General features: G+C 41.9%; 1 protein-coding gene across 1 annotated transcript; it reads right to left on the bottom strand.

Moving 5' to 3' along the window:
* Nucleotides 1-24,979: 24,979 nt before the first annotated feature.
* On the bottom strand, nt 24,980-60,127 carry LOC124789945. Its single transcript, XM_047257475.1, has 2 exons — nt 59,564-60,127; nt 24,980-25,443 (listed from the first exon to the last, which is right to left on the bottom strand). The coding sequence occupies exons 1-2, from the start codon at nt 60,033-60,035 to the stop codon at nt 25,100-25,102; spliced, it is 816 nt and encodes a 271-aa protein (XP_047113431.1). The 5' UTR covers nt 60,036-60,127; the 3' UTR covers nt 24,980-25,099.
* Between the last annotated feature and the right edge of the window lie 11,962 nt (nt 60,128-72,089).

Here is a 72,089-nt window from a genome sequence, read left to right as displayed (position 1 = left end):
ATGGTTCAAATGGCTCTGAGCACTATGGGACTTAACTTCTAAGGTCATCAGTCCCCTAGAACATAGAACTACTTAAACCTAACTAACCTAAGGACATCACACACATCCATGCCTGAAGCAGGATTCGAACCTGCGACCGTAGCGGTCGCGCGGTTCCAGACTGTAGCGCCTAGAATCGCTCGGCCACTCCGGCCGGCTTTTAACAGTTAAATTTATGTACGATGTTAAAAAATTTCTCATTTTTACAAATGCTTTTCTAGGTATTGCCAGTCTGAAAAATTCAGCTACCCTCCTCACCAGATTTCGTAATCTAGTTCCAACACTTCTGCCTGATTTAATTCGACCTTGTTTTGCTTGTGTCAATGTTCTGCTTCTTCGTCTCTTCTGAAGAGGGGATACATTCCATTGTCCTGGTCTTCCCAGTCCTTCGCCATCTTTGACAAATTGATTGTTTGCTGAATGTAAGAGGACTATTTAATTATTACGGTCCGATCGATCGCGAAAGATGGGCAGTCCCTCTAGAATGCGCTCTTTCCAATTCTGAGAGCACAGTGACCATACACAGATGCCTAGAACATATTGTTCCCCACCAAGTATGAGTGCCTTCTAAGAGATTTCACCCGATTTCATGCAGCCCACGTAACTTAACTGCCATGCATTTCCTTCTTCATCATATATTCTCGACCACGCACTGCAACGTTTTCTATAGAAATTGTTCGCTCAACCGCCCACCATAAAGCTTGAACTTTGTTCATTCAGTTTGATTTGTGCTCACATGAGTCGCTGGCTGAAAAGGCAAAATTTTGCTGCAGACCGTCGTAGAGAATCAGCCTCTATGACGAGGGTACTGGAAAGTTGGCACAACGCTATGATAAATGTCTAGGTCGGAGGGACGATTATATATAGACCAAGCTGAAAGCTGTAGCTAACGGTTGAAAATACAGCATTTCTGATTTACATTGTGGTTTCCATCTCGCGAGTGATCTGATCTTAATAAACGACCAACCCTAGTAGATATTGAATAACGTCGGGAATACAATTCAACATTTTCTCATTTCCTTTCATGTCCATCTACTCCTATAATGCAGTCCAGTTTCTCTGCAAATTGTGAATAATCTTTCGCTCCCTGAATATCCTTCCTGGTACTTTCAGGATTTCAAAGACTATATTTCATTCATGTCAAAACATTTGTATAAACCTACAAATGGTATGATCGTAGCTTTTTCCTTCTTTAACCTATCTTCTGCGAAAAGTCATATAGTCAGAATTGCATCTACCTCTTTTCCCATTCTTCTGAAAGTATTTCGTGTCAGTACTTTCAAACAGTTACTTACTAAACTGATAATTCTGAAATATTCAGAACTACAGAGTTACGATTATTGAACTATAAGAAGAACACGTAAATTAGTTACAAACTAGGGCACGCACACATTTTATTCAACATGTAAACGTCACTACAGATATTTGGGTTTAGGCTACAACATGTCCGACATGCTTGCCATCATTGGCGAGGATTTGGCGCAGAGGAATAGTGAAATTCCGAATGACCCGCTGAAGTGTCGGAACGTCGATGCTGTCCTGTGTGGCTGTTTTCAGCTCAGCATGGTTTTGGAGTTATTGCTGTACACCTTTCTTTAATATAGCCCCACAAAAAAGGAGACGCATGTGTCCAGATCCGGAGAATACGGTGGCCAATCGAGGCCCATGCCAGTGGCCACTGGGTACCCCATTGCCAGAATGCAGTCCCCAAAGTGCTTCTCCAGAACATCAAATACTCTCCTGCTTCGATGGGTCGAGCTCCGTCTTGGATGAACCACATCTCTTTGGGGAAAACCAAACCGTACTAATTACCACCATGCCCTGCTCACAACTGTGCAGTATGAACGTCCTAACGCAAACCGTTCAGAAGTTATGACGATTTTACTTCATACAGTTCAATAACTGTCACCCTTACAATCACGTACCTTCTTAACACATTTTTATTAGTTCGTTTCTTGTGTGTTTGTTCGGTACAAATTTTGCAACTGATTTCAAATGAACTTCCCGATGAGCTACAGACATGAAACTTTCAATATATTTTAGAAGTGGTTGAGAATGCAGTATAAACACGCTTTCTTGTCAGGTGTCTGGTGGTGTTATCCGTATCATTTCCCGATGATTTAGAAACTTCAAACTTCCAGCATAGTTCAGAATTCGATGAAAACCAATATTAACAGTGTGGTGTGTGAAGGAAGGTACTTTGCGTGCAAATGCTATTTCCCCATTTTTCCTGTTCCACTTACAGATGTTTCGTGGTAAGAACGGTTGCTAGTAAGTCCGCGTGTGAGCCAGATGATCTCAAATTTTAGCTTTGACGTCTTCTTTTGAGATAATCTTAAACGGAAGCAATATATAGCTTGACTCAGGAGAAGAGAAAATGAAATAATCCTGAAATTTAGCACATGTCTATGTTGTAATATCAGCGAAATACTTGAAGTGGACTGAAAAATTTGGCGCACACGAAACTAAGAAGCGTACTGAATTTTCTCATTTTGAGAATACTGAAGGAACGATGTGTTTTACTTGCTAAATCATTCAACAGCCTAGATAACACAGAATATTTCTTATTTAAGAAAACCGGTTTCGACAGTCTTTGTTGTCATCTACATATCTTAAAAATCTTTCATTTTACGTTGGACGTCACGCCAAGTTGTCATGTAGATAAAAATCAACACATTCTTTTATAACGTGCTGATTTTCATCCACGTGACAACCTAGTGTGAGGTCCAATGTAAAATGAACACATTTCACAACTAAAAGTTTTTTAAGACTTGAAAATGACAGCAAAGTCTGTCGAAACAGGTTGTCTTAAATAAGAAATATTTTATGCGATCTCGGCTGTTCAATATTTTTAGCAAGTAAAAAGCAGATAATAATTATTTTAATACTTTTTTTAACATAACTCGTTTTTAAAACGGACTAAAAATTATAAAATAATATCTCATAGTCCCAAACGGATTCCTAAATCCACACGGATAGTGCCACAGATTCGTGCTTGTGAATTTTTAATAGCTGTTAAAATATTTGTGGAATGTAAAACGGAAAACGTGGGGTGCATGCAACACATAAATGACGCAATAATAGTTCACCTCCTTACTATTTTCTACTGCACGCGACCCACTTTTCTGTTTTATATTCTTCAAGTAATTCCATCGTTGTTAAAAATTTACGAGAGCAGATTTTGGGTCTGCCTGTATCTGTATGGGATAGGAGGAAATATTTTATAGTCTTTAGTCGTTTTAAGACTTGCTGTATTAATGATTTTTTTTTATTTAAGGAGGGACGTTCACGAAAAAGAAAACACTGTTCAAAATATGAACGAAGTCTACACTTTTGAAGATAGGGCAATGAAATTTTGTACCATGCTTCGCATGAAATTAACATATTTACTCTTAAGCTCCTTGGATTATATATATTTAACATTTTTATGAAATTTAAAAATTTCATTTTCAAAAAATTATTTATGTAGCTTTTTCTCAGAAACTATTCAAGAGATTTGTACAAACTTTTCTCTGTTTAATCTTAAGCACATCTCCTGAAATTCTTTGAACTTATCCGATAGGAGAATTTTCATAATTTTTTTATTATGATGCTGTAAATGTAACATAACATGAGTGCAAAGTTCCAAGTACTTTCTCCCATACCTTAGCTTACAGTCATGATTTCAAAATTTATTCTTGAGACAACATTTAAGGGCTTTATGGAAATAAATGTACAAAATGTCATTCAGAGGAAAAGGTACATAAAAGTTAAAAAACATAATTTTCAGAAAAATGAAATATAATGTTCAACGTTTTTTTTCTTTCGTCACCTCTTCAAAAGGTCCCAGATTTGTACTCAGGTTTACTCTCTCCCTTCAAGGCTTATTTCCTGCCTTCTTTCCTTTACCAGGTCTCCAGCTGACTTTTCAGCTTCAGAGAGGCTCTGTAAATCCATTTTTCTCAAGCTAATTATAGCGAAATTTCCTATCTTAAAGCTCATTCTCTCTAAATAGCATCATCCTCCATTCGTTGCCATCATTAATACAAGAACTGCACCATAAGTTGCAATTCAGACAACTGTAACAGATGAAAATGTGGCAAAACAAAACTGGTTATTCATAAACAAAGCAACTGGTTTGCTATTGTTTCTAAGATGCGAAACGGAGTCACAGATTACCTACAAAAACAAAGAGTGTGCTTGAAAGTGATACACGGAATCGTTGTTAGCCGAGATAGTACTGAGATGTTATTTCAAAAAGTGGGCGTGGCAGGAGAGACACGTCACACATTTAATTATTTTTCGGACACTTCGGATGAAATTTCGTCCTTGAAACTCCCAGAATTTATTATTCATTACTTTTATTGATAAATCGACATTATGGCTCAATTTCATGAACGTCGTCCCTTAAGTAGTTATTACGAATTGCGATCAGTAGGGTCTTCTTAATGTCCGGAGGTGTTCCGCCTGCGTAACATTTCTCACATACTAGTTTTGTCACGGTTAGCTCTCCCGAGGATCTCAATAATTTTGAGAACACATCGTCGTCACCCGAGGAACTTGTAAAAAATGGGATCGACATATCGGGTGGACACCCAAAAGCAACACCATTAAGGAAAGCGATCTCGAAGTTGGAACCGGCGAACCGCAGTCATCGTCACAGACGGTGGTTTCTAAATGAGCCAAGCCATCTCCCGCAGCTAGGAAAGTTCCGCCGCGACAGCTACTAGGGATGGTGTGCATCAGCGTTTAAATTGGGAGACACTGCAGGAGAACCAGGTGTGTGTGTGTGTGAAGGAGAGGAGTGGCGTGTCGGCTCGGCGCTCCACTTGCCGTCAGTGGGTCGCTCTCGCTGACCAGCGCCAGTGTGCCAGTGGGTCGGCCGCCCGCCCGGCCTTGGTCCCCAGCCGCCGCAGCAGCCCGCGAGCCCAGCATCCGCCTCTGGTGCGGAGCCCGCTTTCTCCGCGGCCGTGGCCGTGGCCGTGGTCGGCCCTCACACCGCTGCGACCCACTTTGCGCGGCTCGCTGGGGCCTCTCTTCTCCTTCTCTCCCGGCCAGGAAAGTGCGTCCCGTCGGAGAACGCGGCCAAGTCAATCACTAATGAAAGGACACCGGGCCAATCGCATGCAGAAACGTCTCCCCGTTCCCACTCCCTGCCGATATTATCTCACGACGGAATATTTTTCTCCACACTCTCCACTCTTCGCTGGCATTGTTCTCTCACGCACCATCGACCAATCGCTCTTCGCTAGCATTCTTCTCTCACGCACCGTCTAGCAACCATGAATTGGGTGAATGACGAAAATGGCGTGGTGGCACCTCAGCTTACGAACTATTTCCCTCCCACGGGTATCGTTTCCGACAGTACTGATCGTGTCCTGTGGTCATATTTGCTCTTGGAATATACACTACTGGTCAAAACCTTTAGATCACCTATCACAACTACGGATTTCGTTTTGAATATTCTGTCATTGTCATTGTGATTCTGTCAGAGACGTCCACAGACTTCGAAGAGCAGTTGAGCAAAATGGACTGTGTCATGAAAAGAGGATGTAATTGAACATCAACAAAATCAAAACAAGGACAATGGAATGTAGTCGAATCAGAAAGGTGGTGCTGGAGGATATTAGCTTGGGAAACGAAACACTCAAAGTGGTAGATGAGTTTTGCTAATTGGGCAACAGTGTAACTGATAATGGTCGAAGTAGATATAATATCCCCTGAAGAGCCAAAGAAACTGGTACAATTGCCTAATATCGTGTGGAGCCCCCGCGAGTACGCATAAGAGCTGCAACACGACGCAGCATGGACTCGACTGATACCTGTCGTAGTGCCGGAGGAGATTTACTCGACGAATCATGCAGGGCTGTATACAAAACCGTGAGAGTGCAAGGGGATGAAGACCTCTTCTGAGCAGCACGTTGCAAGTGAAACGTCCCCTTTGAACAATTATACATGACTGTGCTTAACCTGACACACAATATTTTGTAAGCGCAACGCAATCTGACTTTCAAAAATCCCTACTAAAGAATGGCCCTGACTAACATTAAACTATACCTTTCACAAATCACTTACCTCACAAAAATCTTCGCTGCTCAAGCTACTGCAATACAGCGAGCGCCACTACTGCCAGCTAAATAAAAGATTCAAACTATGGAAGGCACTAACTACTGATAGGGATAGTTAGCAAATGAAAGATATTAGTAGAGAACAAACAATGTATTTACCTTGATATCATCATATATAAATATAGCAGTTCATGACAAATTACAAATCTCCGCCATCTCTCTCCCCACATCCACCACTGCTGGCAGCTCACCTCCAACTGCGCAACGCTACGCGCTGTTCACATCCAGCTGCCGCTGCCCAACACTACAATGGCGAGTATTACAACAATGCAAAGCAGCCACAGACTGCACACAGCACAGCCAGTGATTTTCATACAGAGGTGGCGTTACCAATAAAAAAACCTAAACAGCCTACTTACATAAAGAAAACATAAACAGCCTACTTACACAAGCCATCCCAGATATGCTCAATAATGTTCATTTCTGACGAATTTGGTGGCCAGCTGGAGTGTTTAAACTAAGAACAGTGTACCTGGAGCTGCTCTTTAGCAATTATGGACGTATGGGGTGTCACATTGTCCTGCTGGAACGGCCCACGTCAGTCGGAATGCACAATGGACATGAATGGATTCATTTGATCAGACAGGATGCTTACGTATGTCTCAGCTGTTGGAGTCGTATCTGGATGTATCAGGAGTCCCATATCACTCCAGCTACACACGCTCCACACGATTACAGAGTACCCACCAAGTTGAACGGTCCCATGCTGACATGCGGGGTCCATGGATTCATGAGGCTGTCTCCATAGCTGTACACGTCCATCCGCTGGATACAATCTCATACGAGACTCGTCCGACCAGGCAACATATTTCCAGTCATCAACAGTCCAATGTCGGTGTTCATGGGCCGAGGCGACGCGTAAAGTTTTTCACGTGCAGTCGTCAACGGTTCTCGAGTAGGCCTTCGGCTCCAAAGCCCATAGCTATTACGTTTGGTTGAAAGGTTCGCAAGCTAACACTTGTCGATGACCCAGGATTGAAATCTGCATCAATTTGCGGAAAGGTTACATTTTCGTCAAGTAGAACGTTTCTCTTCTGTCTTCGTTGGTCCCATTCTTGCTGGATCTTTTTCCGGTCGCAGCGATATCGGAGATTTGTTGTGTTACCGGATTCCTGATATTCACGGCACACTCGTTAATTGGTCGTACGGGGAGGTACCAACTTCATAGCTTCCTCGGAGATGCTGTATCCCATCGCTCGTGCGCCGGCTATAACACCACTTTCAAACTCACTTCAATCTCGATAACCTCCCAACGTAGCAGCAGTAACCGCACTTGTCTTATTTAGGCGTTGCCGAACGGAGCGCCGTATTCTGCCTGTTCACATATCTCTGTGTTTGAATACACATGCCTATACAAGTTTCTTTGACGCTTCAGTGAAAAACGGCAAGAAATGCATATCTGAAGACGATAAATTTGCTAATATCGATTGTAGATTTAAGTGTCAGGAATGCAGCCATGTGTGGAAGTGAAGCATGTAGGATGAACAGTTTAGACAAGAATACAAGCTTTTAAAATGTCAGATGTCTGTGTAGCAGTGAGTTTCCATTAATTTACGGTAAATTGTGTTTATCCTGCGGTGTGTTTGCGTACTTGATCAGGGTGACACAATATTACCTCCTAATGAAACGGAAGCAGGAGATTGAAACTGAAAGTCATGCTGCAATTGCAGCTCTGCATCAGGAAGGCTATTCTAGTTGGACAGTCTCAACAAAAGTTGGCATAACCCAATCTGCAGTGGTGTATACGTTGCAGCGGATCAAGATAAAAGGTGGTGATACAAAGAGTTTCACGACCACGAAGATCTCGAACAACATCTTCCAGAGAAAATCAGTTCATATGCGTACGGAGTAAATGTTAGAGAACTCTTACTGCACCTGAAATTCGTGAGGAAATAAACAGCAAGTGAGTAGCTCCAAGCTGTGTCTCAACAGTGCAACGCCGTATTTGTGAACAATGTTTAAAGTGGTGCGTAGACTCCAAAAAACCTTCATTACGCAGACAGCATAAGGTGAAAATACTCTGGTGAGCTCAGCAACATAAAAACTGGAGTGTGCAGCAGTGATACAAGGCGTTATTCACAGAGGAATTTAAGTATGAAGTGTTTGGAAGTCATCGTGTTGGTCCGTCGGCTCCGTTGACAACGCATGAAGAATCAGTAGCGGCGCCAACGTTGAAGCATGCTGGAAGGTCGGTCATGATGTGGGGATGCCTTGCACGTTATAAAGTCAGTGATCTAGTGACCATTAATGTAACACTAAAGGAGGAAGTGCATCGCAGGATACTAATCTACAATGTAGTTCCATTCGACAAGAAATTTACTGGTCGTGGGTTCGTTCTGCAGCAGGACAATGATCCCAAACATACTCCTAAATTGTGCACATGATATGTCAACAGGAAAGAGAGATGTGGGAACATGAGGGATACGGTTTGGCCAACTCATTCAACTGATAGAACTCCTTATTGAACTCTAATGGGATGAACTTCCGGAGGAGTTCAGGAAACTGAGGTCATCTAATGTTGAAGAAGTATGAATAAAGTAGAGATGTGTTGGATGGCAGTATCTGCAAAAGCACTACAAAATCAAATCTCCAGAGTGCGAAGAGTTTGTGCAGCTATTCTGAGGGTAAATGGTGAATACTTTGAAGAGGCTAAAATCTAAAACATATTGTATTGTACTTAATGATAAGGAGAGAAAATACTTATTTTGTTGGTCTATTTAATTTGCACGATGTGTTTGTACATTCATATAAATTAGGTGATTGTTATCATGGGTGGTCAAAATTTTTGACTGATACAGCACGTAGCTGTGTCTAATTTTCTTTCCTTCGCATTTTTCTCTTTTTCATCATGTTGTTGTTGTGGTCTTCAGTCCTGAGACTTGTTTGATGCAGATCTCCCTGCTACTCTATCCTGTGCAAGCTTCTTCATCTCCCAGTACCTATCTCCCAGTACCTACTGCAACCTCCATCCTTCTGAATCTGTTTAGAGTATTCATCTCTTTGTCTCCCTATACCATTTTTACCCTCCACGCTGCCCTCCAATACTAAATTGGTGATCCCTTGATGCCTCACAATATGCCATACCAACCGATCCCTTCTCCTAGTCAAGTTGTGCCACAAATTTCTCTTCTCTCCAATTCTATTTAATACTTCCTCATTAGTTATGTAATCTACCCATCTAATCTTCAGCATTCTTCTGTTGCACTACATTTCGAAAGCTTCTATTCTCTTCTTGACTAAACTATTTATCGTCCACTTTTCACTTCCATGCATGGCTACACTCCATCCAAATAATTTCAGAAACGACTTCCTGATACTTAAATTTATAACCGATGTTAACAAATTTCTTTTCTTCAGAAACGCTTTTTTCCCATTGACAATCTACATTTTATATCACCTCTTCTTCGGCCATCATCAGTTATTTTGCTCCCCAAAATAGCAAAAGTCATTTACTACTTTAAGCCTATCATTTCCTAATCTAATCCCGCAGCGTCACCCGACTTAATTCGACTTTTTCATCTAGAGTGAAAACGTATGTGGTGATTAGATTGATTCTAAAGGTTTTTCTCCGTTAAATCTGTAGCGGCATCAGAACGGATTGACGTGAGGTTATTCTACAGGTTAGAAGGCACCCTCTTTGATGGATGCTAGACTCGTACGCAAAGCTTAACGGAGAAAGCAGCTTTCATTTAATGTGTCATTGCCAAGTAACATAGATCGATCAAACTTGGACCATGCATAGAAAAAACTGTTGCAGTATAGTATAGCCTACAGTATAGAAGGTAACTGGAAGAAATACACCGTGAGACGAACAGAGATGTGACCTACATTCCCACACTGTAATTGCACTGAAGTCATCTCGATTCGTGACGGTTCCCTGGACGTAGCAAAAAGCGGTACATGGGTTTTAATAGGGTTGGTGATTACCACGGACGGTAATGCATGCTCCGTAGCGTGCTCCAGTGCTAACCACAATGTTGATTAGTTCTTGTGGTAGGGCATTCCATTCCTCCACTAGCGTGGTTAACAGCTGGTGCATGGTAGTTCCCAGAGCAAACCACAAGTGGTTAGTGAGATTTATGTGGGGTGAACGGGCAGACAAGTCCATTCGCCGAATATCATCTTGATGCAAGAGCTACTCCACCTTCGCAGTTCGACGAGGTCGTGGATTGTCATTAATAAAAATATAGTCAGCGCAGAATGCACCCCCGAACAGTCAATCATGGAAAGGGTACAGTGCCACAATAACGTTCACCGGCGAATGCAACATGTTCAACGATTTGGAGGTCAGTATACGACGCAATATTGTGCATCCACACACCGTAACACCTGAACTACCAATGAAATTCGACAGTGCTAGACGTACAATCCTATGGCGAGACGTGAGGGCACGTTTTGCACCCAGGAATACTGCCGAACATGATCGTTTTGCTGGTACAGGTGTTACGGTGTGGGGAGGCCTCCCCGTTCCTCCGACTTAAATCCTATCGAAGACGAATTGCAGAACGTCCACATGCACCAACGATCATCCATCCATTATCAGCCGCACTGCTGGAGGAATAGAGTGTCCTGCCACAAGAGCTCCTTATCAGCCTTGCCGTCAGCGTGGGAGCACGTTCCAGGGCATGCACTGCCGTCAGAGGTGATCACATACCCTATTAAAGACCATGTAATATCCAGTGTCCATCATAAATTGAGGTGACCTCCGCGTAATTATTATCTTTGAATAAAAATTTCATTTCTGTTTGTTTCATTCCTTTCACTTAACTTCTGTTCTAAGCTGTAGCATTTCTGTCTGTGTATAGTTCGAGCTATATTGTTTGGCAGTGACACATCATACAGATGTTTGGCACACCAGTCTATAAAAGATACAAATGTTGTTGATTGTAAAGTTAAAACAATTAATAATATTATGTAAGAAATATTTTCTATCCTACGTTTATTTTTAAATAGCCGGTGAAATGTCTAATACCGATATTCCTAGCGAAAATAAATGTTCAATGATGTCTGAATTTTTATTTTTAATACGGGTCGGCACTACAAAAGCTAAGCAAACGTAAAACTTCGTTACTTTTATCCCTCATACATTGAATTTTGCATACTAATTGTGTGGCCGTTACAGTCATGGACAGTGTTGACTGGGAATTACACCTCCCAACTACGAGCGAAAAGTTTTAGAAATACACAGCTGAGAATCTCCAAGTGATTCAAACACTTCGTCACAATGCTTTAGGGCCACTAAGTAACGACGAGACCTCACATTAATAAGAAGAGGCGTGATAAGTATCTGAGATTAGTGCCCTCCTTGGATTTGTAAAAGGTTATCTGGGTTTGCGTAAGGCGCGTTCTACCTTATCTCTTGCACTTGTAGTGTATTATACGTTGAAGGGACCATAGGGACAGTGGAGGCCTGGTCTATAGAGCATAAACATCACACACCCTTACAACAACGGAGAAAATCCGTCGCTGCACAATATTTCTTCCGTACCAGCCATCCTACAGGTTAAAGCAACACAAAGATACTGACCTGCGGTTCCAGCTGTTGGGATAATGTTATTGAGGAAAGAGTTGAGCTTAAATCAACAAGTGAACTTATAGACGGAGAAGTCGGCTTTTGTTTAACTTCTGACTGGAATACATTTGAGCGACAATATTGATCTTTCTTTCTGACCCTCACGTAATTATTGATTTTTATTGTTCATCACCATAGCTTCAACTACCGAGAGTTTAAATTTAATTGCTTTTGTGCATCGTATACATGACAAGTTGTTTACTTTTCGAAATGTTGGTGATTGTCGAAGCCGTCACGCAGCAGCTTTCCCGTACGTTGTGTGAGCATTGTACACTCTACGCAAAAGTGTGGTTACACTTTCTTCTGTCTTCATTATTAAATATAGACACATGCTTCTTTACCTTTAGTAAGTTCATTTCAGTGACATCTACATCCATGCAAACAATTTTGAAGTGCATGGCAGCGGGTACTTCTCATATTATGACTTATGAGAACATCTGCCACTTCCATTGACGCATGGAGTGCTGCAAGAATGAGATTCCCCAGACTGTGTGTGCAGTAATTAGTTCAATTTTGTCCTCTCTATCCTACTGATAGATTATTTAATAAATAAGTTACAAGGGTTTCAAGCCAATGCTCACAAACGTCATTTTATTAGATAAACCGGGTTGGAGGTATGTCATTCTCAGTGGATTTTGTTACTTCTTAGCCGGTGGCTGCGTCAGCAGGAACACGCATCTGAGTCCTCTAGTAGGACCACAGGCTGATAATCTATGTAATCAAATTTAGTGTGCTCATTGACGCTCTATGTTAACAATGTGGCATATATGAACGTAGGAAGCATTTATCACAGGATAGATTCATGCATCTGCACCTAGCGAGGTGACGCAGTTGTCATAACACTGCACCATCCTGATTCACATTTTCCATGATTTCACTAAATCGTTCCCTTGAAAAGGCATGGCTGATGTCTTTCCCCGTCCTTGAAACAACACGAGCTTGTGCCTCGTCTCTAATGACCTCTTTGTTGACGGGACGTTGAAACCTAAACTTACTTCCTTCAAGCGCCTACCAGTTCAGGTTTCTCAGCATCTCCGGATCGAACAAATCTATAAAAATTCATGCCACCCTTTTATACATAGTTTCAATATCCCTTGTGAGACCTATTTCCTATGACTGTCATGCACTTGAACTACATTCTAGGATGAATTCCTTACAGAGATGCAGAAATCAGCCACTATTTGTACATAATGCGTTTCGGGCTTTCACCCATTTTCAGTTGGCGTAATGCATTTACATCTTCGTCACTGAAACATTGTTATGGACTCCTAGTTGAACTTTGCTTCTACACTGTTCTAAATGCATTGTTCTTTTGCACAGGGCAGTTGCAGCATTTAGAAATGAGGTCGATAAAAATACTGCGATGACGAAGGTATTAATGTATTGGGTCAACTGAATACGGCTGCACGCTTCAAAAGCGTTTTAGAATAAATAAAGCTATAAAACAAGTGGCTGGTTTCTGTATTTTGTCAATTAATCCAGCCCAGTGACAACTAGGACAACAGCAAGGATAAATTAATGTTTAGGAAGGGTCCCACGAGTGTTTTGTAAGCATTTCCTTCAAGAGTGATGGCATTTCCCCAGTATCCTGTCAATGAACCACGTTCTGGCATCTGCCTTCCAACGATCGCTTACGAGATCATTTCATTTAACATCTCTACAAATTCTCGCTCCCAGCTATTTATTTCCTTCCAGTGATTCCAGTACTGACTCATATAAATACTGTAGTCATAGTATATAGCATAGTATGCGAAGTTTCTTCACTGTGTGAATTGCACCATCTCCATTTCCGAACATTTAAAGCAACTTGCCAGTGTTTGCACCTGTTTAAAGTATTATCAAGATCAATCCAGGATCACTATACTGAAAGACAATGTTCAAGAATTGTGAAATGAACTTCCTCAATGGTCTCGTGGTCAGAATCCGCTTAAAACCCCGACTGATTATGTTCTTCTTCACGTCAGACCTGGCATCGACGTTTAAAAAGTGAACCCGAACTCCACCTACATAATTAAGAACTGATTCACGGATATATTCTCACTATTTTGCTATGGACGACTTGTGGCCTGCGGTGGATCGTTATGGAGTACTTGTGTTTGGTTTTATTTGCCGCGTGGGATTAGCCGAGCGGTCTAGGGCGCTGCAGTCATGGACTGTGAGGCTGGTCCCGGCGGAGGTTCGAGTCCTCCCTTGGGCATGGGTGTGTGTGTTTGTCCTTAGGATAATTTAGGTTAAGTAGTGTGTAAGCTTAGGGACTGATGACCTTAGCAGTTAAGTCCCATAAGATTTCACACACATTTTTTGGTTTTATTTCTTATACCAAACTGCCTTTGTATTTGTATTGCGCTGAAAATATTTACACAAGGAGACGTATGTTAAAGGCATGCACTGAATGTGTTGTTTGGAAACAAACTTATTCCATTCACTGACTATTCTTGCCGCTGGCAAGGGTAATGCCAACTTTGGTCTTCGCTTGCATTCAGTACTGCTCGCTTCTCCCACGGGTTCGTTTTTCCAGCAGTGTTAGTTGTTTGCTAACAGCGATACGCAGCAATACGGGTAGACTGGCCAATACGCACCTTGTGTTCAGGTTCACTGAATGCAGTGGAGATGCAGTATAGCGCTGCTTTGTTGACCTGTTTTCACAACCACTGCAACCACATCACTTTACAGGCGCATTCAGTAAGTCGGATGCTTCAATACTATCGTGGATGGCAAATTACAATGTTTTTCACGGGTACCGAGCTTCACTATTTTCACATAAACTGGGGTATTGGGGATAAAAAGCTGAATAAATAATGATTACAATAGTGCTCTGCATGGAGCTCTCAGAGACCATGGATCACTTATCCTAAAATATCCCTGAACAACCTACAAAGTTTTGTCGGTATATATCAGGTCCAAAAGAACAATCCTGAGAGATTTCTAAAAGTTGTAGAGGGTGTTATGAGGAACAGATCGAGTACAGGAACACTTACTCTCTCATACATCACACAGCGACACTAGAAAGCCTCGAACTTGCAGGGATAACCCCTATCTGCAGGCAACCCCTTCGACAACACACTTCATTGTGAATGTCGCCGGTGTCACCCTGCGACGCTACATACCGCCGAACTCACAGGGGCTAACACCTGCCGGTAGGCTAACCCTTCGGCAACACGCTTGAGTTTGATCGCTGCCGTTGTTAATTCGACAAGCATTGCCACGTTCGTCATCATCTAACCATTTTAATGCTCATAATCCGATTGCGAGAAGTATCGCTAGCTGTTCGCCAGCGTACAATCGTCTGTCAGAAGGGTGTCATAACAATAGTAGCAATGTCGGATGACGTATCAAGAATACAGATTCCTGCCCTCAATTTTAAGACATCCTCTCGTTTCACTTTTCAGTCTCATGCACACGATGCCTGTGATATCTTCTTTTTTTTTCATTCCAGTGAGTGATATCACTGGTTCTCTCTTGTCGAACAATTTTTTTTCTGTCGTCATCCCGCTGTTCCGATGTCTCTCTTGCTTCAGGCATCTTGTGTAGTCTTGCTTTCTAAATAATAGAATTGTGGTGCGTTTTTTTCACCCTAGTCTACGTAGCTTTGAAACTTCGCCAGTCTATATTCTCTATTCCTCTTTCAACTCTCCCTCATCAGTTTCGTCTTCGTCCAGCTCGATCTCAATTTCCAATTTCCAAGTTCAGTACTTCTGTGACCTCTATTTTCACCCAGTTCCGACTTCTTGTAAGGACAACGAAGTTGAATACCTCATTGTGGCCCATTTTGTTCAACATTCTACATCTAGTCGCTGTTCGGGAAGCGACTGTGTGACGCCTCTAGTGAAGCTGAGATTTAAATGTCCGTAAATCACAGGTTCACAAGGTGTTTAGCTGTTGCTTTCTTGTATAATCCAAAATACCATGCTACACAGGTGATTTTGAGGGTCACATTCGTATTGGGAATACCAACATCACAATATTTACGAGGGTATTTCTACAGATACTACCACTTTCTTTTTGTGGGAGGATATTGCATCAAAAAACGCGGCACTCCGTAACTTTCAAGCTGTCTGTTTCCCCAAGTCCACACTGACGCTGCTGTTATCATACCTTCAATTATTAAAATTTCTAAAAAGGTAAATAAATACATGCCATAGGTCATAGCGTGCTTTCATTATATCTATGACAGTTCACGTGAGTTTTAACTACAATAGGTACGTTGTACAAGTTTCAGCATCACATACTTCCTTCAGCTTAGATGAACAAAGCTACAGTCCCATATCTCTCCACATGCTGATTTAGAATAAAATCAGGGCGTGCTATGCGTACGATAAACGCAATGAACTATTTGTAACCATATTATTCTCATTCCTGAAACATCTATCCCGTTTATGGCTTGCTTTTCTTTTCTTACAGGTGTCACTGGAGCTAGGCTTGTTGCTGATTTCGCTTCTGTGGGATCTGTTTTCGGTAGTCTAAAATTGTACTGGCAGGGGAACAGTTTACGTAACTTAACAGCGAAAATGCTCCTTCATAATTTACTACAGGCAATATATTAAAATCCAACACAACAACTACCAGACTGCTTTATATAGATCCATAGAAGACATACAGTTCGAAAGAGGAGTGATGCTCTCTTTCATTTTTAACTATGAAACTGGAACAGGCAATTCAAGAAGCAAGAAGTGGCATTCCAATATTTTTCCTATTTTTCTTTTACATCTTTACAACTTAAAACTGTAGTTAGGTGGCGTTCACTACCTATCTTTCACAGACGACGTAAAAGTTTAGACATAGACATACCACATTTGCTATAATACTCCGTTTATGTAAACCTTTCGAGATGCCAAAAATTTTTGCGTCCTGATGTACTGTATACAGAGGATAATAATCTCGTATTCCTTTACAAGAATCGTTTCGTGACGCAAATAAACAGCTGTCGCTAGTGAAGGTGGTCTCATTGAGGACAGAATTAAAAAATTTCAAGGCACACTTTCTACTTCATTCTTCACTTCCACTGTCCCTATTGTCGTCGACGCGACATTAAACCGTGAACTGGTTTTCTTTATTTCCTGTCGTTAAGTTGATATTCAGTTCGATTCCCGACATGAGGTAAGTAAGCAAGCCGGCCGGTGTGGCCGTGCGGTTCTAGGCGCTACAGTCTGGAACCGCGTGACCACTACGGTCGCAGGCTCGAATCCTGCCTCGGGCATGGATGTGTGTGATGTCATTGGGTTAGTTTGGTTTAAGTAGTTCTAGGTTCTAGGGGACTGATGACCACAGATGTTAAGTCCCATAGTGCTCAGAGCCATTAAGTAAGCAAGAGTGAGACCTATCTTAAAATGATTACGTTAAAAATTATGTGATAGCAGCTTGTGTTAGTTGATAGAAATAGCTTGACTAATTTATTCGCCGAATTGTTTTTTGGTCAAGAAATTTTTTGGCCATGAGACTTAGTCCACCAGTAGAAAAATAAAAACTTACATAAATATCTCGTTTATAACTGAGATTAACATATAGATCAAGAAATTACTACGTAAGAAAGTAGCGTGAAACTAATAAATTTTAGTGGAAAACGGTATAAGAACATGATGTTTGGTCCACCAATAAACATAGATCTGTAAATTATGAAATATCAGTTAAATATACAAAATATGTAAAACGTATAAGAATCAATGAAAGAAATTTCGTGAACTTGCAGAGAGATCTATTAAGTAAACAAAGTAGTGCAGATAAAAAAGGAAAATAACCATTTGATACTGAACAGTTGAAAATTATTTTTAATAATTTAGTTATTAGTGAAGGAAGAATTAACAAAAGAACAGAGTTCTGGGATATAAGAAAGAGGGATGCGAGATATTACATTCCAAACAAACAATGAACTAAGCATTTTTTTTCTTCAGTCATCGCATAAAGAGAAGTTTTCTAAAAGTATTCCTTCATTCCAATTGAAGAATTACCGCCTTAAGTCAAATTTTACATTTGAAACTCTGAAAGTATATTCTATCGTAGGCATTTGATTGTGGGATACATCACGTACCAGAGGCGAGCAGGAGGAGCGGAATCTGGGAATCAAGCGGACATCTGGCGGTGGTTACCCAGATACTTCAAGAAGCTGCCGCTAGATGCCACTGGCTCATTTGTGGGTCGTCCTTCGTACGAATAATCAGTGTGCAAGGATGACATGTGTATTAATTACCATATAAACGGTAATAAAAGTTCATGTTACTAGCTCTGCTCTGAAAAACTGCTATTTGATGGTTCACAGAAATACTAAATTAGCACGCATAACAAAGTGAGGTAGCCATCTATCCAAGAGTGATTTACCGGAATTATAAAGGCGTTAGAAATATAAACGTCATTATAAAATATGTCTTCAACATAGATAATTTTGTCGGCGAGGAACTTGTGAAGAGCCTTGATCTACAACACAATGTATGGGAATGTGTAAATAATGTGTTATTAACATCATACACATAACTCAAGTAATCTTCAAAGATACTATACTTAATTCCAGTCGAATACATGAAAACACCAAATTAAACAAGTATCTTTCTCGGAAAAGAGTTAACCTATTAAAATAAGTAACCTAGGTAATATGTCACTCAATTCGACTCAACAGAAAATTACAGTTTTCAGTCGATTTTTATTTCACAATTACTTGTCTTAGAAATGAAGTAATTATAATGCTCAAGTGAAAAAAGCTTACTTCAGTTAGAAATCGATGTCCTTATCTCAGAGTTTGGATTCTACGAAATCACTCAGGTCATTGATTAATGTTTGTCACATTGCTATTTGCAGTGAATGAAAATACATCACCAATATGTTTAATGAGGGACATGCTGTTTAAGGACAAAGGGTTAAGTGAGTCCTCCTGCATAAGAAGAAGGTCATTACATAGTTGAAAAGCGGCGATCTGCACGTAGGGGTTAATAGGGCGCTAGCGAAAATTAAAACGAACTGTTTACCAACTTCCATCTCTTAATTTAATGTTACAGACTGAAACGGTTATAGACTTGCTCTTCATATATATTTTGCACGTAAGCAAAGTAAAAGCACAGTGTTAGTCCCATTAGAAAGTTAAGTGCTACAGGCAGTTAAGTAGCACATTACCCCTTTTCGATAAAAAAAAGTTATTTTGCGGTAACAGTTGTGCTTACAGATATTGCCACATCGATGACACGGGATGGGGACCAATCTGAATCTCGTTTCACGTAGTATGAAGTTTTATATCCGTAAATAAGGAACGACGGAAGATCCGGGTTCTGTCGACGATAAGGTCATTAAAGATGGGGAGATTTAAGGAGATGAAGGCAAAAGTCCGTGCTCTTTTCATAGATATTGTCCCGACATTCGAGGAGGAAAGCAAATGTAGCTCTGGAAGTATGCTGCTACTGAACAGACATTATAACCCGTTTCAAGATACATGTATGGACAGTCTAGTATTAAACTCCCCACAGTATTCTATAATACGATCCCAAGAACTGCATACTAACATGATTTGGGTTAAAGAGTAATCCAACCCAAACTCGTGAAAACGAAGTAAATTCAACTGTCCATCATTAGAGATGCCAACGGCCTTGCCGCAGTGGTAACATCGGTTTCCGTCAGATCGCCGAAGTTAAGAGCTGTCGGGCTAGGCTAGCACTTGGATGGGTGACCATCCAGTCCGTTGAGCGCTGTTGGCAAGCGGGATGCACTCAGCTCATTTGAGGCAAACTGAGGAGCTATTTGATTGAGAAGTAGCGGCTCCGGTCTCGTAAAATGACATACGGCCGGGAGCCGCCAGTGACGCCTGTGGGCTGAGGATAACACGGCGGTCGGTCGGTACCGTTGGGCCTTCATGGTATGTTTCGGGCGGAGAGCAGTGGAGATACACTATTTTTTCCACACATGTTTTGCTACGTATACCGTGGGCAGGCGTTTCCAACGCCAAGCCAGAAAAGCAGTGCGACGGAAACTTTGCAAAACAAGTGCCATGAACTGATATGTGGAATTAGAATATAAATAAGAAATATGAAAACTTCATACAAACTATTTAAAATGTGTAATGCTTAAACAAAGTGTTTGATAAAAGGTGGGTGAATTAATTAGCCATCCTCGTGAGTGCTGATACACCCTATAAAATGTATTGGTAAATTAATCAAAGAATGAGGAAAGTTCTTAACTGATTCCGGAGGGAACAATCCAGCCCGTGAATATAAGGTACTTACAGAAATTATATTGTTTACAGTTCACATCGAAAGATGAAAAACAAGCTGTACTCCAGAAACATTACCAAAGTAATTTTGTTTGTGTATTTTTCTCTTCGTTTATCATTAGGTACACCGGCACTAAAATTAGAAGCGGAAATCTCGCTCGGCTACACATCGGTGGCTAAGTGAATAAATCCAACACTTGGTGTAGCGAAATCTACTTCTGAATGTTCCAACTGAGTTTGAAATGTGCACCTTGCTAGATAAGTGTCCCCGACTTTGATATCTGCAGCATTATTTGTGGAATAGCCAGTCATTAAATACGAGCGACTGGAAATTCATCGATAGCAAAACAGTACTGCTGAAGAAAATACTGATTAACTTATTCAGGAAGACGTATTAAGAGAATCACTTCGTCAGAATTACGTACTTTCCCTTCTCACCAAGATTTTGTCAAAATCTAAACAGCTGCAGTGATAATATAAATCACTTTTCGGTCCAAGTCATGTCTCACTGCTCTATTGATATCGATGTCATTAGATGAAGCCAGCCGAAGTGGCCGTGCGGTTAAAGGCGCTGCAGTCTGGAACCGCGCGACCGCTACGGTCGCAGGTTCGAATCCTGCCTCGGGCATGGATGTTTGTGATGTCCTTAGGTTAGTTAGGTTTAACTAGTTCTAAGTTCTAGGGGACTAATGACCTCAGCAGTTGAGTCCCATAGTGCTCAGAGCCATTTGAACCATTTTTTGAACCATTAGATGAAGACCACCCCCAATGTGTAAACAATGCAGGGTAGGTGAATTTGTTCCTCAATTAAGGAAAGTGTCGTGCTCCTCGTATCATTATTCGCAGAACCGGTCTAATATTGGATTATCATTCGATTTAGGGTGTTCATGAATATGACTCTAAATGAGACAAGTCCCCTTGAATCAAGAGTTCGGTTCAGAAAGCGACTACTCGACTAATGACTTCGAATGGTTCCAACAACGAACACGCTTCGCAATTGATTTACCAAAATGATTTTGTCGGTAAATCTTTTTCAAACGGTTACTTTGGCATTCATAATCTGTCTTCAAACTTGTTCTTTATGCGCGGCGATCATAGGAACATACCGCCATTTGAAAGGGTTATATTAAGGTAAGAGTTTCTGACATCAAAAAGTGATTGAAACTATTCAGACCATAACAAATGTTACTTTTTTTTTTTTTACTTAGGGTGCCCTGAAAGTCATAGACCCAGTCGAAATGGTAGACTGCGCCTTCCTAAAATTACCGACGAAAGGTGTTCGTCGCTGCACCACATCGGCAACAGTGTAACAACATGTGATTAGACGCAGTATCTTCTAGACATCTCATTGGCTAGTAGATAACACTGGAATCTTAGTGATCAACAATAACTAAAGTTGCATAGACTATCTACTTGAAAGAGTAAAAGGATCGCTCGTTTTTGCGGTATAGACAATTGGTGTATCAGGTGGCGTCATTAGAATTCTAAACTTAGTCTCTGGTATCTGCAAGGCAGTCTCGTCTCTGTATTATTAATTATAGGGAAGTATACAACCAGTGAGTGACGTGCCATAGCATAGTCGTGCGTTAGCGGCCCCGGTTAAGGAGGCGGGTGGTACTGGTGTAGCCACGTAAATGCGCCCGTATAAATCAGCAGTTCCCAAACTTTTTATGCCTTTCCCCATGAGTCCAAGTAGACATTAGCTAGTACTCCAGCCTTTCGCCACCGCCCCCACCCTCCACCATCTGTTGCCTCTCCCATTCCCCCACATTATCACCAACTGTAGCAGCTAACTAAACAGTAGAATGAAAGAATTTACTTGGAATATATTTATTTTTAAAATGATCAAAGGCGAATGATATTTAGTTTGTGTGTGTGTGTGTGTGTGTGTGTGTGTGTGTGTGTGTGTGTGTGTGTGTGTGTGTGTATGTATGACTTGCTTGACCTGCACACTGCGACCCCATTTAAAACCAACCAAGTTAAAATATGTGCACTATACTTAGTGTTTGTAAATCACTTTATTATTGCACCCCTTACTTCTGAACTGGCAGAAATTGGAAGACTTCAGGCTGTTAATGCTTTGAGTCTGATCACTAATAGTAATAGTAATAATAATAATAATAATAATACTGTGTACAGCTCTACAGCTCCCCTCATGTAGTTACTGCTGTGTCCTGCTGTCAATTATTTCATTTATCTATTTCGAAGCGAGTAATGAAGCAGTTTCTGGACTACTGCAGGTACTATCTGCAACTTGGAGAAGACATTTTCTTGAGATATTTACCATTTGTTACGTATATGTCTCACTTTTATGATCAGCGATGTGTAGAACAAAGCACAACATGTGTGTATAGTGGGTGAACTGTGAAGGGAACCTGTAACATCAATCGCATTAATGCGCACTGTCGAAAAATAATTATTCATAACTTATATAATCAGTATCATAGTCTTACAAAATAGTGATAATTGTAATGATCTTTTGAAACTAGTTTAGGTTCGAGACTGAAACAGAAGCAAATCGTTTACTTTTTGGTTTTTACCCCTCAGAAAATTTGATTTTACCCCTCAAGCGGTAATTACCCTCAGGTTGGGAACCAGTGCTATAAATTAAGCACATGATTTTTTACTGGATGAGAGTTTCGGAACTAATTTCAGAATGTTCGTATATACGCTTCCTGCGGTTGTTATTTTCAGTAGAACTTCATCTGAAGGCCACTTGTAACAGGGGCCGAAACTTTGAACTATAAAAAGCGCAAGTTAGACTGAACAAGCTGAAAAACATTTTCCACAACGTATTAATCGGATTCATTATCACATTCCTGAGCACAAGTGATAATCAAAACCTACTGAGATTTCAACAGTAAGGGTAAAGTTCCTTTTACAGGATTGGAAGATGATAACCATGGCTTCAGCACTGCAATACTCAGATAAAGTACTGGAGAAGTCATACAACTAGTAAGTACTGTTTCATTATCGGTTCGTTTGAAAGGGAAACTATAAGAATGAAAGTAAAACCACAGTAAAATATTCCGTTGCAGCAGAACAACGTTCCAAGACCACATCAGCAGTCACAAAGACCTAAATGAACGTTGAGATTCGAAATGGTTCCCCATCAACTTTGTTCTCCCATTTTACTCTCAATTTACTAATGTGCTGGAAACAGGTCTTCTTCAGACGAGATGAATGGTGTCACTCCTTTTCTTTAGGAGGGGGTGGGGGGGGGGGGAAGAGGTTGGGCTCCGAAACCCGTATCTCCGTTGGGAGATACAGATTTGCCACACTTATCGATCCAAACGCGCAGTATTATTGTACTCCGAATCATATTATTCCAATACCTATAGTTTTTACCATCTACAGCTCCCTCCAGTACCTCGGAAGTCTTCGCTTTATGTCTTAATGCACGTCCTGTCACTTTGTCCCTTCATTTAGTCTATTTTGTATCTTATTGCTCTCCTTGGCAACTTTTCAGGGATCCCCATTTCAAATTAGTTCACCTAATTATCAGCATCAACCTATTGCACTATATCTCAGACGCATTGCTTCCAATGTACGTTCTTAGATGTTTCTTCCCCGAATTAAACCTGATATTTGATACTACTAAACTTCTTTTGGCCAGAAATGGCCTTTGTGGTTGATCTCGTCCGATTTTTATGTCCTTGCTCTATCGGTCATGTATTGCTTTACTTCCAACGTAGCAGAACTCTTTCACTTTATCTACTTTGTGGCCCCCAATTTCTGTTAAAGATTGTCGATAGTCTAATTTCTGCTGCACCTCATTGCTTCCGACATTATTTTAGTTTACTCTCACTCCATATTGTGTGCTCATTATACTCTTCTTACTTTCAAAATTTTCTGTAATTCACCTACATCTTTAGTAAGAGCAGCAATATTATCAGAGAATACTATGATCAATATCTTTCCTTGTTCCCTCTCCTGAGTTGTCGTTCCACTTCTGTCATTGCTTCCTCAATGGACACGTTCAGCAGTAAGGAGAATGACCGCGCCCCTGCCTAGCGCCCTTTGTAATACAAGAGCGTGTCTCTTCGTCTTCAATTCTTATTTCTTCTTCTTCTACATCTAAATCTACATGATTACTCTGGAACTCACAATTGCCTGGCAGAGTGTTCATCGAGCCACCTCCAAACCATTACCGTTCCAGTCCAGAACAGTGCGGGGGAAAAAGGAACACTAATCTCTATCCGTTCGAGCTCTTTGCCTTATTTTGTTATGAGGATCGTTTCTTGCTGTGTAGGTTGGGGCCAAAATAATATTTCTTCGGAGGAGAAAGCTAGTAATTTAAATTTCGTGAACATTTCCTGCCGCAATGAAAAATGTCTTTGTTTTAATGATTTCCACCTCAGCTCTCAGTTCTCCCTCACCTACACAAAAAGAGCTTCCCTTCTTTAAACCACTCGTATTTAAAGTCCTCCGTCTGATGTGGATCTCACGCCTCTACTGCACAGAAGGGCTGACAAGCGTAGTGTAAGCAGTCTCTTTAACAGACCTGTAGATTTTCTTAATGTTTTGCCAATAAAGCTGAGTCTTTCGTTCGTTTTTGCGGACGACATTATCTATGTAATCGATGAAGTGTAACTCATTCGTAACTGTAGTCCCTAAGTGTTTAGTAGAATTCCCAGTCTTTAGATTTGTGTGATTTCTCATGTTACCGAAATTTAGCGGATTCTTTCTAGTGCTTATGTCGATGGCTTCACACTTTTCTTTACTTAGAGTCGACTACCACTTTTCGCTCAATAGAGATATCATGATCCTTGTACATTCTTTCCTGATGGCTTATAACTATTTTAGGGATACTTCGCACATCTTCAAACATTTTTGGTTGTCTAACTTTTTTCCTGAACTAACAAATCTTGTGACAGCATCTTGAATTTTCTGAAGTCTTGCTTCTGTTACCAAGCGTCAGTTCAGAAATAGCTCCCTGGCGCATTGTCCTAAAGCCAAAATAATCATCATCTGAAAGGTACTCAATTTTTCTCAGTTTTCCATAAATTACGAAGTCGTTCAAATTCGTACCATGGTAAATTCAACGGGTGTCACTGAGAAATAAGTAATCGTGGATATTACTGCAAAATCTTCTTTATTCCGTTTAAAATAGAGGAGTTATAAATATATAATGTGAGTAATGGGTTAAATGAATAAATAAATAAATAAGTTAGGTGCGTTTCGCGTGGCGGGAGCCTACCGGCGAGCGTCGGACCCTGTCGGAGCCTGCGCGCCGTAGGCGAGGTAGTGGGCGTCGTGGCTGGGGGCGGCGCGGCGGCGGCGGTGGTAGCCGCCGTGGTCGCCGTGGCCGACGGGCACCACGCTGACGTGGTGGCCGCCCTCGTCGCCGCCGCCCATCTTCTTGACTGCGGCGGCCGCGGCCAGGATGAGCGCCATGCCGGCCAGCGCGATGGCCTTCATGGCGAGCAGCGCCACGCCCGCCATGCCCATGGCGCCCATCATGCTCGCCATCATGCCGCCCATCGCCAGCACCAGGCCCGCGCCGCCCTTGTCCTTCTTGCGGCCCTCGAATGATGTTCCTGTAACACGTGGGCCATTCGATTCTGAATCAGGAGCGTCAACAGTAAGTAAGAAGACTCCGACATACACTCTAAGACAAAAAAAGGACAGATGCATCACGGAAGAATTACCCATATGGGGTGGAAACGTATAGATGTGATGTACGTACACAGACAAAAAAATTATCATAGATTAATAAAAAGAGAAACAATTTCACAAATTAACACACTGAATAATGCGTTGGTCCACTTCTGGGAGCTATTGAGCTTGGCTTCGATTGACGGTGCTGTTTGATGTTCTCCTGAGGGATCATGGCAAATTCTGTTGGACTGGCGCAACAGATCGTCAAAGACCTGAGATGGTTGGAGGGCCCCACTCCAAAAGGTCTCAAATGGGGAGAGGTCCAGCGACGTTGCTGGCCAAGGTAGGATTTGGCAAGCTCGAAGACATGCAGTAGAAACTCTCTCCATGTGCGGGCCGGCATTATCTTGCTGATATGCAAGCCCAGGATGGCTCTAGACAAATAGCAACAAAAAGTCGCATAGAATATCGTCGACGTACCACTGTGCTGTAATGGCTCCGCCGATGGCAACCAAAGCGATTCTGCTACGAAAAGAAATGGCGCCCCAGACCATGTTTGGTTGCTGGGGCATATAATAGGAGACAATCAGGTTGGTATTCAACTAATGTCTGGGGCGTCCGTATCTCCGGTGGTCATCGGGGCTCCGTTCAAAGCGGGAGCCATCAGTGAAAACTATTCCACTCGATGGGTTACCTACCTGATTGTCGCCCTCCATATTGCCCGACATCCAGGATAGATGGTCTCCAGTGCCACTTCCTTTCATAGCAGTACCACTTTGGTTGTCATACGCAGCGTCCTTACAGTACTGTGCTATGTCGACGATATTTTACGCCCCATTTTGTTGACCTTCATAGAAAGCCGTCATGGGCATACATTTGAGCAAGATAATGCCAGCCCGTACATGGCGAAAGTTTCTACTCCTTGTCTTCGTGCTTGCCAAACCTCATCTTGATCAGTAAGATCGCGAGATATCTCCCCAAATGAGACTGTTTGCAACATAATGGGCAGGGTGTTCCAACCAGCTGGGGATTTTGACAACCTAACGGGCCAGTTGAAAAGAATCTGGCACGGTACCCCTCAAGAAGATGTGCAACATGTCTACCAATCGATGCCAGGCCGAATAACTGCTCGCATAAGGACCAGAGATTGACCAGTGTGTTACTGACAGAATCCCTTTCTCTCAAATAAATCATCAAAGTTTTCTGAAACTGTAATCATTTGTTTGCCTGTATGTATACATCAAATCCTCCGAGTTCCATCCGTTCGGATAATTTCTTTGTTGTGCACTTTTCTTTTCTGTTTCGTCTATTTTGAGCGTTTGTAGAGAGTTTGCGAAAACTGAAGTTTCGGTTCCACATGAAGTTAAAAATAAAAGATAAATATAACATAAGTAATGAACAAATGCTCTCCGATATAGAGTGCTGGTATTATAGCATATCAAAGGAATATCCACGTGAATGTACCTTAAAGAACAAGAGCAACATTTACATGCCATGTCACACGATAAAATTGCAGTTTCTCACAGTCCACGTTGCTTGTATCGCCTGCAAGGTAAATGCCAGCTGGTAGCGTCTGCCACATTTGTCACACAAGAACACATGAATGAAAAATACATCTCTCAACTAAATTAATAGACGGCCGGTGTGGCCGAGCGGTTCTAGGCGCTTCAGTCTGGAACAGCGCGAGCGCTACGGTCGCAGGTTCGAATCCTGCCTCGGGCATGGGTGTGTGTGATATCCTTAGGTTAGTTAGGTTTAAGTAGTTCTAAGTTCTAGGCAACTGATAACCTCAGATGTTAAGTCCCGTTGTCCTCAGAGAAATTTGAACCATTTGAATTAAATTAATAGTAACTATGTTGTTGTTCAGAATACTGTGAAGGACGCCCACTAATGTTGAATATGTGGATAACTTCATTGCTGGGTGAGCTAAATGAAAGACGCCTGTTACGGATCAGACTACGTGGATATCTTGGAAAGGGCAGGTACTAATTGTAAGTGTCCTAATGTCATTCCACTAATGAGTCAAAATGAAAATTCGCACCACGGAACTGTCATTAGAAACTTTGTTCCTCACATATAAGCATGGCAGAAGACCTTGGTTAATCTACGCTGACGGAAAAAAGTTGCAGCAATGAAAAATAGTTAATGTAGTGCAATGAAATTTCGGTAATACATTTGTCCAGGTAAGATATTTAAGTGATTAACACTGCAAGACCACAGGTTGAAGCGAGCGTGCACTGCAGATGTGAAATACTGATACGCTAATAATCGGCCTAGCGTCCTGAGTGTTGAATTCAAGCATGAAAACGTATATGCATTGTGTTGTACAGGTGCGGGGAGTCTGTTTGTGGGACGGTTTTCCATGCCCGTTGCACTTGGCCAGTCAATACAAGGACGATTAATGCTGGTCTTGGATGACGACGGTGTTGTCGTTCGATGACGTCCCATAAGTGCTCGACTGGAAATGGGTCTGGTGAGAGGTCACTGCAATGCAACATGTCGACACTCTGTAGCGCACGTTGAGTTAAAACAGCAGCATGTGGGCGAGCGTTATACTGCTGGAAAACAACCCCTGGAGTGCTGTTCATGAATTGTTGCACGACAAGTCGAATCACCAGACTGACGTAATATTTGCCTTCAGTGTGGTTGGGATAACCAAGGGAGTACTCCTGCAGTCATTAGAAATCGCACCCCAGACCATAATTCCAGGTGCAGGTGAAAAGTGTCTTGCATGCATGCAGGCATGCAGGTAGGCTCTCAACTGGCCGCCTATTAACCAACAAACGTCCATCACTGGCACCAAGGCAGAACCATCTCTCATAAAACAACAATACACCTTCACCCTGCCCCCCCCCCCAAAAGTACTCTCGCTTGACACCACTGAAGATGCAAATGGCGGTGATGCGGGGTGTGTGTAATGCAAGCTACAGGGAGCCTGGCCGGAACTGTCCTTGAAGTCACCGATGTGTAACAATGCGTTGTGTCACTGTGGTTTCAACTGCTGCTCAAATTGCTGCTGCAGATGCAGTACGATGTGACATAGCCATATGCCGAACGCGATGATCTTACTGTTCGGTAGTGCCACGTGTCCGTCGTGGGCCCGGTCTTTTGGGACCGTACATTCACGTGAAAATCACTGGACAGCAATCATGTACTGTGGCTACATTTCTGCCACCTTTTTCTGCAGTATCGCGAAGGAACATCCAGCTTCTTGCAGCCCTATTACACGACCTCGTTCAAACTCTGTGAGGCGTAGATAACGGCGCCTCTGTGGCCTGAAAGGCGTTCTTTGCTAACATCAACTTACAAGTCCAGCCTCGAAGGTAACTAACGCTTATAACCGATACTGCATGCATTTAAAGCAAACCTTATTTGCAATCCCATAGTGACGCTGCCAGCGCTACTCTTGTGCGACTGGTGCTTAACTTGAATAGACAACGTTTTTCAGAGGGAGGAAAACCCCTACCAACATGCGTTTACGTCGCACATCTCCTTCTTGGTGTTGCGATATTTATTTCCGTCAGTGTATACTGGAATGACAACCAATCAATGAATCTTCGAAATCATATCAAGCAGAATTCAAATATTACACATTTATTGTACAAAGGTCTACACACATGGTAAAAGCTAAACGTGGTGAACGAATTCGTTCAAAAACAACACGAAAAACAGTAAGTATTAATCTGTCTCTGCTACAGGTAATGCGTAAATGGCGAGTCCGCAAGATACTGGTAAACACAGTGTAAAAGAGGCGTTACTTCCAGAGATCGCTACTGAATAGGATTTAAATGATGTGCCAGAAATAACTGCGTTACCCTCGATATTAAGGAGAAGTTAGACACGCACCAGAATTATTACATGTACCAGGAGAGTTAACGAGGAAGTAAGTGGTAACTAAGGATTCACTGTAACAAATGTTGCGTCCCGAAACGCGAAAGAGTTGAAACGAAGACTTAAAAATAACGACAATGGCCGTGAAACCACTCCAAACTGGCCTCACAGTTCCTAAGCATGTGATGAAGATACCGGTTAGATCCTAATACTGCAGCGAGAATACTCATTAGTCTGGCTACCACCTCGAATCTTGAACGCAGAGCAATTGCTCTCCATCGATCTCAGATCAGTCTTTTCTCTGCCGCTCTCCGGAACAGAATGTTCCCTGAGTCGCTCACTGAACCTAAAGTTCTATGTGCTTTTCCGTTTCTCTAACTCTGGTGTCTCAACAAAAATAGTTCCAACAAAACTTATCGATAGGGATAAAGTTTTCGACACAAGTCGCCTCCTATTCCTTATATCGACGCCACTTATTTGCGCCCAATGAGAACCCTAGTCTTGTCGTTATCCTGTGAGACATGAGCAAACGCTCGTTTCTCCCCCAACTGTTCTGAATATTTTCCGAAAACGTCTTAACGCTTCCCATACTTTTGGTAAACACTTTGGGCCCCTGTACATCTGCTGCGGGCGTCACTTCCTACCTAATCAGCAGACTGTCAACTTTCTACTGGCTCCAGTATGTCGCCTGGAGGTGGACACAGTCGCCATTCCTGTCGGGAGGGCGGAGCCATAGTGCCTGCAATAGACGTGCCTCTACCGTTAAACAGTGAAACATCCTCCCTGTTGCATTCTTCCGTTTACAGGCCATAAAGAACCACAGCCAAGCGAGTAAAGCGACTGGCGTGGGCAGCGCCTCCTCTGAATGCCGGAAAGTGCACGCGACTTGCGTGTGAAGCTCAGCCGTCCTAAAATTACCTAGTATGAACGAAAAACTGTTACTTCAATAAGATCTGACTTGTTTGTTCATTGACCCGTTAAGAGGATTATCATATTGTCTACCTAGATTCTATTAAAATTAGCTAAATAAGGATGTTAAAACGAGCTAGTCGGCCGTGGTAGCCGAGCGGTTCTAGGCGCTACAGTCTGGAACCGCACGACCGCTACGGTCGCATATTCGAATCCTGCCTCGGGCGTGGATGTGTGAGATGTCCTTAGGTTAGTTACGTTTAAGTAGTTCTAAGTTCTAGAGGACTGATGACCTGAGAAGTTAAGTCCCATAGTGCTCAGAGCCATTTAGAGCCAAAACGGGCTAATTACGCCGGTGATTGCAATTGTTTCTACTCTGTTCACACTGAAATTATAGGAGTAAACCAATTTTACTGACTTCTAATCACAGCACGGTAGAATGCAAGTTGTGAGACACACTCAAACACCTTCCCATGTTTCTTTTATTAATCTACCTCTTTGTGATTTGTTGTCACATTCGATTTTCATGTTACTTGGATTAGGAAGGAAGTTAAGAATGCGGATTCAGTTTATCATTTATCAAACATACGTCTTTCTGAAAGGCCGGTTCTTTTTGCAAATATTTAGAAAATGACAAGCGCCCAAAAACAATTCAGAAAATCACGAAGATGTGGGAGCGATCTGGCAGACTTCTCTCAAATTTTCTTCGCAATACTTGATTAAAATCTGTGGTTTATCAGGAGTAAAATCATTAGAAAAATGTTTCCAAATGTTTAATTGGAATGGTGGTCTGTGGCAACACGTACGCTGTGCCTGAAACCGCTAAGGGGTCATCTTTCGCGGTCCTCTGCCCACAGCAGAGGTTAGAGGTTAGTAGACGAATGTTTGGTTCACAGAACAACAGCAAAACAGCGACCATAATGGGGAGTATGGCATGGCGACGACAGGCCTGCGGCAACGCCCTGCATATGGTCGCCGTCTGCCATTGAAATTATTTGTTCTTTTTTCTTTTTTACCGCTAATAAACCACAAATTTTAACCTGTTACTTCCAATAACTGGATTCTCAGTAAAAACATTAAAATCACTATCAATTTAATTTAGAAAAGTTTTCTCATTCAGTGAGTAAATCCTGCCGGTAGTTGCCTTGCACAACGTCGATTCTACCAGGCGACTATTTCATCCTCTGACGTACCACATAAATTTTGCTGATAGGTTCGATAGGTTACTCTTGTAACCACTTGAGACATTTGATGTGTTATAATAAAAATGTTGTATATTCCAATGCATTTGTCTACAGATAAGATAAATGAAGAAGCTACATCGTTCCATATCGAGTGAAAATTGCCTAACTTTTTCGTATTGATTGAGGGCTATGGAGACTGCTTAATATGCCATCACACTACTATGATTTGGAAAAATCCTTACTGGCACGTCATTACAACACCAGCCGCAAAGACGACGTGATACACTTGTTTACTGACGAACGAGATCGAATGCTGGCTGAACTGAAAACGATCATTAGGAAAAAAATGAGTTAAATGTGAGGAGACAGGTGACAAAATGTTTCATGGTTGACATCACCAACTGTTTGAATTCATTGTCTTAATGCAAGGGGAGGAACATTTCGTGATACATATGGCAGATGATATTGATGTTGTCAAATAAAATGTAATCAAAAAATGTTTCAAATGGCTCTAAGTACTATGGGACTTAACATCTGAGGCCATCAGTCCCGTAGACTTAGAACTACTTAAACCTAACTAACCTAAGGACATCACAAACATCCATGCCCGAGGCAGGATTCGTACCTGCGACTGAACCAGTAGCGCTGTTCCGGACTGAGGCGCCTAGAACCGCTCGGCCACAGCGGCTGGCTAAAATGTAATCCTATGGAAAGCCATCATCAGATTCAAGATACGGAATACGTTCCGTAACCTTAGATAGTCATTTGTGAACCAGACATGATTGACTAAGTTTCAGTTATTGAAACGTTTCTTAATGAGTTCTCAAAGAGATTCCAAGACGCAACACGGTGGAAGACGGATTGAGATTTATTTGGCACGACTTTGGATGCTATTGCACTCCATTACTTCCAACTTTAGCTGACACACGTATAGGTAGCACCTAGCTCAGCTGCGTCCAGTTTAGAGATTTGCAAGGCTTTCATAAAATGTTACTTCAAGACCAATAGCATATTCTGTATAGACAATCTGCTAAAGAGATTTCAGTGTCTGGTTCAGCATATGTGTGCTATGTGTGCAACGTCTTTTTTCTGCTATAAAAGTCTCTCCAGATTTTAATCTGCGTTGTCTGTTTGTATCAAGAACCATAGTTACAGGTGAATTACCTATTCTAAAACCGAAATGTGTGTAAATTTATAAACGTCACAACATAATGTTAAATGCCTTGCTGCAAAGGTTTTCGTAGTTCCGCTAACCGTATTAGAACTATCTAATCCATTTATTTACCGATGTTATTGGAGTTAATGCTTTGGTGGAAAACTAAAAGCCTGAAACCAAACACAAGCCGTAAAACCCTGCTTATAAAAGTATGCTATGATATTCTTCCCTCATAAGTAGTTGTACTGCGTTCCAAATACGTCTTAGTTTGCCACATGTGCAGCTTTAGGCGTATAGCCGTCTCACTCGCACACCTGCTCTGGCTAGCGCAATTATCAGGGAAGCCGGAGCGCTGGGAGACTCGAATCCTGACCAGGGCTGCCTTTTAACGTCCTGGTTGCTTGTCAGGCCTACTGCGAGAAGTTTCGCTTCTGATCTGTCAGAGTACAAGCAAATGCCCGCTATCCTCACTGATCGTGAGGAAGAATTGCAACACTTGTTACACGAAATTCACAGCCTAATGGACACATACTGCAGACTGCGCGTAATCCAAATAAAGACAAAAGTAATGAGGGGTGGCAGAAATTAAAGTAGTGATGAACTTAATATCAAAATTGGAGACTGCGAAGTAGACGAAATGCAGGAATTCTATTACCTTGGAAGCAAAACAACACGCTACTGCCGAAGCAAGGGGAAAATGAAAAGCATTCTAACAAGTGAAAAGTGGGCATTCCCGGCCAAATGAAATTTACTAACATCAAAAATGGGCCAGATATGAGGAAGAAATTCCTGAGAATGTATATTTGTATTAGAGCATTGTATGTAAATGAATCATGCACTGCAGGTAAACAGGTAAATAAGAGAATTGAAGTACTTGAGATACGGTGCTACAAAATGAAGCTGAAAGTTAGGCACATTGGTAAATGAGAAATGAGCCTCTGTAGAATCGGCTACGAGAACGTGTGGGAAACACAGACAAGAAATATTAAGACATCAAGCCATAACTTCGAATATACTTGAATGAGCTATAGAGGGTAAAAACTTGAGGTTAAGACGAAGAATTATATATATCTACATGCGATGGATGATGTTGGGAGGAAGTTGTTGAGTGAAGCAGTTGGCACATGAGAGAAATTCGTATCAAACTGTATCCAACCAATCGGAAGACTAATACACCCAAAAGAACGTCACGAAAGGGTAACCCGTGACATCTGTTGAGTACTGCTAACTTTAGCGCCGCGTGGCGTCTGTGGATGTTAGTTCCCGGACGAAAGATTCCTATCCTCAGTTGCATCCTCTACCAAAGTGATAACTGAAGAAAGCTTCAAAAGGCAAGGTTGATAGAAACGCATTTTATTGGTTGACCGGTTTGAACAGAGCTATGCTGTCGTCATCGGATCCTCTGTCGAAACTGTTCATCCAATAAAAAGCTTTGTTAGTGATCTTGAAATTTTTTTCAGCTCTCGTATATTACAAATCGCTTCCAGACTGACAATGTCAGGAATATATAGCGCTGCCATTAAATGTAAGTGTTTATTATTTGTTAGATCCACATGGTACTTCCAGATAAACTGTGTGAAGATCTCGACCTTGCACGTAAGGAGTGAGCTCTTTCAACATTTTAAATATTTTAGGATTGACGAATAATTTCTCTACATTAGGTTCTTTACACGTAGAAATTGAACAGCTTTCAATTATTTGCTGGATGTGTTCCAATCTCCGGCTTCCTCTACAGTTCTTACACTCTGCAGCTTCCTCTAGTACCCTGGAAATAATCCATTGATATCCTAAGAGATGTGCTACCATTCTGTCTCTTTTACTTGTCAGTGTTTCCCATATATTCCTTTCCTCGCCGATCCTCGGAGAACCTCCTCATTCCTTACCTTTTTGGGAATGTAGCCGAGTGTGTTGGCACCGTCCTACATGACCATGTCAACAGGAGTTGTGATGTAACTTCCAGCTACTCAGGAGCATACTTGAAGAGTTTCCTTAGAATAAAGTGCTCAAGGCAGTCTCCGAATTCACATGTGTGGAAAATGATTGATCAAATTTGCGTGTTAATATGTTTCTCTGTCTGCATTAGCGCTAATTACAGTTTTGGTGTAGGGTTTATATTTCGGGTTGTTGTATTTACTTTCTAAGGGTTTTGTTAAAATTTAGGTAAAGTGGCCGTTGGGCCTAATCATTGAACTTAAATTGCTTCCTGCTACAGTACATGCTGTGTATTTGTCGTTAAATTCACCTCAAAAATTGTTTGGTGAAGTCGTCGCTGGACCAGACTGTTTTAAATGTGTTACATGTGAAAGCAGTACCGTATAGATTTCGTAAAATAGAATATAACATTTTCTTGATATATGTATCTGAACTATAAAAATTCGTGAAAATGTTATATAGAGAAGCATGTTAAACAGTTATGTATAGTAATAAGAAAAGTAAATCAAAGTAGCAACTAAAACTACCTTTTCGTTTTCACGGATTTATAGATTTCAAGGTAAATAACACGTCTCCACAACCAATATGTTTCCCAATTTTTCAAGGTCACAAAAATCTCAGTGAAAACGAAAAAGCTAATAATTTGACAGTAGCAGTAGCTTGTAAATAGCTGTAGAAGGTTAAAAAAAAAAATTAAAAACTTAGAAGAAACGTTAGTTCAATTTTTGGTTCAAATTTTCGCTGTATTGAAATTACAGCAATGTGAAAAATCCTTAGGGGCTGCAGTTGTCAAATAGTAAAAGTACAAACCGTATTGCTCTACACATGTGTTATTGTTGAAATAGCTTCATGAATCTGATGTCCGTGTGCATACATTTTCATTCGATATTTGTTTCCCAAAATAAATCTTAAAACCACCAAAAGTTGTTACATTAATATTTTTCATTATTTTCGTCTAGTTCTTCTTCGATCACGATCGGGTCATCAGACATTATGAATATAACGTCGAAGGACGGTTCGTTGACATTAAGAGGACAGACTCATCAAGGAAGTCCTCCGTATCAATCATAATGGTTTTACAAAGTAGTTTCATTTCTTACCATTATATGAACAAGTTATGCGTACCCACTGTATCGTAAACAACCACTGGAGGGGTCCCGTTGCCATTGTAGATTCGTCTCCTGGTGTGGTGTTACCTTCAGTTGGTGCACCTTATTGAATGCTGTGATGAATATCCGTATCAGTGCTTGGACAACTTAGTTAAACGAACGTGTTTGTGGATTCGTGTTGTTTAACGACTTTGTATTTTCCAACACCCATCTGGAGCTACTCTGGGCTGGTCGTTTAAATCATCATTCACTTTCTGCACCATCTGTGCACATGGATTACGCAGGCGGAAGAGCCACGCGTGCTAGCCCGCCGCTAGCGGGTATCGCTAAGCTCCGGACCCAGACCGATACCACCCGGCGGATTAACTACGAGGTTCGGGGTGTCGGCCAGCATAGATGCGGTTGTTAGGCAGTTTCCCATATCTTGAAAGGTGAATACCGGGTTGGTTCACGCGTCTCCCCTCGCTTACGCAGTTTTCGCATGGGATAACGCTAGATGCAGACTGCTAGGGCACACAAAATTCCGTCCTGGAGGGAAAAAGTGTGTCGACAGTTAGAGAATCCTGCCACTGTCTACAGCTACCATTTCCAGATCCGAGAATTACCTTGCCAACCTCGTGAAGACAGGGGATAAAGGCAGGAGAAGAAGAAGTTTTGTGCTCATGGATTCCGGCACGCAAATGGATTTCGTCAAGAGAATCAAGTTTGTTCAATTTGAACACCTTCTGCTCGCCAGGCCACTGTACCCATAACATGTTTGTGCGATTTGAGTCTAAAATACTGTCGTGTTTAAATGCCTTTATGTTGACTTCTTTGCTTTATGGGGCCTGACAAAGTGAATTTTATTTGTCCTACACTCCGTATGAGTAATAGGGTGTCATAAATAAAGTAAACCGAAGTCTCGATAATCTCGTAGATTTTTTGCATACTACTTTCAGAAGTACATTTCAGCATATCAGCGTCTACCATGTAAGTAAATCTGACACGAGGTTGATGTTTGCAGTGAAATTAGTTTTTGAGAAGCAGACAACGTAGTAAGTTTACCTGAAACGAACGACGTCAACGGATACTGAGTTAAATTTGATAGGACTCAAAGATATTCTGTTAGACCAGTATACTTCATGTTCTACACTAATGTAAGTGTGACACGGCGTTAGCTGAAAGCTAAGCGCGACTGTGCGTGGGTCTCGACTTGGAAGCCACCGATTCATATTCTAATGGTGAAAAATTTACATCTCCGGTATTTGGTCGATGGTCGAGCAAAATTTGTGATCACGATTTTCATTGAACCGATGTCAGCAGACATCTGCTCGTTTGCAAAGCTGATAGTTTGAGAGTTTATTGTAAAGTCGATATTGGAATATCGGTGCTATCTAAGAGTCTGTACAACGCTTGGTAGCCAAAATTTAGGGGGAAGCAGTGGAACTGAAGTCGTTTCTCAGTGGTTGCTGAAACCTATACGGTGCATTTGTCTCCATACAGTGGTGGCAGAAATGCGGCCTTAAGGCTTCACAAGCAAATCGGCTGCGATCAGACGCCCTGTATGCCTCTGAATGTATCTACGGAGGATAACTTTCATCTGTCAAACACTTGAGGTCGTACGGCGCGGCGATTTACGCATGCAGAAACAGTGTGTGTTAGTGAACATCCAACCTAGACACTGTTGAACTCGGAAACCCGAAATCCTTTCGAAATCTCCGGTAGGCTCTGACCTATGCGTCTTGATCAACCCACGTTCGAAGTCGATTAACTCTCGACGTGCTGGCGCGTTCAGTACACTTCTGTCTGTAACAGACTGCTCAAGTTTTGGTATACACTCGTGCCATAGGCTTCTACCAGCAGCAATTTTAGGGCGTTATACACGGCACAAGATCAGGTGGGACAAGTTTCCACATGACTACTTTTGGCCACTCACTTTAATTTGGTAAACAGATGATATCAAACTTCTAGAACCGAGGGTAACACCGATGGTCGCCTAACTAGAACAGTACTTTGAAATACTGGCGAAGTCTCAGAGGAATCAAATAAAAATACAATAATTGAAAAATCGGATTTCAGTGAAGTATTTAGGAATATTCCATAGACTGCTTGAAATGTGTGTTTACGAATTACCATAACAAATTAAAACGAATTATTTCGCCAACAACGTTGCATTCACTTGTAGTGTTGAAAAATGCTAACAGACTTATGCCCTTAAAACTGTCGTCATTCACTAAAAGTCAACATCGTTATAGACTGAGAAATAGACCAGATGACGTCCAGCCGGCTGCTAGCCGAACACTTGCAATGGTAGTAGAAGATACAACGGTTGAAGAAACGCAAAATGAGCAACGTAGCTAGTTGCTGGTGATTTACTTCTTGTGGTTCTGACGTTTCGTTGGGAGCCAATTAAAGCCGCCCGCTGGCAGAAGAACGCTTGTTGAACTCGTGAACGGCCAGTGAACTCACTTGGAGCATCCATTGGCACACGACAAGTTACGGCTGCTGCTAATTGTCCTAAAGTTATTACACAAATGCGTGCACCACTGGTGGGGTTCCGCCGTGACCAGCGAATGAGACACGCGAGAAAGGTGTCAAATATAATCACTCTGGTATTCCTCACATGCTTAGATGAATGTGTGTGTGTGTGTGTGTGTGTGTGTGTGTGTGACACGTAATGGGCTCAGCCGGTAGGACACATTCATAGTGCAAATGACCATCGTGCTGCAGTATAACATCAAGTAATGTATACTTCTGGTATAAAGCACATTCAATAATAGAGGTTAGTTTCGGTTGTGAGTATTCTGCAGAATAGTATCATGCGAAACTAGCTACAGGCACTTACATATACATTCTTAGTAGCTCACTGACTATATATTCACAAATTCTCTCAGGGAACTTCAACAAGTTTTGAAGAATCTACAACAGTTAATCAAACGAATGGGAACTCATGTTATGGCGTGCAGTAGAACAAAGATACAAATCTGCATTAAAGTGTTATGATACGTATTGTGACATCGGAGCTTTTCACTTTCATAACGACCTCACCTGATAACAACGGCCAGTGATAACATACGACCATGATTGACAAAACCCGTTGCATTATAGGGAGCTCCAGCGTTCAGTAACTGGAAATAAAATATCGAATATGCCCGAAGGAAGCGTAATACAATGACTAATTTCATAGTTTTTCTCCAATAGGACCAGCAGTACTATCAGATGCAGTCTGCGAGAAAGTGTCGTCGTTGAATGATAGTAGCGAAAAGCACTACTCTGACAGGATTCCCACATTGTTCAAAACGGACAGCTATCTTTGAATGTTGATAAACGTGAGATAATGTCTACAACAAACAGAAAAAGCCCGTTAACAAGGTTTGTGGTAAACATCTGGATAATATTGCAGTACTGAGAAGCGGTAAGGAAAAGAGACTAAAAGGTGAAACCATTTCTTGAGAATGAACTGATAATTAAATCGAGACCCAAAGCTGCCGACAGGCGTTGATACACATCAATGGGGACAGTTGAAAATGTGTGTCCCGACCGGGACTCGAACTCGGGATCTCCTGCTTACACGGCAGACGGTGTATCCACATTTTTTTGAAAATCGGTATTGCTCGTTTGCTCGTTGCGTATGGTCTGGGCGGACGTCATAAGACATCCGTGCAAGTTGATCGTTGATTCCTTTTGCTCAGATTTTTATTACAGAGAGCAAACAGCCAACTGACCGAACACGCTGAACTATGGTTCCAGGTTCTATCTGAGCCACCGAGGGCACAGAGGATAGCGCGACTTCAGGGATTTATCCCTTGCACGCTCCCTGTGAGACCCACATTCCCAATTTAATGTCCACACACTACATTCGTAGAGCCCCTGCTCATTACACTTATTATTCGGGGAAGACAATCTTACCAAGTCCCGTAAGAGTTCGGACAATGCGTGTGCATCCGCACATTTTCAACTGTCCCCGTTGATGTATATCAGCGCCTGTCGGCAGCTTAGGGTCTTAATTTTTATTATCGTTTCATTCTAGAGAGCTTCACGGTCACCGATTGTATCTGTCCTTTCGGACATGTCCGAAGGAACAGATACCGTCTTCATATTTCTAGATAAGCCAAATCGATGGCTTACGTATGTTGGAAGAGTTTTTAGAAAATTCAGTGCATCCGTAAGCTAAATAAGATGGAGGACGCTTCTGTGTCGAATTCAAGTATTGTACCTGCGTTTGACGAATTCCGTGACGCACTGCTAGGATTTTTTCATCCTTTTCCATTTTTGAAGCCAATAGTCTTCTGACTGATTTGATGCTGCACATCACGAATTCCTCTCCTGTGCCAACGTTTTCGTCTCAGAGTAGCAGTTCTAGCCTACGTCCTCAAATATTTGCTGGGTATATTCCAATCTCTGTCTTTATGTACAGTTTTTACACTCTACAACTCCATCTGGTACTATGGAAGTTATTCCCCGATGTCTTAACAGATGTCCTATCATCCTGTCCCTTCTTGTCAGTATTTTTCATATGTTTCCTTTCTCGCCGAATCTGCGAATTATCAATCAACTTCATTTTCAACATTCTTCTCTAGCGCTACGTCTCAGAGGCTTCGATTCTCTTCTGCTCTGGTTTTCCAACAGTCCATGTCTCACTGTCATACAATGCTGTTCTCGAAACGTACATTCTCAGAAATTTCTTCCTCAAATTAAGGCCTATGTTTGATGATAGCAGACTTCTCTTAGCCAAGAACGCACTTCTTGACAGTGCTAGTTCGCTTTCTATGTCCTCCTCTCTCTGTCCGTCATGGGTTACTTTGCTGCCTAGGTAACAGAATTCCTTAAATTCACTTACTTCGTGATTCCCAATTCTGTTTAAGTTTCTCGCTGTTCTCATTTCTGCTGCTCCTCATTTCTTTCACCTTCCTTCGATTTACTCTCAATCCATAGTCTGTTCTCGTTAGACTGTTCTTTCCATTCATCACATGCTGTGATTCTTCTTCACCATCACTGAGTATAGCAATGTCATCAGCACATCTTATCATAGGTATCCTTTCATTTTGAACTTTTGTTGAACCTGTTCCAATGTATTGATTGAACAGCAGGGGCGAAAGACTGCATTTGTGCTGCACCGACTTTAACCGGAGCAATTCCTTCTAGGTCGACCACTCGTATTATTCCCTCTTGGCTCTTGTACACTTTGTATTTTATCCGTCTCTGCCTATAACGTATCCCTATTTTCCGCAGGACTTCGAACATGTCCCACCTTTTTACATTTTCGAACGCTTTACAGGTCGACAGAATCCTTAAACGTGTCTTGATTTTTCCTCAGTCTTGCTTCCATCATCAACCGCAACATCAAACTGCCTCTCTGATGCCTTTACGTTTCCTAAAGCCAAACTGATCTCCATCTAATAGATCCTCAATTTTCTTTCCCTTTCTTATGTATGTTCATCTTGTCTCCACATTTCTTGGCTCAAGTTGCTTTCGTAATGTGGATGATGTTATTCCGAAAGTCTGGTTGTATGTCGCCACTTTCATACATTCTACAAACCAACGCGAATAGGCGTTTTGTTGCCGCTGATTTGTCAATGATTTCAGAAACTCCGATGAGATGTTATCTGTCCCTTCAGCCTTACATTATGTTACGTCGTCCAAAACTTTTTCTTAAAGTTTGATTCTAATACTGGATCCCTTATCTCTTTGCTATCGACTCCTATTTCTTCTATCATGTCATCAGAGCAGTCTGCCCCCACCTAGAGGTCACATCCGCTCCCTCGTCTGCATTTAAGACTGGAATTCCCTTGTTTTCAATTTCACCGACGGTTGTTTTTTTTTCTGTATGCTGAGTTCGTCCTTCGGACAATCATTTCTTTTTCGATTTCTTCACATTTTTCATACAGACAATTCACCGGCTCGATGACCTCAGCAGTTAGGTTCATTAAGATCTTACCTACCACAATTCACCTTGACTTCCCGCCTCTTCCTGTTTGTTTCGTTCGTATGCGACGTGTGTTTTTGTATTCCTGAATTTCCTTGAAAATTTTTGTATTTCCTTCTTTCGTTGGTCAACTGAAATATTTCTTTAGTTATCCATGGTTTCTTTGTAGTTACATTCCCTGTACCTACGGTTTCCTTTCCAACCTTTGTGATTGCCCTTTTTAGAGATGTCCATTCCTCTTCATATCAACTGCTTACTGAGCTGTTCATTATCGCTGTATCTATAGCGCCAGAGAACTTCAATCGTGTCTCTTCATTCCTTAGTACTTCGGTATGCCACTCCTTTGACCATTGATGTTTCCCAAGTAGTCTGTTAAACTTCAGCCTTCTCTTCATGACTACTACATTGCGATCTGAGCCTGTATCTGCTCCTGGACACGCCTTACAATCCAATATCTGATTTCTTTCTCTGCCTGACAAAGATGTAATCTTCCCGTATCTCTCGGTCTTTTCCAAGTAAAATTCTTCCTTTTGTGATTCTTGAATGGAGTATTCATTATTACTAACTGATATTTATTCAAACTTATGTAGTCATCCTCATCTCTCGTTCCTACAGCAAGCCCATTTCTGCAGCATCCCTTTCTTCTACTCTCCTCCCTACAGCCACATTCAAATCCCCCATGACATTAGATTTCATCTCCCTTTTCGTACTGATGCCCGTTCAATATCCTCATATACTTTCTCTAACTCTTCTTCCTCTGCTTGCGACGCCAGCAGGTATACATGAACGATTGTTTTCGGTGTTGTTTGATTCTGATGAGAACAACACCATTGCTGAACTGTTGACAGTAACTCACTCTCTGCCCTGCCTTGGTTCATAGCAAATCCTACTCCCGTTGGACACTTCACTTCACCCCCCCCCCCCCCCCCCCCACTACCCAAGTATATCCAGACTGATCCTCTGTATTTCCCTTTTCAGATTTCCCAGGTTCCCTACGACGTTCGACTTTTTGACATTCCTCGCCACGACTCGTAAAACGTTGTCATTTCGTTGGTTATTCAGTCTTTTTCTCATTGTCACCTTCCCCTTGGCAGTCCCCTCGCGAAGATCCGCCAAAGGAGAGATTATCATGACACTTTTTCAAGTACATACCCCATGTCTTGTGGATACATAGTCATTACGTGTCATTAATGCAATGGTTTCCATTGCCTTGTGCATCGTCATGCCATTGACCACAGCTGAATCTTCTCCCTTGTGGGAGAATAAAACTGTGTGCCGGACCGAGACTCGAACTCGGGACCTTTGCCTTTCGCCGGAAAGTGCTCTAACAGGTCCCGAGTTCGAGTCTCGGTCTGGCACACAGTTTTAATCTGCTGGGAAGTTTCATATCAGCGCACACTCCGCTGCAGAGTGAAAATCTCATTCTGGAAACATACCCCAGGCTGTGGCTAATCCATGTCTCCGCAATATCCTTTCTTTCAGGAGTGCTAGTTCTGCAAAGTTCGCAGGAGAGCTTCTGTAAAGTTTGGAAGGTAGGAGGCCAGGTACTGGCAGAAGTAAAGCTGTGAGTACCGGGCGTGAGTCGTGCTTGGGTAGCTCAGTTGGTAGAGCACTTGCCCGCGAAAGGCAAAGGTCCCGAGTTCGAGTCTCGGTCCAGCACACAGTTTTAATCTGCCAGGAAGTTTCGAATAAAACCTTGTGTGACACGCCTGGCACTACCTGATTTATATGCAAATCGCGAACAATTCTTTTTAAAACCTCTTGTGTAAGTTGGTGTTTCCACAACGAACCCTCCACAAAACGAAAAACTAACATGATTTATCAACACTTTGAAGACGTAACAGACGCTCAAGCCAATGCGACGTGGGAGTTGAACATAATCACATAGGAGGACTTTTCTGACACTTTAACTTGATTGTATGTACTTACTGCGCGTTCCAATCAGATCGTGGAGACTATGTAGAACGCCAGAAACATTGCGCAACCATCTTAACTTTTATCTCTCTGTTTTTCATTATTAATCCAGTCTCGAGACGGGACACGTTCCTATTCATATCATTCAGTTTTACAAATACCAACTAGAGCCCTCAACATTTATTAGACGGTCATAATGGGAAGAAAGAGAAGCGGCATATATGTCCACACCTTACTGTTAATTTAAATATTTGAAGTGAACTGATGTAGGAAATTCGTCTTTCGAAGACAACACTCCACTATTCAGCACACAGCAATTACAAAATGTGTTCCCCTTTGAACTTCTCAAGTGACTTGCGTGGGGCTGGATGAAAGTCATATCGATGCTTTTGTACTGAATAGATGAGATGTCTGTAGCCAGGACTAAGTTCTGATACGCTTCATTTACTCACTAGTATAGGACACTGGACCCCTCTGGCAACAAGCTCCAATGTAATAACTGAGCATCAAACGCGTTTTACGTCTGAAGTTAGTCTACACAGCCATGAAATTGATTCGATAAGCTTAAATACTTCAATAAAGCATAATTTGTTTTTCCGTTCTGCATAAGTTCACAATATTGCGGACAGAATATATACCTAGAACGTACCGTTTTTGAGCCAATCGTCACTGTATTCCTGCTGAGGTACAAATTATTGTCCTTTCTCTTACTAGCATACTCTTGTGTTATTAATCCATTTGTAGATACTGAGCAGAGTCACGCTAATATCTGATTTTCATAATCGGACACAGAATTCATCAACGGATGTGGAATTAACCGTCAGCGGATAAATCTATGTCCTGTGATTTTTTGCGGGTGCTATATCAGAGATAAAGTGTGTGTGGGGGGGGGGGGGGGGGGGGGAACTTAACTGACCTCACGCTGCACAAAGTGTCTCATAGATTGAGGTCAAAATTCTACAAAATTACAGGATACTAAAACTGAATATTTTGAAACAATGGAGCTAATAATCTAAAAAGGATATTTAATTTTAGTGAAATCATCCGCCTGCTGTGGAGGGCCATACTACCAATTTACGTTCGATGAATTCTCTTTGAGGAGACCCTGTTTAAGGCCAGTGGTGCACCACAGTTGCTTCGGCACCGGTTTGGATAGCGCCATATTGCTACGAACGATAAGCTTATACCATAGAGGTACGCGGGCAATTTAGAAACGTAACCGTTCCATCATGCTCTTTTGGACGTCAGATAAATTGCTCCGCTTCCGCATCACAACAACGTCTGCACAGTTTTCTGCGTTTGCGCGACACCCTCAACTGCTAATGGTGCCACCTGCCGTCTGTGAGTGTTTATTGCACCTTGACGTCACGTTAATGTGACTGGATCGTCTAATATTCTTCTCTTAACGAGCAATGCTCTCTCTTTCTGTGCTCGTCTGCTACTTATTTCCTCCTTGCTTCATCCGACAAGCTTTTTTTTTTTTTTCTTCTTTTTCACTTGTTAGCTGGTCCCTAATTTTCATGTGAAGCTTAGAGCCTATCTTATTTCTGCTACTCCTCAAGACTTTGATATACCGTTGGTTTACTCTGACCCAACGTCATATGCTCAGTAGATTGTTCATTCCTTTTAGCAGGTTCCGTAGTTTTTCTTTACTTTCAGTGAACCTTATCAGTGATCTCCATTTACCCAGAATTTCAACCGTACTCCTCAGCCCACATTTATTTCCATCATTGCTTCCTCAGTGTACAGTTTGAACAACAGAGGAAGATGATGTCACTTCTCTCCTGGCATTCTGTTCTTATTCTCCTCCCTTGTTCCTCCAACGTATTGTACATTACGGGCCTCTCCTTGCAGCTTGCATCTTTTCCACTGATAGTTTCGAATATCTTCCAGCATTTTACGCTATCTAACGCTTTTTCTTCATCGTTAATTCCTACAAAAGTGTTTTGAATTATTTAAAATCTTGTTTCCATTATCAAGTGCATCGTCATAACCTTTCCCTAAAGCCAAAGTGAATGTCATCTGTCCACATTTATTTTTGTTTCTTCTGTATATAGTTCTTTTCGCCAACTTATTCCTGACGAATCCTACTCTGGTTACACCAATTACTGCTTATACTGATTTGATCCTATACCCATCTCATCTCACCAGAAATACTTATCTACTTTCACTTCACTGACCTCCAGAGAACGAGCCTTTACACTTTTCTTTTCAGATTTCCTAACTTCCTTCCCACTTCAGACTTCTGGCAATGCAATGCACTCTCTGCCTCTGACAATGTTATCCTTTGGTTGATTATTTAGTTTCTTCCTATCATGGTGACCTGCTCTATGGCAATCCCCTACTGAAGATCCAAATGGTTACCTCCCCCCCCCCCCTTGCCCCTGCAGTCCCTTACTGGAGATCCGTATGGGAGACCACTATCGGGTTTATATTAGAGACTCAAGCTTTAATTAGAAGCAAACCAATAGGCCTACCGGAAAATGAATTACATCAATATTTTTCTTGTTTTATTCTGCGTTACATAAACTGACATACGGCCGGGAGAACGGTTTGCTGACCAGATGCCCCTTCATATCCGCATCCAGTGACGCCTGTTGGGTGAGGATGATACGGCGGCTGGTCGGTACCATTAGGCATTTTTGAGCGGTTGTGACGGAGTTAGTTAATTTTGCGTTAATCTGTATGGAGCAATTTGGTTTTGAAGTTCAATGTATATTTTTCGTTTTAGATTTTAGCAAGGTATATCCGTCCTTCGGATCTTTGCTACGAACTGCTCACTTCAGAACTATACAACTTAAAGTGTATTTGTCCGTGGGAATAACAGTGGGAACAAACAACTCTTCTTACCTTTTCCTGTTTCAGAGGGCAGAAAATGCAAAACGGTACAAGAAAGTAATAATTTATTCCTTTTCATAACGTACATATAATACTATTTTGTCGACGTTTCTTCATCATTTGTGTGAATGACTTGTAACAGACTTCCACTGAGAGACCAAAACATAATGAAGACCGACTTAGTCCAACTCTGAAATGCAATACAACACGATCCTCTATGGCACTGATTCTACAAATTCCTCGTAGGTTTGCAGAGCTTATAGCAACAGATGTCTACACACTTGTCAAGCATTTCCCTTACATTACGGGCTGGTGGTTTTTACAACACTGAATTGGTACTCGAGAAGTTCCCACGCTCTTTCCATCGGGTTCAGAACAGAGCGAACAGGGTAGTGGACAAGATATCAACATGAACTGACTATGATGCTCCTCGAAGCGTGTAGCATGATTCTGACCTTGTGACACGCTATAAGATGCCAACGCCGTCGGGGTAGACATCAAGCTTAAGGGGAAGCAATTGGTTTGCAGTAATGTTCTCTGAGACCACATCTTTCACGGTGCCTTTAGTTACTACCACAGGCTATGCAGAATCCAAGGTGAATGTTCGCCGTAGTGGAAACGCTGGCCGGCGTCCGTCGTTCGGTGCACGATTCGAGCAGCCGTGCATCTGGATGACGGGTATCCAGGCATGACCTGGTGTAACAAGAAACATGGTTCACCAGCCAGGTGATACCTTTCAATTGATGATATTTGGTCAACATAGGGACACGTAGGGGCCATTATTTGAGGAGCCCTATGTTCAACTATGTAAGCTGAACGTAGTCCTACGAAACATTCTGCCTGCACCCGCGTTGCACTTCTCGTCAGATCTGTGACAGATCTCCGCTTCTCCTGCTTCACGGAGCGGGCAAGCTTCTGATCTCCACTTTCTCTGATGAGACGTTGACGTCCAGCTTGTTGTCGCTTAGATGTGTTTTCACCGTCCTTGAAACTACTTTCCATAGATAAACACTGCAATAGATAGCGGAAATCCAACAAATTTTTCCGAGATGCCCCGGTTTGCAAAAGCCTGCTCCCCATCAAAGTCACTTATGTCAGTGGATATGTGACGCAGCCGAAATTCTTCTACCTATTCAGCAATTAACTCTTTCGGCTGCTTAATAACGAGTGCTGGGTACCTCGCTGTGACTCATAGGTAGTGGAACATGACAACCAGAGGAAAACAAGGAAAACTGCTATGACCGGGAAAGGTAATGCTGAGTGTTTTTTGGGATTAAGATGGGGTGGTGCTATCAGATTATGCTCGTAAGGGGCAAACCGTACGTGAGGATACCACAGAGACCTCGTGTCGAGCTTATGGGAGGTCGTCAAGACCAAGCATTACAGAAGCTGTGCCAACGGATGATATTCCTCTACGTTAACGCCCCAACTCGGTCAGCACATGATATACACGCACATTCTGCTTCTCTGGGCCGTCAAATTTTCGAAACCCCTCCGCCCCTTTTTCTCCTGAAATGGCACATAATGACTTCTTCCTCTTTCCCCGGATTAAGAAGCCACAGTTTGGCAGGCAAGAATAACCATGTGATTTTCGTGGTGTAACGTTCCTCAACAGCCAAAACGGGAACTCCTACATCCGGTGACTCAACCACGCCAGCCATCGTAGGGAAAACAGCGTTACATAGAAGTGTGGCACCGTTGCAGTTAGAATTTTTGTAGAGTGTTCCTAATAAAGTTTAACCTCGACAACGATGGCTCAGATAGTCGGTTGCAGTATTTATAACCATGCCGGCATTTACCTGAAGTAATTTTGGGAAACTGTAGGAAACAAAAATCAGGATGATCAGATGGGAACTAGAGCTCCAGAATTCATGGACACGTTGTTTGAAACAATGCAGTATCTTTCGGTTTGAAATAGTGTACAATACTGTTCTACTTGTACGTTCTTTCAAAGAAGTTATCACACATTACGCAATATTTTTCATTAATTCAGAAGAAAAATATTATGTGCAGATTCGTAGCAGATATACGATTTTTCTAGACATAGCAATTTCGCTGTTATTCTTGATTGTTTTTATTTGAGTAAATATACAAACTCGCCTTTTCCTCTCACTCACACATGTGTTCAATCCTCCTCCCCCTCGGCGTCTGCCCCTCTTAATCTCTCTCTCTGTCCTCCCAATTCTCTTTGTCTCTTCAGCTTCTCCTCCCCCTCTCTTTGTCCATTTCCTTCATACTGTCTCTCTAATTATATCTCTCCCCCTTCTCTCTGACCATATCCATCACCACCTCTCTCCATTTCCACATCCCTTCTTCCTTTTCTGCTTGCCCATTACCCCTCTATACCTTCCATCTGCATCGTGCATCTCTCACTCCTCCAATCTCTCTGTCCATTTCTTACTCCATTTTCTATCTACCTCAACCTGTCTCCATTTGTAGCTCCTGCAATACAGTTTAATAAAAATTGCCAATATTACTCTTGCCTGTCATGCAGAGCAGGCCACACATTAGGGACTTGAAAATTATTTATTTGCTCCTGGCATATAAAACAGGCTGCCATGCAAAGCAGGTTCATAAAGGAGGCCGGTACTATTGTGGAGCATGGAAAACCGTTTCCTACCCCTGACATGTAAGCTGCCTGCAAAGCAGGTTTATTTGGCATGCTTGTTGTTCAGGGCAGCTGGTACCCAGGAGCTGGAAAGGGGCTAGAACAAATGTTTTTGCCATATACCCGCTCCTATTGGGGCTAGGAATTTATAAACACCACACTGCTGATCCTCATGAGGCATGCTGTTTCATAACAAATTTGGATGAAATAAATTCAGGGGTTTGGGAGGAGATACCTGACATACACACTTATAGACATTTCTTTGTTTTATATATGTAACAGATGTAGATAAATAATGATAAATAAATAAAATAAGAGCAATGAAGTGTAGCCTTGGTACTGGTATTTCTTGGGAAAAAATTTATCTATAATGTAAAAAAGTAATACTGCAATGTTCATTAACTTTTCTCAGTCCACTTTCTGTTATAATGGATGGTTCATTCTTTTGATTTCACCGAGGATGGCATTGTCATCAACAAATCTTATCACTGATATTCATTCGCTGTAAATATTAACCACGTTTATCAAACTTCCTGTTGTTTCCTTTATTGTCTCTTATATGTACAGGATGAACGCTGCAGGACATAGATCACTTTTACAATGAGCATTTCTTTCTTAGTCTTCCATTCTTATTTTTTCCTTCTTTCATCTTACAAACATTTAATATTATTCATCTTTCTCTACAGCATATACCTATTTTTCTGAGGATTCCAAACATCTTGCACTGTGCCAGTGAAAGTGCCTTAATTTTTCTTAAATCTTGTTTCTGTTGTGGAGTACAAAGTCAGATATTGGAAACTGTTATTTGTCTATGTATGTTATCCATCCCTTATGGTGCTTGATTGGGAGCCTTCCAAAGTCATTCAAACTGTGACTCCTGACTCTATCATTGGACACTATGAATCTTCCAAAGCGACACCCATTTCATCTTACATTACGTTATCAGATAGGTCCTATCCTCCGCAGAGTTAATCAGTACATTCTTCCCATCCCTCCATTATCACTTACTTACACTTACTATTGTAATCATAATGTTCATGCACTTGCTTTTAGTTTCTTACAAAGTTGTGTAGGCTTTTCTGTATGTTGAATCTGTCCTTCAGTTCATCATTTCACTGTCAGTTTCTTCAACTTTTTCCTGTAGCCTTTTCGCGTAAGCTTTTTTACATTTCATATCCATTTGTATTCCTATGAGTTTCTAAAGATTTTTATATTTTCTTCTTTCGTCAATCAGTTGAAGTATATCTCCTCTCACCCATAGTTTCTTTGCAGACACTTTTATTTTACATATATTTGTATGCATTTGTAAATATCATCTTGCTTTTCCCATTTTGGAAATGTCCATTCCTTCTGTACACCACTACTGACTGTGGATCTACAGCCTCAGAGAACTTTGAGGAACTTCAGAATGCTGCTTCCTTGTTCACTGGTCATTTCTATTGATCCTCTTAAACTTCAGGCTACTCTCCATCATCACTCTGCCATTGGGCACGTTCCACAAGCCGATGTCTAATTTGGGAATCTGTATCTCCCCAAGACATAATCCAGCTGGTTCCTCCAACTTTCTGACCTATTCAAGTAAACTGCCTCTTGCGATTTTAAACAATGTACTTACTGTTACTAGCTTAAATTTGTTGCAGAACCTAAGGACACTTTCTCCTTTCACACTCCTGTTTCACACTGCGTTCTCCTCCTTCCAATACTCCTTCATCTCTCCGATAAGACTTAACCATCTCTCTGTGTCATGTCATTGTCTGCTTGTGACATAGACATGTGTACCTGAACTATGGTTATTTGTGTTTGTTTCGTTCCGCTCCGAATCTAATGAAAAAAAACCTGTAGCTGAACTATACACAGTAAATCCCTCTTTGCCCTACCTTACTATATATAAAAACTCCTACACAATTTTCTGCTGCCGATGGCGCTTCTAAAGATTCTCCCGATTTTATACATATATTAATCACGAGGATATTCATATATATATATATATATATATATATATATATATATATATATATATATATATATATATATATTCTAGCTCCTACCACCTTCACAAATTCCAAACTGCAACTTACTTTATTTTTCAATCTTTTTGTTTTGGTCACATCTACCTTGAAGTCCCCTCCGGATGGCCGAACGATGGACTAATTCGGGATCTATTGCAAATGGTTTAATGGTGCCACATTTTCAATAAAAGACCTAGTTTCTGTGGACACATGCAGTGGTTTCCATTGATTTCTTGATCACACTGACCTGGTTTAACGGAAGTTTCCCATTCTAAAACTGCTGGCCTGAACCTCTAATTGCCCTTCTGTCCTCTTTAGAAAAGATAGTTTGAAAAATGAGGACAACTCTTATACTGGAAATCTGCGGCAGGCATAGCAGATAAATTTTGTCCAAAATTTAAGCAGTAGCTGGGATTGTTCGCAGATCTAGTTCTTTTTGGTTGGTAGCAGAATATGTTGCCCTGTAATATAGGGCAACATATAATTGGAGGCACGCCAGGTTCTTGTTTGCAAGAGACTTCATATACTAGTGAAATACCTCAAAAGTAAAAGAAGCATACCAAAAACTGATGTTTGGCCACTGACCAGCTGTCAAAAATTATACATACTTCATGGTTATTGAAGAGATTTCGAGAAACATAATGGGGCTCGTTAAGAACTATTTTTGTGTTTCAAACAGTTGTATGAGAGATGTGTTAGGTTAATTAGCGTTATGATGTCACCCATTCTCACTCATACAAAGGAACGAATAGACTATGGCACAATTTACGACAGAAGGGTAGAGGATATGGTATTAATCTGTACCTTCTAGCATTCAAAAACGTGCGGCGGAATAGTGTCTACGGTGCTGAACTCGTATTGGCAGCGGTTAAAAGTCACATCAAGCCGCCCAGATATTGCTTTTCCATGATTTCCTTAATTCGCTTAAGGCAAATGCTGTGGAGATTTCCCTTGAAGAAAAAAAGGTACAGCCGACATTCCATCCCATCCTTGCTCATACCGAACTTTTGTTCCTTCTTTAATCCGGCTTAGTCAGCAGGACATTATATCCTTCTTTCGTCGACTACTCATGGGTTCATTCCATATGGTGTATGTGCAAATCCTTCAGTGTTCGCTCCTGTCCACAACGTAAGTCCACCATCACGAAATCCGTACGTTCCGGAAACAAATGTGGTTTTGAAGCAAGAAACTGCAGAGTAACGACTCCTTTCTCTACAATACCTCGTGTCTAATAGTTTGAAGCATCATTGTGTGAGTCAGAAATATTATCAAAAAGTGACGGTCGCCTTGAAATTTCCTTATCTCATAATAAACACGTGAAGTTCCAGAAAATCCACTGAAATGTGAGGGTTCCGAATATTAGAGAATAAATTAAAGCTGCGTCTGGTGAGACGACGACGATTTTGGGTCACTATGTTGTACTGCTGTTAACAGGAAGAAACGCTCTGCGTGGATGGTAGTCACTTTCACGAAGATGGATACAGCCTATTCTGTTTCATATACAGCACCTTTCCCGTTTTTCGAGAACCTCTGCAAGAGAGCTACAATATTTCGCTTGTCAATTACATCATTCGCAAGGACCGACAATGGCCTCCCGGTGAGGTTGCTTATGTTTTCCTAATGCGTCACGTTGCTTGAAACCGATATCACAATTGTGGGATTAGGAATTCCAACCTTACGCTGAAGATGGCCAATTTCTATCTTACCAGCCACAGATTCCGGTTAATTAGATAATAAGGTTTGTGATCTGTCTTATTTTCTCGGAGTTAAGTCAGCGCGTACGCATAACAACACATCTCGGAACAGCCGAAGAAGACAACTCAGCCGCTCGTCGAAAGATAGTGCATAAAAATTAATCATCAGGTCGGTTGTAAACTTGAAAGCACACCATCAAGCAACTGGATAGATGAGCCTTTTTACTGTTACATTGTCTCACATCAGAATAACTGTGGCGGCGAATGCAGTGATCTGCATTATTTGAGAAAAGTGATCGGAGTGCTGTTAAATCCTTAGTCCGGTTTAACGTCTGTGTCACCTGTATAACCGTGTTTTGTGAAGAACAGTCATGAATAGCAGTTAACTAAAATGTCGTATTTTTAACATATATAGTTCTAGATGGTACAAAATCTTTTTGCCCTTATATGAGAGTAGTGACTTTCCCTTTTCTTGAACACGCTCTATCGCAGCTGTTTATATTTATACTCAGTAAAAATTAACTGGAAATCGTTTCTAACATCTCATTTTGAATAGCTTCTCTACGCTTAGAATTCTAGACAAGAACTCTTAAATACGCTGTAATAGAAATGAGGGCAATTCAATACTGAGCAAACGAAAGAACACAATTTTGAAACACACAGAAGAATGTTTCAGAAGTTGTTATTGACTGTACTGCAGAATTCGTTCCTCAATACTACTTTTTTTTGTAATCCATAACCACAACTATTATGGGTGCAATCTGTAAGACAATTATTCGTTGTCGTAACGTGTTTGGTTGTTAAACGTTATTTTTTCTGAAAAAGGAATACAATTTGGAGAAACAATATATTGTTTGTATACTTTCAATCATGACATTCATTTCGGAACACTGGAGGTATAAATTTAACAGCCAGTTTTAACAGCCGTTAAATATCACTATAACCCGAACGATCTCCGACGTTCATGTCTAAATCTTCTACGTCTGAAGTCTCATTAATAGAACTTGTATTCGATTATGGCCAATGAGCTTACGAATGACAGTGTAGAAAAAGGATTCCAGATTGGTGCACGAAAAAAGGCAAGGATTATGCCGTCGCAAGAATCCTCAGTTCACCTGAAAAAAAATCCATCATTATGCCTTCTGTCTAGCTAAGAATGAAGTGACATACAGGAAGAGCTGTAAAAATTAAATAACAAAATTGCTAGACATTTTGTAACAACTGTCGAATGTTGTATAGTCTGTAATGTTTGCAGTATGGCATGGTAAAAAGCTTGAGCTTCGTGAGTCAGCAAATTAGTTGGTTAAACGATTCATATTTTATGCATATTTTGTTACTTTCCACAATTTTTTTCTTTCACATGAATAACATCCGAGAGTAGGTTATTTCAGGATAAAGTCCCAATTGTCTCGTTAAGTCTCAGTAAAAGTTAGTGTTGCATGATCACAGTCTCTCCTATAGTTTCAGTATTTCAGAAGTTGTCGAACTAAAAAGTATATTTATTTTCTTCGAACATTATTTGTCACACGTCATCACAATGGATGTTTGTCATCAGGCAGTGATATTTGAAGTAACATTTTATGATTCACGACGACTTTGTCGACGATCTGCACTCAGCTGCTGCTTATGCTCGATGCTGTCAATATTTGCAGTGCTGTCGAAGTGTTCAATAAAAGCCAAAATAACAAAGATAACAATGAATTATTGATTTAATGAAGACTGTGTTTTCACGCATAGCGTGCTGCATGAATATCAAGTGCCTGCTACGTTTAATATGAAACTGTGGATCACTGATTCCAGCATTGTGGAAATATGTGCGAATGACACAATTTCTTCGTGAAGTGCGCTGATACGATATACTCGTGATATTCATATTCTACATTTGTGTGTTGCTTTATTAATTTGCCTCACTGTAATTTCTCATTAAATTTGAAAAAAATTAGAGCTTTATAAGAGGCACAAGATTTTTACACTTCTCAATACTTATTATACAGAGTGAGCTAGAAATTCAAAGACAAAATTTCGTAAGTTGCATATATTGGTGCATGGGATCTGTGGCCTTCATTGGTTAGTCACACAGTAATAAAGTAATTATGACTCACTCGAAACTGTTACCATCTTTATCTTTGTTTCTGTGGAAATACTTTCACAGCAGTAAAGAGGCTTGTAACACGTAATCAACAACTAGTAACACGCCGTCAGTGCGGGAACAGCTGGGCTTTGGTTTGACGAGCCGCTTTTGCGTTGCATTCACTGAACCCACAGACGAGATGCAGATGGGTCGATTCTTTAACAGTAAACTTGTTCGTACTGTTGCTGTGTTTAACTTAACTTACAACTAACACCTCAGAGAAAACAAACCCGAGATAGGACCGAGCATTACTGAACGTAGTATCGGGGACCAATATAGGTCATGCAGGGCAAAAGCAAGACACACACCGAGATACACAGCGCATACCGACGACACTTTGACTGCTGTGTAGATACTTTCAATGCAATAACGATTCAAAGGATAAGAAATCAAAGGAAATGTAATTCCTGTGTAACGAGCCACCGAAGACCATGAGTCTCTTACGTAAAAATACTCTCTAATCATCAATAAACAGCCTACTAAATTTGTCGGTGGAGTTCTGGTTCACCCTACGTAAGAATTTTTCGCTATATACTCTAAATTCTTTAACCATGAATAAGACTAAACGCAACCTGATCAGATCAGTATGTCTAAATTCAAGTTCCTGAAGGGTAACTGTGACTGCTTTGAGTTCTGTATCAGGTTTTTGCCATCTACGGTATCTTACATCAAAATATATTGTCTTACATATTAATATATGAAGTTACTTCCCACATTGTGCAGTCAGAGGTAGAGCCTACGCAGCTCCAGAAATGTAGTGACTAACTTCAAGTATTTGTACAGGGTGTCTCAAGGCACAAATAAAGGATAGGAAACTCCAGGTGGGCAACAGAGCTTCGCAACCACAGGAGACAAAGCCCTTCTACTCTGTCTTCTCCATTGGCGATAGCGACGATCAGTCGCAATCAATCGCAAACACTGAATAACAAACAACAGTGTGAGGCGTTCCACCTAAGGTCCGTTGGCATAGAAAATCACGTTTACTGCCGAAGGGGTGGCGTAGAGGTGGGCGCCGTTGCTTGTAACTTCGACGCCCTGTAGCGTAACTGGATGACGTTTCCGCACACTATTTCCTATCTTATGGGGGACAGTACCAGCCACCCGCTAGGGGGAAATCATGCATATTGAAACAGTGGCTGCATGATACAGCGAGTATTAGACCGCAGACTCTGTAACAAAATATGATTGAACAAATCATTACTAGCTTGGGAACCATTCATTTCCCGACAGAATTTCATTAGACGCGCCATTGAATTGGAGAGAAGAAAACTTCCTGGATAGTCTCACGCCTCTTCGCCACCAAAGGAAGCTAGCGACCTGATATTACGGTTCAAGAAAAAAAAAATTATTCGGTGGAAAACATTAAAACTTTGGATTAGAACCTTTACTTTTACCTGTGGCTATCCCACGAACCTAATTTAAAGTGTCTTTCACGGAAAATTCAGAAGATACCTGCTAATACACTTTCTCTTCTAACTGCGCTGACGTCACAAGTACAAACGGTGCTAAACGCTGTGTCGTGATGAACGCGGGGCACCGTTCCGCCGGCGGCCGCTGGGCAGGTTTGAGTTTCGGGGCGGACGCGAGGGCTCAGGCGGTAAACATCGGCCCGGTGGCTGATGCTCGGTACAGCAACTGTCGTACGTCGTGGGCGCACTTGGAAGTATTGCCGCCTGTGATGGAGGTCCATCTACATGGTCACGTCAACAGAAGTTCGCATACAAGAGGAACTTCACAGTTTTCATTAATAAGATGCTGAAGGCCGCTTCTGAGTTTTTTCCACGGCAAAGGAATTGTTCGCTGAGTTTGGTATTGGTTCCAACGGCAGCTTCAGTGTTCCTTTTATACATTTGGCTGGGGTTATTTGTTAATTTTCATAAAGTGCAATAATACCAACTGCGCTTTTCTCCTTTGCGCCTGATAACCTTGGCTGTGTTCTGATTGTAGAAAAATTACCGTTAAATATTGTATTAAATTGTTTGTTCTAATAAAAGTTGCTAACAGAAACCCATTTAATCAACCAGACCCTTCCACTCTCGCTCTGTTGGGAGAATACCACTCAGAAAATTTAGGAAACCGGCATTTAAAACTGACATAGATCGATTCTACTGCCACCAGTATACATTTCGAGTAAGGACCTCGAAGACATACGAGAAATTAGGGTGCGTACGAAGGCGTATAGACAGTCTTATTTCCCTCCTCCTATTTACGAGTGAAACAGGAAAGGAAATGACTAGTAGTGGTAAAGGATGCCCTCCACCACCCTCTGTAAGGTGGGTTAGGGAGTCGGCGTGTAGATGTAGATAAAACCGACCGACAACCCTTTTTTTTCGATATTTACTACTTCCAGTGATTTGTCGTCAGTTGTGTAAACGAGTAGTAGTGGATCTCTTCGCCTATTTACCCACAATAAGATACATTTACTAGTTGTTCAGTAGTCAATACGCAGTTTCAAGCTATCCAGAAAAATATTTGCTTTATCAAAATTTCAGTCTAGTATCACATTTTAATTTGTAATCTTTTAAGAATAACATTATGATCCAAGAGTGGAGGCGTTACGTTTACTTTCGGTCAGGGTCAACAGCCAATCACTGCAGTAATCATCGACCCCTCGTAGGTGTTTCAGTATTTCGCTGCAGTCTTGAGGCGCTGCAACCATCCTACAGACAGCAGTCCGGTCAGGTAATAGCATCACAGAGCATCTAACGTTGTCCAGTAGACAAAAAATGGTTCAAATGGCTCTGAGCACTATGGGACTTAACATCCACGGTCATCAGTCCCCTAGAACTTAGAACTACTTAAACCTAACGAACCTAAGGACATCAGACAACACCCAGTCATCACGAGGCAGAGAAAATCCCTGACCCCGCCAGGAATCGAACCCGGGAACCCGGGCGCGGGATGCGAGAACGCTACCGCACGACCACGAGCTACGGAGTCCAGCAGACATCAAATATAAATTGCAAATAGTAACTTCCCTATAACATTCCTTGAGGAACACCCGAAACGACCCTTACGCCTGTCTGTTAAAAATGACGCGTTAAGTTCTATCTGCAGGAAAGTCCTACATGCAGTCATAGATCTAGTCTGATACTCTGTAGGCTCATATTTTGCTCACTATAAAACACCATCAATCTGAGCATCTTTGTGTACCCTGTCCTGGATTTCATGGACGAAAGAACGAGCTGTAATTTGTTTCAAAGCACAGAGTTACGATCGCGTTCCAGTTGTTTATTTTTATTTTTAGGTGGCCGTTTTCGATCTTCTAATAGATCAACTCAGGAACCGTTGGCGTGTAGCAGGTCCATTTCTGCAATTGTGGACAACAATATTCAATATGCATCAATATATGGATCTGAGTGTTCATCGGAGGTGAGGGTATCATCTGGAGTGCCCCAGGGAAGTGTGGTAGGTCCAAATGGCTCTTGAGCACTATGGGACTTAACTTCTGAGGTCATCAGTTCCCTAGAACTTAGAACTACTTAAACCTAACTAACCTAAGGACATCATACACATCCATTCCCGAGCCAGGATTCGAACCTGCGACCGTAGTGGTCGCACGGTTCCAGACTGTAGCGCCTAGAACCGCTCGGCCACTTCGGCCGGCGTGGTAGGTCCGCTGTTGTTTTCTATCTACATAAAAGATCTTTGGATAGGGTGGATAGCAATGTGCGGCTGTTTGCTGATGATGCTGTGGTGTACGGGAAGGTGTTGTCGTTGAGTGACTGTAGGTGGAAACAAGATGACTTGGACAGGATTTGTAACTGATGTAAAGAATGGCAGCTAACTCTAAATACAGAAAAATGTAAATTAATACAGCTGAATAGGAAAATGAATCCCGTAATGTTTGAATACTCCATTAGTAGTGTAGCGCTTGACACAGTCACGTTGATTAAATATTTGGGCGTAACATTGTAAAGCGATATGAAGTGGGACAAGCATGTAATGGCAGTTGTGTGGAAGGCAGATAGTCCGGTTCATTGGTAGAATTTTGGGAAGATGTGGTTCATCTGTAGAGGAGACAGCTTATAAAACACTAATACGACCTATTCTTGGGTACTGCTCGAGCGTTTGGAATCCCTATCAAGTCGAATTGAGGGAGGACATAGAAGCAATTCAGAGGCGGGTTGCTAGATTTGTTACTGGTAGGTTTGATCATCACGCGAGTGTTACGGAAATGCTTCAGGAACTCGGGTGGGGGTCTCTAGAGGAAAGGAGGCGTTCTTTTCGTGAATCGCTACTGAGAGAATCTAGAGAACCAGCATTTGAGGCTGACTGCAGTACAGTTTTACTGCCGCCAACTTCTATTTCGCGGAAAAACCACAAAGATAAGATAAGAGAGATTAGGGCTCGTACTCGCATATAGGCAGTCATTTTTCCCTCATTCTGTTTGGGAGTGGAACAGGGAGAGAAGATGCTAGTTGTGGTACGAGGTACCTTCCAGCACGCACCGTATGGTGGATTGCGGAGTATGTATGTAGATGTAGATGTAGATCTGCTCCCGCCAACGTTCCCTGCGGTCATCAGGGAATGTGAGAGCTGAATATGATCTCTTAGAAGATGAAAACCGATATGCTATAAATAAAAACAGACAACTTAAATGTGATCCCGGCAGTGTGTATTGAAATATCTTGTAATATTGTAAAAATCTGTATTTTTCCTGGAACAATATTCCAAAAAATTTTGGAGCGAGCTGCGTTTCGCGATATCTTTGTTTACGGAAGCCATGTTGGTTTTCATAGTAGAGGTTTTTCTTCTCCATAAACGACTTAATCCGTGAGCAGAACACTAATACCTGAATCGCTAGTACTGTCGCTGAAGCCAAATAATGAAGCTTACCAGAGCGCACAAGCGATGAGTTGACGAAGGAGTCCCATTCTTCCCTGCCGACGAGCTGAGCTAGCTCAATGCGGACCTCGCGGCCCTGCAGGAAGTTGGCCACGGACGCAGCGACTCCGCCGTCTGCAGACATCCCCGTGTCACCACGCGCCCCCTCCAGCGTGGCACCACCGACTTTGACGAGGGTGACGCCGCGCGCGAGTTCCACGGGACCGTCACTCTCGGCGATGGCTGCCGCTTGCCGCACCAGACGCAACCCCTGGCAGGTGATGCCGCCCCCGGACTCGGGACACGGCCCCACAGCGTCCATAACAGCGCCCACGACGCCACGTCCCGCTTCCAGTAAGTTATTCTCCAACGCCGCGGGGTCGCCGGTGTGCTGCGCCGAGGCGCCGACCAACAGCGGCAGCAGAAGTGGCAACAACAGGTGTTTGACGACGCGTTTCACTGTGCGCTCGTGCGCGACTGTCATGGTCACCCGGTGCGACTAGGAGGAAGCCGAGGAAAACGCAAATCACGGCGTGCCTGCTGCCTGCTGGCTGCTCTGCTGTCCGGCGCTGCTGCTGTCCGTCCACTGTCTGCGGAATAATTCGCGGTGGGCTTTTATATGTAGCCCATTAAGAATAGCACAGACTGCCCGAGGGGGGCGCAAACAGTAGTCAAAGAAAAGGACGTCACAGGAGAGCGCGCAAGCGACTGTGGCAAAACGTACCCCCGTTCCCCCCCTCCGGCGGGGTACCCTCGAAATGGAGCGTGCTGTCCATTCTCCTCTCCCTCGCCGGCGCTAAACTGTAACGGGAAGTACGAAAAAAGAGGAGAGCTGGAAGAAGGCCAGTAGTTTTAGAATGGTAGCGCGCCGCGTACAAAGAGATGTAATTTACAGGCAATAAAAGCGCTGACGTAGGCAGAAAGGAGATGTACGAACAGCCGAGGCGTAAGAAAGTAATGAGCACTCAGATATATGCCTGTCACCTTCACTAAGGAAACAAAACGCATATGAAACGGCTCCAATCTCGAAGAGTAACTCTTTGTGATTTGCCTCACCTCGTAAAATGTCAGTTAACTACTCCAGCACTTATCGGAACGGAATAAACATATGTTATTTGTTTTATGAACTTCTCCCGTGCCTACCTGGAAGTCTCACGTTCCTACCCATAAACCAGATAGAAATTATTTGTTGCACTTCGTAGGCTAAAAGAGATTTATCCCATAGTAAAACAAATTACAAATTAATCGTCAATATCAAAGAAATTCTCCAACAGCCAGGTAACTGAGATATTATTTTATATTATTTTGACGATTACCAGTTTTGGCATTCAGTCCCCACATGCATCTCTCAAAATAAGCGAATAAAATCTTGCTATTAAGTCTTCGAATGAAGCACTTGTGAAACAGTTTGAATTCACGACGTCTAGTGATATATGACACTGCATGACATTAGCTTTTAATTTGAGAGATGCATATGGGCCCTGCAGATGGCATAGTGGAATGTCGGAATTGGTAGTCGTCGAAATAAAATAAGCTAATAACCCAGTTACACAGCTGTTGGATAATTTCATTGATATTAATAAATACTTAACTAGTTGATATCACTTGTCCATGATGGATCAACAGAGTATTAGATATTATGCCTCTTGGGTAGATATTTTCACTCACTAAAGCTAACATTTCTATTAATTCATTGAACAGTTCTCCTCATGTGACAAACTTCATTTGGCGACCGATACCGATGGCATATCAGTTTCTGTTGTTGATATTATTAGACACTGAATGTAATCAGTTTTGGAAGTATCCCCAGCCGGTTGCTTATCTCTAACATGTTGTTGCTGCGACAGGTTTGATGTAGCTCTCCATGCTACTCTATCCTGTGCAAGCTTCTTCATCTCCCAGTACCTACTGCCGCCTACATCCTTCTGAATCTGCTTAGTGTATTCCTCTCATGGTCTCCCTCTACGATTTTACCCTCCAAGCTGCCCTCCAGTACTAAATTGGTGATCCCTTGATTCCTCAGAATACGTCCTAACAAGCGATCCCTTCTTCTAGTCAAGTTGTGCCACAGATTTCTCTTCTCCCCAATTCTATTCAATGCCTCCTCATTAGTTATGTGATCTATCCATCTAATCTTCAGCATTCTTCTGTAGCACCACATTTCGAAAGCTTCTATTCTCTTCTTGTCCAAACTATTTATCGTCCATGTTTCACTTCCATACATGGCAACGCTCCATACAAATACTTTCAGAAACAACTTCCCGACACTTAAATCAATACTCGAGGTTAACAAATTTCTCTTCTTCAGAAACGCTTTCCTTGCCATTGCCAGTCTACATTTGATATCCTCTCTACTTCGACCATCATCAGTCATTTGGCTCCCCAAATAGCAAAACTCCTTTACTACTTTAAGTGTCTCATTTCCGAATCCAATTCCCTCAGCATCACCCGACTTAATTCGACAACATTCCATTATTCTCGTTTTCCTTTTGTTGATGTTCATCTTCTACCCTCCTTTCGTGACACTGTCCATTCCGTTCAACTTCTCTTCCAAGTCCTTTGCTGTCTCTGACAGATTTACAATGTCATCGGCGAGCATCAAAGTTTTCATTTCTTCTCCATGGATTTTAATACCTACTCCGAATTTTTCTTTTGTTTCCTTCACTGCTTGCTCAATATTTCTTATTTTGGTCATCAGTCTACTGACTGGTTTGATGCGGCTCGCCACGAATTCCTTTCCTGTGCTAACCTCTTCATCTCAGAGTAGCACTTGAAACCTACGTCCTCAATTATTTGCTTGATGTATTCTAATCTCTGTCTTCCTCTACAGATTTGCCCTCTACAGCTCCCTCTAGTACCATGGAAGTCATTCCCTCATGTCTTAGCAGATATCCTATCATCCTGTCCTTTCTCCTTATCAGTGTTTTCCACATTTTCCTTTCCTCTCCGATTCTGCGTATAACCTCCTCATTCCTTACCTTATCAGTCCACCTAATTTTCAACTGTCGTCTATAGCACCACATCTAAAACGCTTCGATTCTCTTCTGTTCCGGTTTTCCCACAGTCCATGTTTCACTACCATACAATGCTGTACTCCATACGTACATCCTCAGAAATTTCTTCCTCAAATTAAGGCCGGTATTAGATATTAGTAGACTTCTCTTGGCCAGAAATGCCTTTGTTGCCATAGCGAGTCTGCTTTTGATGTCCTCCTTGCTCCGTACGTCATTGGTTATTTTACTGCCTAGGTAGCAGAATTCCTTAACTTCATCAACTTCGTGACCATCAATCCTGATGTTAAGTTTCTCGCTGTTCTCATTTCTACTACTTCTCATTACATACGTCTTTCTCCGATTTACTCTCAAACCATACTGTGTACTCATTAGACTGTTCATTCCGTTCAGCAGATCATTTAATTCTTCATCACTTTCACTCAGGATAGCAATGTCATCAGCGAATCGTATCATTGATATCCTTTCACGTTGTATTTTAATTCCAATCCTGAACCTTTCTATTATTTTCATTATTGCTTCCTCGATGTGCAGATGGAAGAGTAGGGGCGAAAGGCTACAGCCTTGTCTTACACTCTTCTTAATATGAGCACTTCGTTCTTGATCGTCCACTGTTATTATTCCCTCTTGGTTTTTGTACATATTGTATATGACCCGTCTCTCCCTATAGCTTACCCCTACTTTTTTCAGAATCTCGAACAGCTTGCAGGATTTTATATTGTCGAACGCTTTTTCCAGGTCGACAAATCTTATGAAAGTGTCTTGATTTTTCTTTAGCCTTGCTTCCATAATTAGCCGTAACGTCAGGATTGCCTCTCTCGTACCTTTACTTTTCCTAAAGCCAAACTGATCGTCACCTAGCGCATTCTCAATTTTCTTTTCCATTCTTCTGTATATTATTCTTGTAAGCAGCTTCGATGCATGAGCTGTTAAGCTGATTGTGCGATAATTCTCGCACTTGTCAGCTCTTGCCGTCTTCGGAATTGTGCTGATGATGCTTTTCCGAAAGTCAGGTGGTATGTCGCCAGACTCATATATCCTACACACCAACGTGAATAGTCGTTTTCTTGTCACTTCCCCCAATGATTTTAGAAATTCTGATGAAATGTTATCTATCCCTTCTGCCTTATTTGACCGTAAGTCCTCCAAAGCTCTTTTAAATTCCGATTCTAATACTGGATCCCCTATCTCTTCTAAATCGACTCCTGTTTCTTCTTCTATCACATCAGACAAATCTTCACCCTCATAGAGGCTTTCAATGTATTCTTTCCACCAATCTGCTCTCTCCTCTGTATTTAACAGTGGAATTCCCGTAGCACCGTTGCTTTTAATGTCACCAAAGGTTGTTTTGACATTCATGTATGCTGAGTCTGTCCTTCCGACAATCATATATTTTTCGATGTCTTCACATTTTTCCTGCAGCCATTTCGTCTTAGCTTCCCTGCACTTCCTATTTATTTCATTTGTCAGCGACTTGTATTTCTGTATTCCTGATTTTCCCGGAACATGTTTGTACTTCCTCCTTTCATCAATCAACTGAAGTATTTCTTCTGTTACCCATGGTTTCTTCGCAGCTACCTTCTTTGTACCTATATTTTCCTTCCCAACATCTGTGATGGCCCTTTTTAGAGATGTCCATTCCTCTTCAACTGTACTGCCTACTGCGCTATTCCTTACTGCTGTATCTATAGCGTTAGAGAACTTCAAACGTATCTCGTCATTCCTTAGTACTTCCGTATCCCACTTCTTTGCGTATTGATTCTTCCTGACTAATGTCTTGAACTTCAGCCTACTCTTCATCACTACTATATTGTGATCTGAGTCTATATCTGCTCCTGGGTACGCCTTACAATCCAGTATCTGATTTCGGAATCTCTGTCTGACCATGATGTAATCTAATTGAAATCTTCCCGTATCTCCCGGCCTTTTCCAAGTATACCTCCTCCTCTTGTGATTCTTGAACAGGGTATTCGCTATTACTAGCTGAAACTTGTTACAGAACTCAATTAGTCTTTCTCCTCTTTCATTCCTCGTCCCAAGCCCATATTCTCCTGTAACCTTTTTTTTTACTCTTTCCCCTACAACTGCATTCCAGTCGCCCATAACTATTAGATTTTCGTCCCCCTTTACATATTGCATTACCCTTTCAATATCCTCATACACTTTCTCTATTTGTTCATCTTCAGCTTGCGACGTCGGCATGTACACCTGAACTATCGTTGTCGGTGTTGGTCTGCTGTCGATTCTGATTAGAACAACCCGGTCACTGGACTGTTCACAGTAACACACCCTCTGCCCTACCTTCCAATTCATAACGAATCCTACACCTGTTATACCATTTTCTGCTGCTGTTGATATTACCCGATACTCATCTGACCAGAAATCATTGTCTTCCTTCCACTTCACTTCACTGACCCCTACTATATCTAGATTGAGCCTTTGCATTTCCCTTTTCAGATTTTCTAGTTTCCCTACCACGTTCAAGCTTCTGACATTCCACGCCCCGACTCGTAGAACGTTATCCTTTCGTTGATTATTCAATCTTTTTCTCATGGTAACCTCCCCCTTGGCAGTCCCCTCCCGCAGATCCACATGGGAGACTATTCCGGAATATTTTGCCAATGGAGACATCATCATGACACTTCTTCAATTACAGGCCACATGTCCTGTGGATACACGTTACGCGTCTTTAATGCAGTGGTTTCCATTGCCTTCTGCATCCTCATGTCGTTGATCATTGCTGATTCCTCCGCCTTTAGGGGCAGTTTCCCACCCCTAGGACAAGAGGGTTCCCTGAACCTGTATCCGCTCCTCCGCTCTCTTTGACAAGCCCGTTGGCAGAATGAAGCTGACTTCTTATGCAGGAAGTCTTCGGCCGCCAATGCTGATTATTTATCAAAATTTACGCAGTGGCGGGGATCGAACCCGGGGCCGAAGACGTTTTGATTATGAATCAAAGACGCTACCCCTTTTTTTCATTTTGTTCGTTATTGATCTTTGTGTTTGGTCGTTGCGGATGTCGCAAGACATCCTGTTCAAGTTCGGTGGTTGATCCTTCCACTCAGTTTTTTACTACAGAAGCCAACCGGCTCTCTGACCGAACACGCTGAGCTACCGTGCCGGCTGTTGTAAATCGCCTTTCGCTCCCTGAATTTTACCCCTGCGACCTTCAGAATCTGAGAGATAGTATTCCAGTCAACGTTGTCAAAAGCTTTCTCTAAGTCTACAAATGCTAGAAATGTAGGTTTGCCTTTCCTTAATCTAGCTTCTAAGATATGTCGTAGGGTCAGTATTGCCTCACGTATCCAATATTTCTACGAAATCCAAACTGATCTTCCCCGAGGTCAGCTTCTACCAGTTTTTCCATTCGTCTGTAGAGAATACGCGTTAGTATTTTGCATCCGTAACTTATTAAACTGATTGTTCGATAATTTTCACATCTGTCAGCACCTGCTTTCTTTGGGAACGGAATTATTATATTCTTCTTGAAGTCTGAGGGTATTTCGCCTGTCTCATAGATCTTGCTCACCAGATGGTAGAGTTTTGTCAGGAGTGGCTCTCCGAAGGCCGTCAGTAGTTCTAATGGAATGTTGTCTACTCCCGGGGCCTTGTTTCGACTCAGGTCTTTCAGTGCTCTGTCAAACTCTTCACGCAGTATCGTATCTCCCATTTCATCTTCATCTACATCCTCTTCCATTTCCATAATATTGTCCTCAAGTACATCGCCCTTGTATAGGCCCTCTATATACTCCCTCCACCTTTCTGCTTTCCTTTCTTTGCTTAGAACTGGGTTTCCATCTGAGCTCTTGATATTCATACAAGTGGTTCTCTGTTCTCCAAAGGTCTCTTTAATTTTCCTGTAGGTAGTATCTATCTTACCCCTAGTAAGACAACCCTCTACATCCTTAATTTTTGTCATCTAGCCATCCCTGCTTAGCCATTTTGCACTTCCTGTCGATCTCATTTTTGAGACGTTTGTGTTCCTTTTTGCCTGCTTCATTTACTGCCTTTTTATATTTTCTCCTTTCATCAATTAAATTCAATATTTCTTCTGTTGGCCAAGGGTTTCTACTAGCCCTCGTCTTTTTACCTACTTGATCCTCGGCTGCCTTCACTATTGCATCCCTCAAAGGTACCCATTCTTCTTCTACTGTATTTGTTCCCTTATGCTCTCCCTGAAACTCTGTACAACCTCTGGTTCTTTCAGTTTATCCAGGTCCCATCTCCTTAAATTCCCACCTTTTTGCAGTTTCTTCAGTTTTAATCTACAGATCATAACCAATAGATTGTGATCAGAGTCCACATCTGGTCCTGGAAATGTCTTACAATTTAAAACCTGGTTCCTAAATCTCTGTCTTAGCATTATGTAATCTATCTGAAACCTGTCAGTATCTCCAGGCTTCTTCTTTTATGATTCTTAAACCAAGTGTTAGCTATGATTAAGTTATGCTCTGTGCAAAATTCTATCAGGCGGCTTCCTCTTTCAATTCTTACCCCCAATCCACATTCACCTACTACGTTTCCTTCTCTCCCTTTTCCTACTACCGAATTCCAGTCACCTATGACTATTAAATTTTCGTCTCTCTTCACTATCTGAATAATTTCTTTTATTTCATCATACATTTCTTCAATTACTTCGTCATCTGCAGAGCTAGTTGGCATATAAACTTGTACTACTGTAGTAGGCGTGGGCTTCGTGTCTATCTTGGCCAGAATAATGCGTTCACTATGCTGTTTGTAGTAGCTTACCCGTACTCCTATTTTTTTATTCACTATTAAACCCAATCCTGCATTACCCCTATTTGATTTTGTATTTATAACCCTGTATTCACCTGACCAGAAGTCTTGTTCCTGCTGCCACCGAACTTCACTGATTCCCACTATATCTAACTTTAACCTGTCCATTTCCCTTTTTAAATTTTCTAACCTACCTGCCCGATTAAGGGATCTGACATTCCACGCTCCGATCCGTAGAACGCCAGTTTTCTTTCTCCTGATAACGACGTCCTCCTGAGTAGTCCCCGCCCGGAGATCCGAATGGGGGACTATTTTACCTCCGGAGTATTTTACCCAAGAGGTCGCCATCATCATTTAACCATACAGTAAAGCTGCATGCCCTTAGGAAAAATTACGGCCGTAGTTTCCCCTTGCTTTCAGCAACATGCTTTCATGCTTTCACTCTAACGTAGTGTGGTGCAAACTCACGTTCGGCTAGTGTTACACGTCTACGATTAAAAAAAAACTAAGTCCCGACATCCAGAGGGTTTTGGAATAACTGTCATTAGCTGTGGTGACCGACACTCTGCCAACGCGCCCTCTTGCCCTTGGGAACAAAACTAACTCAAAAATATGGAAATGCAAACCACGGCACTAAATATCAAACAGAATGTAGTATGCCATTCTGAACGGAGAAAACTATTCAGACGTAAAAGCAACTTCAGACGTGCCCAGCGGAATGCTATAGGCCCATTATTTTTGACAATGTATGTAACTGATATAGTAGATAACATCGGAACTGCCGAGAAGCTTTTCACGGATAATGCTGTTGTATACAGAGAAGTAACGACGATAGAAAATTGGAGCGAAAGGCAAGAAGACCTACAGAGAATCGATGCATGGTGCAGGGGCTCACAGTTGACCCACAACATAAACAAATGTAATTTATTGCGATTACATAGGCACAAACACCGTCTATTGAATGATTACACAGTTGTAGGATAATCAACGGAAACAGTTACTCACACTAAATTTTGTATTGTAAAACAAGCTCATTGCTTCTATAGTCCCAGGAGAGAATACGCTTGTTGTTCTATTCATATGATCGTAGAATATTAGAAGTCTGAACTTTGCACACAAACTGGAGAACAGCTCACGTATGAAGGATTAGCGAAGTGAATCGGAAACACAACACTGATTTAAAGTCGGACGAGTACGATAGCAAAAATAAAATGCGGTGGTATCATTATGAATAGAAAGGTAACTAACAGCGTGACTTACTACGAGCAATAGAGTAACCGAATAATTCTTCTAATAAAGCAACAACTAACAATGAACAACTTAATATGCCCATATCACAAGCCGATGTCAAACTATCCTGTCTCTTCTCCTTGTCAGTGTTTTCCATAAATTCTTTTCCTCTCCGATTTTGCGCAGTTCCTCCACATTCCTTATCCTATCAGTCCACTTAATTTTCAACATTAGTCTGTAGCACCACATCCCAAATGCTTCGATTCTCTTCTGTTCCGGTTTTCCCATTGCCATGTTTCTCTATCACAAAATGCTGTGCTCTAGACGTACCTTTTTAGAAAATTCTTCCTCAAATTATGGCCTATGTTTAATAGTAGTAGACTTCTCTTGGCCAGGAAAGCCCTATTCCCCAGTGCTAGTCTCATTTTGATGTCCTTGCTCCGCCCGACACTGGTATTTTGCTACCTAAGTAGTAGAATACCTTAACTTCATCTACTTCGTAACCTTCAAACCGAATTTAAGTTTCTCGCTGTTCTCATTTCTGCTACTTCTCATTACTTTCATCTTCCTCCGATTTACTCCCAATCCATATTCTGTAGTCATTAGATTGTTCATTAACTGAGCAGATCATGTAATTCTTCACCACTTTCACTCAGGATGGCCATGTTATCGGTGACTCGAACCATTGATATCCTTTCTCCCCGAACTTAAATCCCACTCCAGAATCTTTCTGTTATTTCCATCGTTGCTTCTTCGATGTACAAATTGAGCAGTAGGAGCGAAAGACTACACCCTTTTTAATCCGAGCACTTCTTTCTTGGTCATACAGCCTTATTATCCACTGTTGGCTCTTTTACCTATTGTATACTTTTCATTTCTCCCTATAGTGTAGCCCTATTTTTCTAAGAATTTCGAACATCTTATACCATTTTACATTATCGAGCGCTTTTTTCTGGTCGACAAATCCTACAAACGCGTCTTGATTTTTCTTTAATCCATTATCAACCGCAGCTTCAGAATTGCCTCTCTCGTGCCTTTATCTTCCCCAAAGCAAAACTGATTGTCATCTAACACATCCCCGATTTTTTTTCATTATTCTATATATTGTTCTTGTCAGCAACTTGGATGCATCAGCTGTTAAGCTTATTGTGTGATAATTTCTCACTTGTTAGCTCGTGCAGTCATGGGAGTTGTGTGACTGACGTTTTACCGAAAGTTAGATGGCATGTTGCGAGACTCATACATTCTACACTGCAACCTTAAATTCTGATTCTAATACTGGATCTCCTCTCTATTCCGCATCAAATCCTGTTCCTTCTTCTGTCACATCAGGCACGTCTTCCTCTCATAGAGGCATTCAATGTACTCTTTCCACCTATTCGCTCTCTCCTCTGCATTTAACATTTTCCTTCCTTACCTCCTAGTCAGCGGACCCTGCATCAACTAATGCTTTGCATCCCAAACGCCTCACGTGTGTCTCATGTGTTTAATGTCGAGACTGTTAGAAACGGAGCTCTATTTCAGTTACATGAAGCTCGTAAAGAGGAGTGACCGTAATGTATTTAAGGTATTCCTTCGCCTGAACTGAAGAAGTTGTTAAGGAAACATAAATTGAAATTGGTGACTCATATTTCAGCACACCGTCGCGCTAAGTACCCTAACCAGTGCGTCGTTGGTTCTCGTGAGTTAAGAAGACACCATACTGTTGATGATAATTTGTAGTTCGTATGATGGCCTTAACCTAGCTGATCTGCATGGTAATATTCTGCTGAACTGCGGCACTATGCCGGTATTACGAGTCACACTCGCCAGAGAAGTTGCTGAGGTGGACGCTAGGGTCTGGTGAGAAGTCGAGGTTCTAACTCATCCAAAACACGTTCCATCTGGTACAGGACAAGACTCGAGTCAGGCCAGTCTATTTCAGTAATGTGAGATCCAAGTTTCTCCTGGCGTACACAACTTTCAAACTGTGCATCGGGTGACATGATAATATTGAGTGGACACCTTTCTGACCTCCATCTAAAATTAGAGTGTTTTGGGTTCTGTTATGGATGATCTTGTTTTGCGTAAGGCGGGTGTATATAGCATTCCTTGCAGTTGTGGCATGGTATTCATTTGTCAGACTATTAGGACAGTGGAGGACCGATGTACTGAGCCTAAGTGGCACACACGATTAGAGCAGCCAAGTAGATCTGCTATTGTCGAACATTATTTGGATACTGGTCACCCTATGCTCCATAACAATTCCCAGATATTGACATACAAGTCCAGCTATTGGGACAGTGTTATTAAGGAAACTATTGAGATTATATTAGCGAGCAACCTTGTGAACTTGGAAGGAGGTTTTTGTTTAAACTCTGCTTGGAATCCTGCTCTCTCTCTCGTGAAAAAACAGAGGGACAGAGTCAATGTTACCTCACCTGCTTGATCTTAGTCTTTTACTATCGGTGCCTTTGACTTTGGTCTTCTTTGGTGGCATAAGTGTTCAGAGTGTGTGTGTGTGTGTGTGTGTGTGTGTGTGTGTGTGTTATCTTTCCTGAATTACTCCAAGAACCGAGATTTTAAATTTGCTTGTACATCGCCAGTCCGTTGCACTTTGTGCCTTGAAAACTGCGGGGTGTACTCTCGCTGAAATATCGGCGGTCGCTGTAAATATTGCCTGGATGAATTCCCTTAAGCAATTTCATTAATTGTTGTCCGCAAACCATTGGCTCGTGGATCCAGCTTTGTGACAGGGAGCATGGGTCATGCTGACACAACCATCGTCACCGAACTGTTCCTCTACTGTACGAAATACACAATGTTGCATGATATGCCCACATCCTTCCACATTTAGCCTTTTCTTAAGCGTAATAAGGGAGCCACGCCCTAACGATGAAAAATACGCCCACGCCACAACACCACCTTCTCTGCAGTTCTCTGTTGGTACTACGCATGTTGGCAGAAAAGTTCTCCAGGAGTTCAACGAAACCAAACCTTTCTATCGGATTACCACGTGATATAACGTGATTCAGCACTCCAAGCGAATCGCTTCCAGTCATCCATTGCCCAGAGGCGTTGCTCTTTACATCATATCAAGCGTTGCTTAGCACTGATTTCAGAAACGTGTCGTTAATGATGAGCCATGTACCCACTGCAGCCGATTCTTTTTAACTCCCTGAGCAGAGTCATCGCGCTACCTGGACTTGTGGTAGCATTTTGGATCCCCGCACATTTTATGCGATTTTTCACAACCACCCTGAGCAACGCTTGGCGGTCCCTGTCAGAACATGGTGTCTGCCTGTTCTTGGTTTAGCTATGGTTGTTCCATCGAGTTTTCACTTGGCGAGCACATCACCAACAGTCGACTTGGGCAGCTTTAGAGCGCTTGAAATATCCCTGATGGATCTGTTACTCAGGTGACAACCAGTGACTAGTCCGTGCTCAAAGTCACTGCGCTCCCCTGAACAAACCTTTCTGTTGCTGCCACTTCTCTACTGACAGAACAAACTCCCCACTTCCTTTTATACTGAGGTGTCCACCTCTAGTGATATCTAGTGGGCAGTTCCGCATTAAATAGA

This window comes from Schistocerca piceifrons, chromosome 3 (assembly GCF_021461385.2).
Source record: "Schistocerca piceifrons isolate TAMUIC-IGC-003096 chromosome 3, iqSchPice1.1, whole genome shotgun sequence".
Classification (NCBI taxonomy): Eukaryota; Metazoa; Arthropoda; class Insecta; order Orthoptera; family Acrididae; genus Schistocerca; species Schistocerca piceifrons.
This window is presented reverse-complemented; position numbering and strand designations above follow the sequence as displayed.

Coding starts and splice junctions, on each gene's coding strand:
- LOC124789945 (XM_047257475.1), bottom strand. CDS start 60,035: ATGACAGTCGCGCACGAGCGCACAGTGAAACGCGTCGTCAAACACCTG. Junction 25,444..59,563: donor CTCATCGCTTGTGCGCTCTG/GTAAGCTTCATT, acceptor CACGTGTTACAG/GAACATCATTCGAGGGCCGC.